Consider the following 72,089-nt stretch of genomic DNA (forward strand, 5'->3'; position numbering starts at 1 on the left):
GAAGCATGTCAACCGCTGTTTAAAATCAATTTTTATGCCATTTTTCTCGTAAAAAAAGCGATAATATTCCGACCTGGAAAGCGTGTTTACGTTCAAAGACGAAAGAAAATAAAACATTGGGTCGACTCGTGCACGCGCCTCAGCCCATTGTCCTCTGCTAGAGCACTTGCCAAAAGCGCTAATGTGTTTCAGCCAGTGGCTGGAATTACATCATTCAGCTTTTTCCCGGGTTCTGAGAGCCTATGGGAGCTGTAGGAAGTGTCACGTTACAGCAAAGATCCTCAGTCTTCAATAAACAGAGTCAAGAAGCTCAAGGAATGGTCAGAGGGGGCACTTCCTGTACAGAATCTTCCCATTTTTTAACAGTCCTGCAGGCCTTCTCATACAGCTGCAACTGTATATGCATTTGTAAATCAAGACCTTTCTTGAGTTGGTGCAACTGTTGAGAATGTGAGCCTATGGTTGTGTGGGGGGAAAGGGTTGAGTGTGTATGTGCGTATCCCACAACTGTTGCAAAGGAGTAAAAGATGTTAGGGACAATATAGGATGATTCACAATAATTGTTTGCTAATATAATAATTGCTTGCAATAATGTAATTTTGGTAAGGGCGAGACTGTTGAGGTAAAATCCTTTGCATAAATTGCCTACATTACTACAAATATTAATAGCTAATTATGGAAATTAAGAAACAGAATTTTAAATGTGTGTGTATATATATATGTATGTGTGTGTGTGTGTATATATATATATATATATATATATATATATGTATGTATTTTATATATTTATTTATATATTTATATTTGTATTTATATTTGTGTATATATATGTATGTGTGTGTGTATGTGTGTATGTGTGTATGTGTGTATGTGTGTATGTGTGTATGTGTGTATGTGTGTATGTGTGTATGTGTGTATGTGTGTATGTGTGTATGTATGTGTATGTATATATATAAAACATATATATATTTTTTTTTGAGATTGCTATATATAATACAAATTGAGGTGAGGGCGATGGAAATGCATTTGGCGGTTGATCTACTTCTGTTCTGCAAATGGCACTGTGTGCTCTTTTCGAAGGATGGATCCCAGTCTGTTCAGGGCTATGGGGTTGGGGGTGGTCTGCCGGGCATTGGGATGACAACCCAACTTGGGATGAGGAGGGGTTTTAGCGGGTGGAATAGTGGGGACCAATTGGAGGTTTACTTAGTAGCAATGCAAATATCATGGTACAGCTATATAGACTCTCAATCATCATGTTACTTTTTAATGGTACGTTTACAAACATATATTTTCATAAATAGAATTTAAAGTTGTCTCATTATGGTAAGTGGTGAAATAAGTATAGCCAGTTACAACTGTAATGGCTTAGCAGATAATAAGAAAAGATGAACAGTATTTACCTGGCTAAAAGAGAAGGAATATAATATCTATTGTTTACAGGAAACTCATTCAACAATTTTAGATGAAGTTTTGTGGAAAAAGGACTGGGGGTGCGAAATATTTAACAGTAATTTTAATCCAAATGTGCAAATTGTCCAAACAGATCATCAAGGTAGATGGATTATTTTAAATATGTTATTGGACAATAAACAGATATGGCTTATTAACCTATACAGTTCAAATAATGATGATGATCCAAGCTTCTTTGAAAAAAATAAATAAATACATTCATATATATATATTAATATAATCAACTCTACAAGCAACACTAGACTCTTATTATGGTGGGAGATTTTAATTCGGTCTTAAATACCTCTATGGACCGTAAAGGAAATCACACTACAATACAAACTATCACCCTCAGGCACTTAAGGAAATCATGAATGTCATGTATATATTGGAATTAGTGGATATATGGAGACTTAAATACCCTGACCTAGTGAGATATACATGGCGTAGGCTTAATCAAGCTAGTCATCTTGACATCTTTCTTATGCCATTCTCTCTGGCACCAAAAGTTTAAAAAGTGTTGATGGGGAACAGAATGCGGTCGGCTCATCACGTAATTGGCATATATATTACTCTTACAGAATTTCCACGTGGGCGAGGATATTGGAAATTTAATCAAAGCCTACTAGATGATAAATTGTTTAGGACTAGGACAGAAGAATTTATAACTGACTTTTTCAGACATAACATGGGTAGAGTAGATCCCCTTATTGTATGGGACACTTTTAAATGTGCCTTTTAGATGCCATGCAATTCAGTATTCATCTATAAAACAAAAGCAATTTAGATCAGAAGAGTCCATATTAACAAAGGAAATTGAAGGACTAACAGTACAGTTAGATAGCAATAAAAACGGTACCATAGAGGCACAGAATAAGGTAAAGGAAAAACAAAAAGAAATGGAGGAACTTATTCAAGAAAGATCCAGTGTAATATATTATAAAAAATAAAGTGAACTGTATGGAATATGGGGGAAAATGCACCAAATAATTTTTCAGTCTTCAATATAGAAATGCTACCAAAAATGTTTTATTGAAAACTTGATGGAGTCATGCATGATTCACCAAATGAAATTTTGAAAGAGGAAGAAATGTACTTTAAGAATATGTTTTCGTTTTAGTCTCCTCCATCTCCACTAACTGAAACTAATTGTATGAATTTTTTTCCTAATAATGTAAAATGAACATCTGTACAGAAAGACTCATGTGAAGACCAAATTACAGAGGAACTTATTGACGCAATTAAAGCCTTTAAGGATGGGAATACTCCAGGGCTGGATGGCATACCAGTGGAAATATACAAAACCTTTTTTGATATACTCAGAGGAGTATTATTAGCATGTTTTAACCACTCCTATATAAATGGTAGATTATCAGACACGCAACAAGAGGGTCTGATATCATTATTATTGAAACAGGACCCAAGTGGGGGTGTATGTGTATATATGTATGTGTATGTATGTATATATATATATATATATATATATATATATATATATATATATATATGTGTATATGTATGTATGTATGTATATATATATATATATATATATATATATATATATATATATATATATATATATATATATATATATATGTGTATATGTATATATATATATATATATATGTGTATATGTATATATATATGTATATATATGTGTATATGTATATATATATGTATATATATGTGTATATGTATATATATATATATATATATATATATGTGTATATGTATATGTATGTGTATATGTATATATATATGTATGTATGTGTATGTATATATATATATATGTGTATATGTATATATATATGTATATGTATGTGTATGTATATATGTGTATATATGTGTATGTATATATATGTATATGTATGTATATGTATGTATATGTATATGTGTATATATATGTGTGTGTGTGTATGATCCAGTCCATTTAACAAAAATTGGAGCCCTCTTACACTTCAGTGTTGTGATGCAAAATGCTTGGCGCATAGAATTAAAAAAGTATTGTCAGGTATTATTCATCCTTATCAGACTAATCAGAATTTTTTTACATGGATGATACATTGGAGATAATATACTGCTCAAAAAAATAAAGGGAACACTTAAACAACACAATGTAACTCCAAGTCAATCACACTTCTGTGAAATCAAACTGTCCACTTAGGAAGCAACACTGATTGACAATAAATTTCACATGCTGTTGTGCAAATGGAATAGACAACAGGTGGAAATTATACGCAATTAGCAAGACACCCCCAATAAAGGAGTGGTTCTGCAGATGGTGACCACAGACCACTTCTCAGTTCCTATGCTTCCTGGCTGATGTTTTGGTCACTTTTGAATGCTGGCGGTGCTTTCACTCTAGTGGTAGCATGAGACGGAGTCTACAACCCACACAAGTGGCTCAGGTAGTACAGCTCATCCAGGATGACACATCAATGCGAGCTGTGGCAAGAAGGTTTGCTGTGTCTGTCAGCGTAGTGTCCAGAGCATGGAGGCGCTACCAGGAGACAGGCCAGTACATCAGGAGACGTGGAGGAGGCCGTAGGAGGGCAACAACCCAGCAGCAGGACCGCTACCTCCGCCTTTGTGCAAGGAGGAGCAGGAGGAGCACTGCCAGAGCCCTGCAAAATGAGCTCCAGCAGGCCACAAATGTGCATGTGTCTGCTCAAACGGTCAGAAACAGACTCCATGAGGGTGGTATGAGGGCCCGACGTCCACAGGTGGGGGTTGTGCTTACAGCCCAACACCGTGCAGGATGTTTGGCATTTGCCAGAGAACACCAAGATTGGCAAATTCGCCACTGGCGCCCTGTGCTCTTCACAGATGAAAGCAGGTTCACACTGAGCACATGTGACAGACGTGACAGTCTGGAGACTCTGTGGAGAACGTTCTGCTGCCTGCAACATCCTCCAGCATGACCGGTTTGGCGGTGGGTCTGTCATGGTGTGGGGTGGCATTTCTTTGGGAGGCCGCACAGCCCTCCATGTGCTCGCCAGAGGTAGCCTGACTGCCATTAGGTACCGAGATGAGATCCTCAGACCCCTTGTGAGACCATATGCTGGTGCGGTTGGCCCTGGGTTCCTCCTAATGCAAGACAATGCTAGACCTCATGTGGCTGGAGTGTGTCAGCAGTTCCTGCAAGAGGAAGGCATTGATGCTATGGACTGGCCCCGCCCGTTCCCCAGACCTGAATCTAATTGAGCACATCTGGGACATCATGTCTCGCTCCATCCACCAACGCCATGTTGCACCACAGACTGTCCAGGAGTTGGCGGATGCTTTAGTCCAGGTCTGGGAGGAGATCCCTCAGGAGACCATCCGCCACCTCATCAGGAGCATGCCCAGGCGTTGTAGGGAGGTCATACAGGCACGTGGAGGCCACACACACTACTGAGCCTCATTTTGACTTGTTTTAAGGACATTACATCAAAGTTGGATCAGCCTGTAGTGTGGTTTTCCACTTTAATTTTGAGTGTGACTCCAAATCCAGACCTCCATGGGTTGATAAATTGGATTTCCATTGATTTATTTTTGTGATTTTGTTGTCAGCACATTCAACTATGTAAAGAAAAAAGTATTTAATAAGATTATTTCATTCATTCAGATCTAGGATGTGTTATTTTAGTGTTCCCTTAATTTTTTTGAGCAGTGTATAAGACAAGTACCGGAAACAATAGAATACTATGAAATATTGGGGACACCGGGCCTGGTTTTCATAGCTGATTTTGAAAAGGCTTTTGATAAAGTACGACTGGAGTTTAAATATAAATGCCTAGAACATTTCAATTTTGGGGAATCTCTTATAAAATGGGTTAAAGTTATGTATAGTAACCCTAGGTGTAAAATAGTAAATAATGGCTACATCTCAGAAAGTTTAGAGGAGTAAAACAAGGTTGTCCACTATCGGCATATCTGTTTATTATTGCCATCGAAATGTTAGCTGTTAAAATTAGATCAAACAATAAAATTAAGGGATTAGAAATCCGTGGCTTAAAAACTAAGGTGTCATTGTACGCTGATGATTCATGTTTTCTTTTAAAACCACAATTCTAATCTCTCCACGGCCTCATAGAGGATCTAGATACTTTTGCTATCCTCTCTGGATTAAAACCAAATTATGGTAAGTGTACTATATTACTTATTGGATCAAAAAAAATGCTAATTTTACATTACCGTGTAGTTTACCAATTAAATGATCTGACGGAGATGTGGACATACTCGGTATACAAATCCCAAAAGAAAGAAATGATCTCACTCCAATATATTTTTATAGTAATTTAACAAAAATAGATAAGATCTTGCTACCATGGAAATGAAAATACCTGTCTATTTGTGGAAAAATCACCCTGATTTAACTCTTTAGTCATATCACAGTTTACCTATTTGGTTATGGTTTTGCCTACACCTAGTCACCTGCTTTTTAAATTATATGAACAAAAAAGATTCTATTTTATTTGGAATGGCAAGCCAGACAAAATTTAAAAGGGCCTATTTATGTAACGAATATGAATTCGGAGGGCAGAAATTATTAAAACATTTGACCTCTCACTAAAGGCATCAGTCATACAAAAGTTATACTTAAATCCAAACTGGTTCTCTAGTAAATTGGTAGGAATGTGTCATCCTATGTTCAAGAATGGCCTTTTTCCCCTTATTTAGATTACACCTGCTCACTTTCGGTTGTTTGAAAAGGAAATAATCTTCAAAATATTGTTATTGTTTTAAACAAGCCTTAGAAAGTTGGTTGCAATTTCAATTTAATCCACCTGAAAAGACGGAACAAATAATACAGCAAATATGGTTAAACTCAAATGTACTAATTGATAAAAATAAAACGTATCTTTCGAAGAAATATTTTAAAAGGTATAATTTTAGTGAATGATATCATAAATAGGACTGGTGGAGTTATGTCACACATGCATATGAAAATGTCTGCTCTACCCAAAATTACAACCAACTAATTGCAGCATTACCACAAATGGAAGAAGGAAGTAGAAGGGTAAAAAAGTAAGGAACTTGTATGTCGGCCCTGTATTAAAGAACATAAATGGCTAAAGAAAAGTGTGATAAATAAAAACATATACCAATTTCATTTAAGGACCGAAAAACTGACAGCTGTGCCATATAAATTGCAAAATAGTTGGGAATAGATTTTCGATGTACCCATTCCATGGCACTTGGTTTATGAATTGATATGCAAAACAACGCCGGATTCAAAACTTTGAATTTTTCAATTTAAATTACTATACAAAATTCTTGCAACCAATATGTTTTTTTAATTTTTTTTTATATATATATATATTATATGATACAATCTTTCCAGCTCTGCAGATTTTGCTGTGAGGATGCAGAGTCATTAGATCATTTATTTTGGTATTGTCCATATGTAGCTCGGTTTTGGTCACAGGTCAAGGAATGGCTGAAGAATTGCAACATTTGCCTAGAACTAACGCTGCAGATAGCAATACTGGGTGATTTGAAAAGCCATAAATAAATCAATAATATAATTATTTTAGCAAAAATGTAAATAAAAAATAAACAATCTGTAGAAGCTATGAGAATAGAGAGGTTCCGTACTTTTGTCAAGCATCACAGCACAGTTGAAAAAGATATGGCAAATAGAAATCCAAAATGGATGATTTTGAGAGATAGATGGGAGGGGTTGAATGGAGCTGAAGGATGGGACTAATAACAAGATAACCAATGTAAAACATACGGGGTCTGTAAAATGTATATAGGTTCAGACATTTTGTGAAATAGCACAGTAACAAATATAAATCAAACTGGATGGACATCAGAAATAGAGGAAGGACTAAAAACAAACAAAACATAACTATTGTAAAATAGATTGTCTGTAAAATGTGTATAAGATGTATAAACTGAAGGTAGAAGCCTAAGTGCTATTGTTTATTAGTTTACTCCAATTGGGGGAAGGGTGGTAGGGTTTGCGGGGAATAATAAAGGTATATTCTAAAAAAAGTATTTGTGTATTTATTTATTTTTTATTTATTTACCCCAAAAATATATGGAGGATTGGAAATGATGCAGACAATTACATTGATGGAAGCAACAATCTTTCTGCAATATTATGCTGATCCACCCCTTAAAAATTAAAAAAAACAATGTGTATGTGACTAATATTTGATTTGGAGTCCACCTTCGTGGTTATGAGAGGGCACCAGGTCATTGAGGAAGCTGTAGTCATTCAGGAAATTCACAATTTGGCTCCGTTTTGATCAACAGTGGGCCATTGCCAACCTCGAAATATTTCAATTTGAACATATTTAAAAAATATATATATTATGATAAAAAATAAAAACTTGGTTCCACATGTTTTGTGAGCTCTGTCACAACCTTGGCTACAGTCTGTCCAGCAGCCCACATACAGTGCATTTGGAAAGTATTCAGGCCCCTTGACTTTTTCCACATTTTGTTACCTTACAGCCTTATTCTAAAATTGACTAGTTTTTTCCCCTCATCAATCTACACACAATACCCCATAATAACAAAGCAAAAATAGGTTTTTAGAAATGTTTGCAAATGTAAAAAAAAATATATATATATATATATTTTACGTAAGTATTCAGACCCTTTACTCAGTACTTTGTTTGGCAGCGACTACAGTGTAGGATTTTCTTGTGTATGATGCTACAAGCTTAGCACACCTGTATTTGGGGAGTTTCTCCCATTCTCCTCTGCAGATCCTCTCAAGCTCTGTCAGGTTAGATGGGGAGCATTGCTGCACAGCTATTTCCAGGTCTCTCCAGAGATGCTCGATCGAGTTCAAGTCTGGGCTCTGGCTGGGCCACTCCTGCGTTGTCTTGGCAGTGTGCTTAGGGTCGTTGTTCTGTTGGAAGGTGAACCTTCGCCCCAGTCTGAGGTCCTGAGCGCTCTGGAGCAGGTTTTCATCAAGGAACTCTGTACTTTGCTCTGTTCATCTTTCCCTCAATCCTGATTAGTTTCCCAGTCCCTGCTGCTGAAAAACATCCCCACAGCATGATGCTGCCACCACCATGCTTCACTGTAAGGATGGTGCCAGGTTTCTTCCAGACGTGATGCTTGGCATTCAGGCCAAATAGTTAAATCTTGGTTTCATCAGACCAGAGAATCTTGTTTCTCATGGTCTTGAGAGTCCTTTAGGTGCCTTTTGGCAAACTCCAAGTGGGCTGTCATGTGCCTTTTACTGAAGAGTGGCTTCCATCTGGCCACTCTACCATAAAGACCTGATTGGTGGAGTGCTGCAGAGATGGTTGTCCTTCTGGAAGGTTCTCCCATCTCCACAGAGGAACTCTGGAGCTCTGTCAGAGTGACCATCGGATTCTTGGTCACCTCCCTGACCAAGGCCCTTTTCCCCCGATTGCTCAGTTTGCCCGGGCGGCCAGCTCTCGGAAAAGTCTTGGTGGTTCCAAACTTCTTCCATTTAAGAATGATGGAGGCCCCTGTGTTCTTGGGGACCTTCAATGTTGCAGACATATTTTGGTACCCTTCCCCAGATCTGCGCCTCGACACAATCCTGTCTCTGAGCTCTACGGACAGTTCTTTCAACCTTATGGCTTGATTTTTACTCTGACATGCACTGTCAATTGAGGGACCTTATATAGACAGGTGTGTGCCTTTTTCAAATCATGTCCAATCATTTGAATTTACAACAGGTGGACTCCATTTCAAGTTGTAGAAACATCTCAAGGATGATCAATGGAAACAGGATGTACCTGAGTTCAATTTCTAGTCTCATAGCAAAGGGTCTGAATACTTAGGTAAATAAGGTATTTCTGTTTTTAAGAAAACCTTGTTTCGCTTTGTCATAATGGGGGTATTGTGTGTACATTGATTATTACTTAATACATTTTAGATTAAGGCTGTAATGTAACAAAATGTGGAAACAGTCAAGGGATCTGAATACTTTCCAAAGGCGCTGTACATTGGCAATGACAACTGAAAGAAGTTGGCCTGGGGTTGGATCACATCACAAGGCTAGGGCTATTGTTCAGTCAGTTTGTTTATGGAATAGTTGATGGTGCCCCCTAGACTCAAACTCTCCAGCTGTGCTCATTTCCGCTCCTTGTCCTTGGTTTAATTATGACAGCAGCAGCAGCAGCAGCAGTCAGTCAGTCAGTGGTTGGTAATGTAGGAGAGGATGTTAAGGCCAGTGTTGGGTGCAGGAAGTTAGGCTAGCTCTCCTACCGCTAGTGGAGCAGACGCCCAGGAGAGGTTTCCTGCTGCTCTGCCCGGTGCTCCCGGTGCTCCTATGAAGTCCTTCCATTAACAGTACTTATTAAGTTCTGACTCTTACTACAACAAAGCTGAGTTCAGGAAAGAACTGACTGAACCAAACCTGTCTGATGCCAGCTTTTACTTACTTCACTGTGTATAAGTAAAGGTTTTTAAAGCAAATACTACTACATGAAGTTACAACATGTCTTCAACAGGTTTTTCTCTTACTGCCTTACCCCTGAGCATCCTATCACCCTATCAGGGAAAGGCCTCTTGCTTATACACTGTTTCGAATTTTTTTATTTTTATGAAACTGGTATTTTTTCATAACGTAAAGTTCCTGTATGATTTTATTCATGAGACCTCACCAGGGTATAACGAAGCCTTAGATTAGGAATGAAGTTGAATGTCAGAGCAAACAAACTGGCCTCATTTTACGTGACATAACACTGCATAATGTGTTAGTGCGTATTAGTGCCTGCTGCAAGCTTCTGAATTAACAAATGATCTAGCTACTAAACTGTGGTAGTTGAGTATGAATATCCAGTAGGTCTGCCTCCCTTACCTGGACATACTTAGCTGTTTCATCATAAGCTCTAGATTTTTTTGTAGATCAAGTGTATGGTGGGCAACACTTTATTGGCTTGAATTCAGCCTAGTGGCTCAGTCAGTCACATTAGGTTTTATGTGTTTGTGTCACCATCCTTGTTGGATAATCCTGAAACTTTCTGCTTATAGCTTTCTGCGATAACATTTTCCCTTCTGAATCACAGGCACTACTGTATAATGGTGCCACACAGCCCTCCCCCTCACACCTCCCCACTAACAGGATACACTACTTTGCAATGCACGTTTTGTATATTTTTTGTGTACTTAGTTTAATACACCATTCATTTTAGTGGTAGAATGGCGCTGCAGTGGATAGCTGCAGTTTTACGGGCTTCTGTCCAATTTTGCGCTGATTGTAACTGGACATCAGCGATCACTAACCTTGATTTGGAAGATTTCTACTTCAACGAGTCGGCGGTGGAGGACAAACCGCTCACCCCACCCCAGACCAGGCCCTAATCCCTAAGACTCGGGAAAGGAAGAGACGACGTAAGAGAGGCTGATGTGCGGGCATCCTGATGAAACTACTTTGGCGAATAAATAATCCGCCTCTACCCTCCGTTCTATTGGTGAACGTACAATCAATGGAGAACAAATTGGACGAGCTCTGTTCGAGATTATCCTATCAACAGGGCCTGAAGAACTGTAATATCCTATGTTTCTCTGAGTTGTGGCTTGGACATGGACAATATACATCAAGCTGGTTTTTCTATGCATTGGCAGGGTTGAATGGCAGCCTCGGGTAAGCTCAAGGGGGAGGTGTATGTGTCTTTGTTCACAACAACTGCTACGCAATCTCTAATATTAAGGAAGTCTCGAGGTTCTCCTCGCCTGAGATGGAATACCTCCTGATAAGCTGTAGACCCCTCAAATTCAACTATGGACCTCGAAGCCAGTTCCAATGCATTTTTTTAATTGTTACCCTCTAATCAGGGACTGAATTAGACCTGGGACACCAGGTGTGTGCAGTTCATTATTAGGTAGGACAGAAAACCAGTCGGCCCCAGACCTCGTAGGGTAAGAGTTGAATACCCCTGCTATAGACCATACTATTTACCGAGAGGGTTTTCATCTATATTTTCCATAGCTGTCTATTTAACACCACAAACTGATGTTGGCAGTAAGGCCTCACTCAACGAGCTGTATAGCGCCATAAGCAAACAAGAAAATGCTCATCCAGAGGTGGCGCTCCTAGTGGCCGGTGATTTTAATGCAGGGAAACTGAAATCCGTTTTTCCTCATTTCTAACAGCATGTAACCTGTGCAACTAGAGGAGACAACTCTAAATCACTTTTACGCCACACACAGAATCGCATACAAAGCTCCACTCCGCCCTCCATTTGGCCAATCTGACCATAACTCAAATCAGGAGTGACACGCTCAATATGGAAGTGGTCCGATGATGCACATGATAAGCTACAGGACTGTTTCCCTAGCACAGACTGGAATATGTTCCGGGATTTATCCGATGGCATTGAAGAGTTTACCACATCAGTCAACCTTCTTCATTAATAAGTGCATTGACAACGTCATCCCCACAGTGACCGTACGGGCATATCCCAACCAGAAGCCATAGATTACAGGCAACATTCACACTGAGCTAAAGGCTAGAGCTGCCGCTTTCAAGGAGCGGGACACTAATCCGGACCCTTACATCAAACAGGCAAAGCGTCAATACAGGACTAAGATCAAATACTACTACGTCGGCTCTGATGCTCATCGGATGTGGCAGGGCTGGCAAACTATTGTGGATTACAAAGAGAAACCCAGCCACGAGCTGTCCAGTGAACCAAACCTACCAGACGAGCTAAAAACCTTCCATGCTCATTTCGAACCAAGCCACACTGAACCATGCATGAGAGCACCAGCTGTTCCGGACGACTGTGTGATCACACTCTCTGTAGCTGATGTATGACCTTTAAACAGGTTAACATTCACAAGGTCGCCGGGACACACAGATTACCAGGACCCGTACTCAGAGCATGCGCTGACATTTTCAACCTCTCCCTGACCCACTCTTTAATACCTACATGTTTCAATCAAACCACCATAGTCCCTGTGCCCAAAAACACCAAGGTAACCTGCCTAAATGACTATTGGCCCTTAGCACTCACATCTGTAGCCATGTAATGCTTTGAAAGGCTGGTCAAGGCTCACATCAACACCATCATCCCAGATACCCTGGACCCACTCCAATTCGCATACCGCCCCAACAGATCCACAGATGATGCAATTTATATTGCACTCCACACTGCCCTCTCCCACCTGAACAAGAGCAACACCTATGTGAGAACAATGTTCATTGACTACAGATCACTGTTCCAGACCATAGTGCCCTCCAAGCTCATCACTAAGCTATGGACCCTGAGAGTGAACACCTCCCTCTGCAACTGGATCCTGGACATCCTGACATGCCTCCCCAGGTGGTGAGGGTAGGCAACAACACATCCGCCACACTGACCCTCAACACGGGCGCCCCTCAGCACTGCGTGCTTTGTTCCCTCCTGTACTCCCTGTTCACCCATGACTGCGTGGCCACGCACGACTCCGACACCATCATTAAGTTTGCTGACGACACGACGGTGGTTGGTCTGATCACCAACAATGATGAGACAGCCTATAAGGAGGAGGTCAGAGACCAGGCATTGTGGTGCCAGGACAAACAACCTCTTCCTCAATGTCAGCAAGACAAAGGAGTTGATCGTGGATTACAGGAAAGAGAGGGCCGAGCATGCCCCCATTCACATTGACTGGGCTGTAGTGGAGCGGGTCGATAGCTTCCAGTTCCTTGCTGTCCACATCACTCAGGATCTATCATGGTCCGCACACACAGTCTTCCCCCTCAGAATATGTTGCATGGGCCCTCAGATCCTCAAAAGTTATACAGCTGCACCATTGAGAGCATCTTGACTGGCTGCATCACCACTTGATATGGCAACTGCTTGGCATCCGACCGCAAGGCGCTACAGAGGGTAGTGCATACTTTACTTATGTAGATAAGGTATTTCTGTTTTATTTTTATTTTTATAAATTTGCAAAAATGTCTAAACTGTTTTTGCTTTGTCATTATGGGTTATTGTGTGTAGATTGCTGAGGAAATGTTTTTATTTAATCCATTTTAGAATAAGGCTTTAACGTAACAAAATGTGGAAAGGTCAAGGGGTCTGAATACTTTCCGAAGGCACTTTATATAGCCAGTTATCGTTACTCATTCTGTATTTTATTATTACTTTTACTATTCTGTGTTGTTACTTTTCTATTATTTCTCTATCTGCATTGTTGGGAAGGGCTCATAAGTCAGCATTTCACTGTTAGTCTACACTTGTTTACTAAGCATGCGATGAATAACATTTTATTTTATTTGACTTAATAGGCAGTGTGCAGCTTAAGAAACCCCAGTAGGTATGGTTGCTGTGGCCCATCATCTGTTTGTCTGATTTTAATTTGAGCTTTAAATTCTGAGAAGTGTTTTGTGAATGTTCGTAATCTAGTTGCCACAGTTGATTAGGTAGGCTACAGTAAAAGAGAGGATTCATTTTGAAATGGACTGTATAGGTGGTCTGGATTCAGACATTATTACAGTAAATGGATTATAATCAATCCCTTGTCACCGTCTAGTAGTCTTGTCCTGGGGTTCTAGTTCATTTTTTATGCATTGCATTTGTAAGGTCCCTGGCTGTCATGCAAGTACTCCACAACTCAAAACCTTGTAGGTGGGTGCTCTTCACAATATCAGGTGATTCAGCAGTAGTTTCGGCTTACAGCATAGGCCGACTGATTACACTGGGCATGCATACCTCTCTTCTCTCAGAGAAGGGTGTGTGTGCGTGTATCTGACTGTAGCATACCTGCTCATGTCAGTCAGCCACACAATGGACAGGTTAGTGCTGTGGAGAGCTCTGCCCATGGGGTCTCTGGCTGCTTTCATCACTCCTATTAGGCTGGGTGAAGGAATGCACAGACTACAGGTTCCCTCTGCGCTCCTGTTTGGGCAGCCGCCAGGTTAAATGAGGCCCATTTGTGTCTTAATGGGTGCAGGACAGCCACACCTGCGTTAGGCTAGCACGGGTCTACTTATCATGCTCTTCTCTGGGGCCTCATGGAGGAGCGTGCATTTACATTTGAGTCATTTAGCAGACGCTGTTATCCAGAGTGACTTACAGGAGCAATTAGGGTTAAGTGCCTTGCTCAAGGGCACATTCAGATTTTTCACCCAGTAGGCTTGGGGATTTGAAACGGTGACCTTTCGGTTACTGGCTCAATGCTGTTAACCACTAGGCTACCTGTCTCCCTACTGGAGGGAAGATGCACAGATGTCTACCGCCAGTCATGAGGACTTATACGCCACAAGGCCGGAGCCCATGACATCATCCTTTTCACAGCTGTCTTGCTCAACTGCCTTAAAGGAATGTGTGAAGTGTAACATATTTATTTGTTGTGTAATTAGTATTCTCTCTCATAGATATACATTTATGGGCATTTGGCAAACAAACAGGCACTTTTGGAAGGGACGCTTTTAAGGGCTACTTATGATTGAGTGTACCAGCCAAGGTTTTTAGGACACTAGTATGAGGAATCCAGTGGCCTGACCTATAGAGGCTGTATCATGGGCTGGGTTAGGGTGTACCACTGACACACAGCTGATTCCACCATGTCTATGTTTACCCAAATACATGTGAGGCTGCTCCCACTGTTATATACTGTTACTCAGAATGCAAATCACATATTTGTCAGATGTTTATTTTTGAAATGGCCTTTTAGTGAAGGAAATAGCTACAGTAAACCAGTCTGATGGAGTTGACTTCAATAAAATGGTCTGTTTGCTATTATATGATATGGAACCACACACACACACACACACACACACACACACACACACATCCAGTTACACTGCTTTACGTGTTCGGGGCAGATCTGTTTAGATTAGAACATTAGAACAACTCTTCCTGAGAGTTGTGCAGATAGACTTCCTGTTTACCCACTTCTTCACCAGTGATACAGAGTTTTCCATCAACATTGGCCTTTCTTGGCACTATGCAGGGTACTTACTGGCATCAGAGTTGCCAACAATATCAATATGTCCACAGACCATTATTTTCAGACTGTGAGGAGACCAGACCTAAAGCTGCTGTAAAAGCCTCCAAAGGAGAGAAGCTGCTAACTGCAGCCATACAATGGGGACGGTGCAGATCAGGGTGCAGTCATATGAGTGAATCTTCAGATCGTGGTTGATTTGTATGATAACTGAGGTGTAGGTTGAGACTAGGCTGAGTAGATGGCAAAGGGACTGCGGTGATATATCATCACGGCTCCTGACCCCCCCCCTGTTTTTGGAAATGTTTGTCCGGCTGACAAACAATCGCTGGCTGAGGGCCAGGGGGGGACGCTGCCAAACAGGCCCCCTCCCCCTTTCGTCAGTGTCCCATGCACCACGTCCAGCACACACATCCTGTCTTTGTGGGTCAGGAATGCCAGGAATCCAGACTTCTGCCCTAATCCACCCACCCCTCCTTCCCCTACAAGGTGTTCTCTCTCTCTCTCAAACATTCCCAGAATCCTGGTGGTTTCAGCCCAGTGGCCTGGGTGTCTGGGTGTGGCTCACGTGTCTCTCTCTCTCTCTCTCTCTCTCTCTCCACAGTGCTCCTCCATCCCCACATCAGTGGCAGGCAGGTAGCAACACCTGCTCTCCGTGGTTTCCCCTGCTCCCACTGATCTTAACACACACATTCCTGCTGCCTCAACTCTCAACATATCCATGGTGGTTTTTATCTTTGGTTTTTCATTTTGGTTCATTCCTCCCAATTGTTGAATTTCTGAAGCGGTTTTTGTATTCAAAGAAATACCTGTGTAATTCTAAACCGTTATTATTTCTATCCTATTTGATGCTTTTTAGGATTTGTCTTCGTAGATGAAGCTGTGTTGTCGTTGTGGTTTTGTGAAGGTGAACTTGGTTAAGTGAGGACAGGTCTGACAAATAGAGCAAGGATCCACAGAAACAGGTCCTATGTATGTTCTTTGCCTTCTCCTGTGGTGTGAGAGACTATATTCCCACTCACTCCTTTCTCTCGCTTTGCAGGTTTTCAGTGGCCTCATCAAATGTGCTAAATTATGTTTCCTGTGTTTCATAACAGAGAGAGCCAAGGGCTAACGCAGGGCCTTCCTGCCCTCAAGCAAAACAATTTATATTCCTCTGGGATGACAATGGCAATGTTTAGTTTTTCCTACCGAACATGGGAACCTGTAGAAGGTACTTTTTTTTGGTCCCGGAATGTGGCCATTAGGAAAGAGATGGAGGGAACACGGGATGCGTGTCCTGGCCTGGGCAGTGTGTTTCAGTGGGGTTTCTGGGGCCAGCCCGGCCAGGTAATAGAATGTTTGAAGAATTGTACGCACAGATTTTTCAGCTATCTGCATCACCACTTCCCCTATTAAAGTGGATTCTACGCCAGAGCGGGATTCCTCACTCATTTTTCCCATGACACCTACACTTGTTTTTCTGTTTCCTGTATCGGTCTTAGCTTAGGTGATCGCAATTGTCAAACACTGCTCATATGCAGGAATGGAGCTACAGTGTCACTCCACGGTATGGGAATCCCAAAGCTCTGCAGACCTGGGTTCAAATAGTGTTTGTGTTCATTCAAATACTTTAGCTGCACTTGATTGAGCTTGCCTGGCACAATGGGACAGATAGAATAGTCCCAAAAGTGCAAACCACACCCATCTGGCACTTCAGGCAGGCTCAATCAAATGCTCAACCTATTTGAAAGAAATCAAATACTATTTGAACTTACTCCATACTTAGCTTTGCTTATTGTGAATTTACCAGCAATAAGCTTTTCTTGTAGTTTCTCAATAGCATTAGGGACATATAAATAGTAAGATGTCAGTGCACTGAAGTGCCTACAGTACTGTGTTCATAGTATAACCATGCTTTCTCATTATAGCAATGTAGCAACGGTGCAATTTCTTTCTCTCCTACTCCACTCACTGAATCCCCCTCCATACACTTTCCCTTACTCCTTAAGAGGAGAGCTGATGTCACAGGGTGTGGGCGGTCTGCCTGTGTCTATAAGTACAGGCACCACCGAGGGAATCTCGCTCTATATGAAGGGAAGCTAACCCTAGCTGAGCTGTGCTGATACTGTAGGAGAGCAAAGAAACACCAAACTAGTGTAGCTTTTAGTGCGCTCGCATAGAACTATGGATCGGTTCAGATGAATGAATAGGTAAACTGACAGATCAACAGACTTCTCTCCTCTCTGGACAGTATATCGTCACAGCCACCAGGTTTCTGTTCTCCATCTAACGACCTCTGATTGTAATTTTGGAAAGTACGCTGTCAGGATGTTTTCTCTGGTTAGTTTGAGAAGGACTGTTTCTACCCTGTTCGTTCTCCTCTCCAGTGCTGCTGTCATGGTGAGTTTCATAGATGCATACTTACCTGTCTGCCCTCTTTTTTTTCCTTTTTTTTTCCCATTCTCTCGTTCTCTCTACATTTTGCATTATTTTATTGATGATGTGTTTCTGTTTTTCCAAAATGATTGATTTTTTTATTTTATTTTTTTTTACAAAAATAGTTGAACTTTTTTGGTATTTTTGTTACAATGAAGAAAGACACTCCAGTATGAGAGTATACTACTGTACTACTAGTCATAGTAAAGACGAGGCTGCACCTCTACCCTACTGCTGCTCTGCGGAACCCAACACATCTATAACACTGACACTGCTGTCTCTCTCAGGTGGAGAGTGACTGTCCTGCCCAGTGCTCTTGTGACCCATCACCCCCATTGTGCCCAGTGGGCGTTAGCTGGGTGACAGACGCCTGTGGCTGCTGTAAGGTGTGTGCCAGGCAGTTCAACCAGGACTGCAGCCCCAGCCAGCCCTGTGACCACATCAAGGGCCTGCACTGCCACCTGGGGGCTGGGGGAGACCCAGAGAGAGGCCTGTGCCGAGGTAAGGACCAGGAGCACCCCTAACATCAGCGGGAGAGAGGTGGTTGGGCCAGTATGGGAGTATGCAGAAGTATGGGTGTAGCAGCTGGGTATGGGGATTTCAGAATTATAATAGAAATGTGATAATTCAAGTAGATAAATGCTCAGCATCATTGTAACACTGCCATAGTGGTATAAAGTCCACTGTGCTGATAATGTGTCTGTGTCTCTCCCTAGCGGAGGCCAAGGGCCGGTCCTGCGAGTTCAGCGGGCGTGTCTACCAGCATGGAGAGGACTTCCAGCCCAGCTGCCAGCACCAGTGCAGCTGCATGGACGGGGTGGTGGGCTGCATGCCACTCTGCCCCCACCAGGTGTCCCTGCCCGACTGGCGCTGCTCCCGGCCCAGGCTGGCACGGCCCTTGGGCCGCTGCTGTGCAGAGTGGGTCTGTGACGACAACAACCACATCAGTGAGGACCCAGAGGAACCTCCACAGGCAGCTCTGCCCAACCCACAACCCCTCCCAAACCACATCAACAACCAGCTCCAGGAACAGCCACACTATCAGGCCAGCACTGGAGTCACCTTTAGAGGTACAGTAAACAACCTATCCCAATGTCTCATTCTTCCACAGTCTCTATCCAGACATAATCCTATCTTGGTCATAATCTTAACTTTCTCATAATTGTAACCCTATATGTTTCCCATAGTCTTGACCTTGTATGTTTGCCTGTCCTCTCCTTTCACAGAGGTGGTGTCCCTCCCCATGTCCCAGGTGTCGCTAAGCGCCAGATGCTTCCCACAGACCACTGATTGGACGGAATGTTCCACTACCTGTGGGATGGGCATCTCCAGTCGGGTGACTAATAACAACGCAGACTGCCGGCTGGTCAGAGAGACACGACTGTGTCAAGTCCGCCAATGTGACCTGCGACTTACCCCAGCAATCAAGGTACAATGAGGCTCCACTCAATGTCTGATATGTTGTGGGAAATGATGAAGCATACAAGTATAGCACATAGAACATATTAATATTTCATTTTTAATGAGAACCATTGCAATATGACTATTATGGTTTATGTAGCTCAGTTGTCTAACTGTGTGTTTGTTGACTGTCCAGAGGGAAAAGAAGTGCCAGCGTTCAGTGCGCCCTCGGGAGCCAATCAGCATCAACTTTGCTGGCTGCTCCACGGCACGGCACTATCGACCTCGCAGCTGCGGCTCCTGTGCGGACAGACGATGCTGCACCCCTTCACTGACCCGTACCGTCCGCCTGCGCTTCCACTGTCCCGGCGGAGAGGGCTTCACACGCAACGTCATGTGGATCCAGCGCTGCAGCTGCAAGAAGAGCTGTCACAATCACGGCTCCCCCTCAAGGCCCTCTGTCAGCCTGCACAATGACATCCACACCTTCAGGCACTGAGTCAGGATTAGGAGGATGCCCAACCCCAGCCTCGACACACTGGATAGGGCTAGGGCATGCTAGTCTCTCCCCATCTTCCATACGCCCTCTGCCCACGGATAGCCCTGCCTTTCAGCCCCTTCCTGGACATCAGTGTGGCTGGCAGCCTCTCCCCCAGCACCAGACTATGGGAGAGAGAGCTAGGTGGCTGCTCCCCCTAACCATGCAGAACTATTGCTTGCACTTTAAGCTTCCTGGCACGTTGCCCCCAGTTAACCAACATGAGAGATGGGTAGCTATTTTGTGCAACTCTCTGCGGCTAGGTCCAGTTCCCCTTCCCTGCTGATGACCCAGCCACGGAACTGTTCCAGTGGAGGAAGGGACAGCACTGAGCACAACAGACCATAGATGGCCTGATGTCACTTTCTTAATGTCATGTTGGACTTGTGGGTGAAATATGTCATTGAATCCTCTGCTTATCACCCTTTTTATTATTTTTATTTGTTAACATTGTCAAGACCCTCCTATAACCACAGTGGGAGAAAAAGAAAGGAACTTGTATGCATGTATATGAGGGACATATTACTTTTTGTCATAATGTGTAAATTAGTGAGGCCAGTGAACGTGTAAGGATGTGATGAGCGATGACCATGGGCAATCCCATACATTCATGTACGATGAAGTGTTTTGTCTGATACGTTGATGGTCGAATGAGGACAGGACGTCATCAATGATTGTACCTGTATGTTACATGTTGTGAAGTGTGTGTGTGTGTGTGAGAGAGAGAATGAAAGGGTGAGAAAACAGAGTGTTTATGTGTGTGTGTGTTTGTCATATTACAGAGTATAGTGTACAGACTTCACTCTTTGTTGAGTGGCAAATTATACAGATCACCTCATTTTCCGGGGTGTGTTTTTATTGACTCATAGTATGGAGACTTTCTTATACTGGAGGGAAGATTTTATATATATTTAAGATTTATATATTGTTTGAATTCTTATCAATAATTCTCTGATACATGAAATAAAACCAACACGTGCTCTGTCTTGTGCTTCTGATAGGTGTGTCAGGTGGATGGTGATTTAGATGACAGCATAGGGTGGTTGGTCTGGGATGCTGCTGTAAGGAGGGGGTACAGACTCACAGAAGGGGGTACAGTGCATTCAGAAAGTATTCAGACCCAGAATTCTCTTATGTTACAGCCTTATTCTAAAATTGATTGCATTTGTTTTTTTTCCTCATCAATCTACACCCCATAATACCCCATAATGACAATTAAAAAACTTTACAGTACTTTGTTAAGGTGCCTTTGTCAGCAATTACATCCTTGGGTCTTCTTGGCTATGACACTACAAGCTTGGTACACCTGTATTTAGGGAGTTTCTCCCATTCTTTGCAGATCCTCTCAAGCTCTGTGAGTTTGGATGGGGAGTGTCGCTTCACAGCTATTTTCAGGTCTCTATAGAGATGTTCAAGTCCAGGCTCTGGCTTAGCCACTCAAGGACATTGAGACTTGTCTCAAAGCCACTCCTGCGTTGTCTTAACTGTGTGCTTAGGGTCGTTGTTCTGTTGGAAGGTGAACCTTCTCAACAGTCTGAGGTACTGAGCGCTCTGGAGCAGGTTTTCATCAAAGATCTCTCTGTACTTTGCTCCATTTTTGGTACCCTTCACTAGATCTGTGCCTAGACACAATTCTGTCTCTGGACAATTCCTTCAACCTTATGGCTTGGTTTTTGCTCTGACATGCACTGTCAACTATGGGACCTTGTATAGACAGGCGTGTCTATACAAATCATGTCCAATCAATTGAATTGACCACAGGTGGACTCCAATCAAGTTGTAGAAACATGTCAAGGATGATAAATGGAAACAGGGTGCACCTGAGCTCAATTACGAGTCTCATAGCAAAGGGTCTGAATACTTATGTTAATAAGGTATTTATGTTTTTGAAAACATTTCTAAAAACCAGTTTTTTGGTCATTATGGGGTATTGTGTGTAGATTGATAAACATGTTGGAGGTCTGAATACTTTCCGAATGCACTGTAAGTCTGGCACTTACCTTTATGAAGTACTTTAGGGCTAGGAGTACATAACTCCAAAGAGGGGTGCAGTGCTGAAAGCCAGCCTGTTGTTCTGGCGTTAGGGCCAGGGAGAAGAGGCAAGTTGGGTCTCCAGTGAGGCCGCGGCCAGTGCTCTAGCCAGGTTTATGTTCCCTCATATCCTTCAACATAATGTACAGGCTGGTCTCTGGATCACAAACATCACAGCAGCCTCCCAAATTCCACACCCTGTCCTCCTCCCCATCTCCTATGTCTCCCCCTGTCTATCTATCCCACCCTGACCCCTCCTCTGTCTATCCCACCTCTCTTTACAGACCTGTCTGTCTGGCTTAGTGTGCTAGTTTTCTAAATGGTGACTCTGAGGTTATCACAGCATGGGCCTACTGTTTAATGTATTTAGTACATCTCAATGTGTCACCTATCCACATCCTCAATGTAATCAGCTTAGAAATGTAGGTTTGGACACATCAAGCATACACTACAAAGTTGGAGCAGGGCCGACCCTAGCCACTAAAGTGACCACTTAGGGCCCCGCAGTTTGCTAGAGTGTCCCCGACCAAGTTTTTAGGAATTCAGTTGGGGTCTCAACTTACTGTTGAGAGTTAAAACAGTATCATATACAAGGTGCACATTCCAAATTTGGTTGTGCATCATCAATTTTTCTTTTGTTATGTCATTCATTGACAGTCAGTCAATTAGCCCATGTCAGCTAACATTTTTCAGATTGGTAAATTAGTCTAGCCAGCTATCTAAACGAATTACCGACTGGGCACACAGGGCACGTGCTCAGGTTCCCTGACCTCTAGGGGGCCCCCATGGGTTCTATTAGTCAAAATACAGAAATACAGCCGGTATGATGAATTTTGCATCATATGATGCTGCTTTTGCTTCATATGATGCAAAATGCATCATACTGACTGTATTTCTGTATATTGAAATGTATATATCTTGAAAGCTTGATTGCTGACATGCAAAACATTTTGGGACTATATGATAATCCAAAAAATACCAAAAGATAGATTTGGGTGGAATTTTCCTTTAACATGGCATAAGTCATGGCAAAATGTGTAGAATTGCAAGAAATTTGCTTCAAAACTGCAAATATTTCTCCACCCTGTGGCAAAATGTGTCAAATTTCCCCCAAAAGGCTAGGGCAGGCCTTAGGTTAGAGATAAGGCTGGGAATAGGGCTACAATTCGTTTTTTATAGGCCTATGCAACCTCCTTACATTTTGTTCACTGGTCCAATGACAGACAAAAATCGACAGAGCACACATGGCATTCTATCATCACCATAGAGACGGCAGTACTATCTGCCATTGTCGTCACTAAAGGCATAACTCCTATTGGCTGTATCCCATCTGACTGTACCACGTTTCCCCAAAGACTATGGTCTGTAGTGTTTGTATAGTAGGGCTATTTGATGTTGTAAATTTAGGGAAAGACTATCATCCTCAGACTTATTGTACACTAAAGCATGTGTCCCAGGACAACGTTTGACAAAACGGCTGTCAAAGTGGTGCTCTTGTATTTCAGTGAAAGCCATGGCAATATGAGGACTGGGGAGGAGGTTATAGGAGGTTGTGTGAAAGAACAACTTCGGGTCCAGTCCACATTAAACAAAAGCTTTGTGATGTACTGTAGTTGACTTACACTGAAACATATGAAAGCAGAGCATCCGGTGAAAGGAGCGTTACTCATGAAGGCGGTGAGTGTATGCAGTTCTCTCCCCTGTGAAAGTGATTGTTTTGGCTGTAGCCTCCTGCTGCGGTGGAGTTTACATTGGCCTGGGCACCCGACTGGAAGGTGTTGTCCAGCCTCACAGTGAAATGTGAGTTTCAGCATGGCTGTGACATAGGAAAAGGAAATATGTCGGAAATCAACAGGGCCTCTGGGAAGTGGCGGTGGGGGCCTGGGGGGAAGGTTTACTAGAGCAGAAGACACTCCCCAAAACAACCATAGCATCCTCTGCAGAAGACAACTGTCGTATAAGCACCTTTTTCTGAGCAAAGCATTTTCTCTGAGAGGAGTTTCACTCTCTTAACATGAGTCAGTTTTAATCAAAATGTAGCTGTTCCAGCAGTTCAGTACTGCAGCCTGGGACCAGTGTTTGGTGTTTAAAACACAATGTATAACTTGTCCAGCCATACTGTATAACTGTAAAGGATGTCTATACATCGCTGCATGCAAAGACACATTTACATCTCGAACATTCCGGTGCACAAGTATGAAAACATACCGTTTCTGGAAATTTGTGGCAAGTGTCCAGCCTTGTACGGCCCTGCACACGTCCCGTATATCTCCAATAACAGAACGCTTTTGTGCACGGACATGCACGGACGTGTATATGTCCGGAAACGGTTCAGTAAATCCCCTGAAATGACCACACACGTCCACCCATGGACCAGGACACATCTTGAAATTCCAGTGTACGTTTGACATCAGTTGCATTACATCTCAGTCCATGTCCCACAACATCTCTGCCATAAATGTCAGTAAATGACCGTGCCCTTGTTCAAGGCTGCGCATGCTTATTCGCCCCCACTGAATGTTAGTCATTGATAGCTTGCCTTTGTGGTTGTCACTGGTATATTAAAACACAATTCATTATTGAATGAATTTATCACAGTGAATTATGAATGAATGAATACATTATTAAATAATATTTTATTATTATCACACATCAGGGTTCCTACACCTTTTCAGAAATAACATTTGAGCACCACTGTCAAGGTTTAACCAGCACCTCACGACATCACTATACTATCACTAAACATGTTGTAGTTCCACTTAAGCACAAATCCACTTAATCACTTCTTGAAGGATGATAATTCATTTCAGTAGAGCAGGAGAAAGCGGGTAATAGTATCTGCATTTAGGCTAAGCAGGGCCTGAAACTAAAGTACACCCCATAAGCTCCACCTGGGACACGTAAGCACCAGATGGCACCAGATGGAAACAGGTAGGCACCAGATGGAAACAGGTAGGCACCAGATGGAAACAGGTAAGCACCAGATGGAAACAGGTAAGCACCAGATGGCACCAGATGGAAACAGGTAAGCACCAGATGGCACCAGATGGAAACAGGTAAGCACTAGATGGCACCAGATGGAAACAGGTAAGCACCAGATGGCACCAGATGGAAACAGGTAAGCACCAGATGGCACCAGATGGAAACAGGTAAGCATCAGATGGCACCAGACATGATCCGTGTGGTGTGGCTCGCCAAGTATCTTTGTTCCCTCTCTAACCACTGTAGTTTTTGACAAAGGGCAGTACACCTCACTCCAGAAATAAGGTGGCTTGACGAACCACACTCATTTGCTGTTTTGCAGGCTATCCTCCTCACCGCTCATCAGGTCCACATCAACTTCTCTCCAATGTCTCTCTCATCCTCTGTAAGCACTCTCAACTGTGCAAAACAATAGAACACAGTAAACAAATGCATCAAGTCATGCATATTCATACAATTCAAGACTGAACATTACTTTAAAGCCCCAGCAACCCCAGATTGAGAGATGTAAAAGGTGAATTCCAACCTTTGACATATATCACTCTGACCTTGATGGTAGATCCCCCAAACAATGTTTGATATCTTGTGAAATTACTGAGATTATTGGTATTATTGGACTATTGTGAAAACACTAGTTGAATTCCATCCACCTGGTTGAAATTGGCTCGACATGCCTTTGGCTCCGTACACTGGATGTATCACAAACATCTACCCAAATGTCATTATAATCAACGAGATATGCCACAAGTTATGCATGTGGTACTGGCAGTGCACAGAGTTACAGGCATATGGACTAGAGTAGGAAACCAAAATGTGTACCTAGCTCATGATTACTGCTATTTTCAGTAAAACAGTCTTGGCAGTTCTGATACAGAGGCAATTAGTGTTTCAATAAAGTACAGCAATTGGTGATTAATGGAACTGCGGGCGATATAGCAGCCACTTTAGACCAGGTGGGTGGAATTCAACATCTGCTTTCATTCTACTCATCTGGCACAAGAACCTGCAATGGATATAAGCACAAGGTTAAATGTATGTTGTTTTGGTGGCCAGGACACTGGTGCAGGACATTGCTATTGTATGTAAAAAGGGCATCTGAGAGTTTCACTCTTTGTCTCCTGTATAAACCAGTGGCGGTCGGTGCGTTTAAGATGAGGGAGGACGATTTTTTATTTTATGAGCGTGGCCTTATTTCTATTACAGCATACTGTCTTTTATATTCCATTCACCCAGTTCAATGTAGCACCGATAGGTTTAGGCTACTACATGATACTCAAATGTTTTCTTTTGCTACAACCTAGCCTATGAATTAAAGTTTACAATGTAGGTGCACACAGGTCTAGAGAAAGATTTGTGACAGACAGTGACACATTCAATACCACCTTGCACACAGTTGCAAATGAGAGTTGCTATTGGACAAATTCAGGTATGTTTATCCCCGTTTCGTTCCGTTTGCTTCCATTTAAGAAACGTTTTGCAACAGAATCGGTGGAATGAATACACCCCTGATCACATGAAAAAAGTTCACTTTCATAACTACTTACAAACAGCTCATTGTATTCCTTCTCGTATCTACATGCTCTTCTCCTCTCACTTTTTCCCCTTTGCTTGTGGACTTCAATGCACAACACATCAGCTGCCTGTGACCAGGCAAAAAACGTTTCCAAGCCAAACCTTCAATTTATAACCTCTACACTCAGACTACATTGTTGTCACCATATTAGCAATAAATTAGTAAAACCAAAAGCTTACCTTGACTTGGAAGAGCTCCGGTGTTGGACAGTCATAGTCAGCTAGCCAACATAGCATCCCTCTGTTTGAGCCACGTGTTTGAGTAGGCTAAACTAGCTAGCTGCAATTTCTAACTAAGTAAGTGAAAGTCAAAAAACGAATGAAATATATCTACCTCTCTCTCTTGCTCCTCTTCCATTTTTGAAGAAATTAATTTGTTCAAAACTGTTCAACTATTGTTTTTCTCTTTGAATCACCTACTCACCACATTTTATGCATTGCAGTGCTAGCTAGCTGTAGCTTATGATTTCTGTACTAGACTCATTCTCTGATCATTTGATTGGATGGACAACATGTCAGTTCATGGTGCAAGAGCTCTGATAGTTTGGAGGATTTCCTCCAGAAGTTGTCAAAATTCCTAATTACTGTGTAAGTCTATGGAAGGGGGTGAGATCCATGAGCCTCCTAGGTTTTGTAATAAAGTAAATGTACACAGAGGAGGACGGAAGCTAGAGGTCCTCCGGCTACACCATGGTGCTACCCTACAGAGTGCTGTTGAGGCTAATGTAGACCTTCTTTGCAAAACAATGTGTTTTAATCAATTATTTGGTGACGTGAATATATATTGTATAGTTTTATCTAAAAAGGATAACTTTTTAAATGTTTCACTATTTTAATTTTTATGAAATTCACTGAGGAGGATGGTTGTCCCCTTCTTCCTCTGAGGAGCCTCCACTGGTGTAAACACGGCCTTGTCTCACTAGATGTGTATGTAGCTATGACACCCATGCATTGTATGGGCAACAACAGTACATCTCATTCACACTATTTATACAGTGCTAATTGTACAACCAAATTATAGAAGATGCCTGTGTATTGCATGTAACAAAAACCCATGAACAGCTAGCTAACAACAACATATGCAAGCTAGTAGGCCGAAATGGTGGGCTAGATAGCACCTAGCGCTGAGCTAGCTAACATTAGCGGTTAGCAATTACCATGCGACCATTAGATACAATTTTAGTGAAAGGTTAACTTCTAAAACACATACAATTTGTGTGGTGTATATGTACACATGTAAATGAACTTACTTTGAGCCATCCTTTGTAAAAAATAAAAACATTTAATAATTTCAGACGCCATACCAGTGAAAAGTTTGGACACGTCTACTCATTCAAGGGTTTTTCTTTATTTTTACTATTTTCTACATTGTAAAATAAGAGTGAAGACATCAAAACTATAATATAGCACATTTGGAATCATGTAGTAACCAAAAAAGTGTTAAACAAATCAAAATATATTTTATATTTAAGATTCTTCAAAGTAGCCAGCCTTTGCCTTGATGACAGCTTTGCACACACTTGGCATTCTCTCAACCAGCTTCACGAGGTAACCACCTGGAATGCATTTCAATTGACAGGTGTGCCTTGTTAAAAGTTAATTTGTGTAATTTCTTTCCTTAATGTGTTTGAGCCAATCAGTTGTGTTGTGACAAGGTAGGGTGGTATACAGAAGATAGCCCTATTTGGTAAAAGACCAAGTCCATATTATTGCAAGAACAGCTCAAATAGCAAAAAGAAATGACAGTCCATCATTACTTTAAGACATGAAGGTCAGTCAATCTGTAAAATGTCAAGAACTTTGAAAGTTTCTTCAAGTGCAGTCGCAAAAATCATCAAGCGCTATGATGAAACTGGCTCTTATGAGAACCGCCACAGGAAAGGAAGACCAATAGTTACCAGCCTCAGAAATTGCGGCAGAAATAAATGCTTCACAGAGGACCATTTACAGACACATCTCAAGATCAACTGTTCAGAGGAGACTGCGTGAATCAGGCCTTCACGGTCGAATTGCTGCAAAGAAACCAAGTCTAAATGACACCAAGAAGAAGAAGAGACTTGCTTGGGGTAAGAAACATGAGCAATGGACATTAGACCAGTGGAAATTTGTCCTTTGGTCTGACATTTTTGGTTTCAACCGCAGTGTCTTTGTGAGACGCAGAGTAGGTGAACGGATGATCTCTGCATGTATGGTTCTCACCGTGAAGCATGGAGGAGGAGATGTAATGGTGCTTTGCTGGTGACACTGTCAGTGATTTATTTAGAATTCAAGGCACACAACCAGCATTGCTACAACAGCATTCTGCAGCGATACGCCATCCCATCTGATTTGCGCTTAGTGGGACTATAATTTGTTTTCAACAGGACAATGGCCCAACACACCTCCAAGCTGTGTAAGGGCTATTTGACCAAGAAGGAGAGTGATGGAGTGCTGCATCAGATGATCTGGCCTCCACAATCACCCGACCTCAACCCAATTGAGATGGTTTGGGATGAGTTGGACCGCAGAGTGAAAGAAAAGCAGCTAACAAGTGCTCAGCATATGTGGGAACTACTTCAAGAATATTGTAAAAGCATTCCAGGTGAAGCTCCTTGAGAGAATGCCAAGAGTGTGCAAAGCTGTCATCAAGTCAAGGGGTGGCTACTTTGAAGAATCTAAAATCTAAAATATATTTTGATTTGTTTAACACTTTTTTGGTTACTACATGATTCCATATGTGTTATTTCATAGTTTTGAAGTCTTCACTATTACTGTAGAAAATAGTAAAAATAAAGAAAACCCCTAGAATGAGTAGGCGGGTCCAAACTTTTGACTGGTACTATATATATATATATATACACACAGTGAGGGAAAAAGTATTTGATCCCCTGTTGATTTTGTATGTTTGCCCACTGATAAAGAAAGGATCAGTCTATAATTTTAATGGTAGGTTTATTTGAACAGTGAGAGACAGAACAACAACAAAAATATCCAGAAAAACGCATGTCAAAAATGTTATAAATTGATTTGCATTTTAATGAGGGAAATAAGTATTTGACCCCCTCTCAATCAGAAAGATTTCTGGCTCCCAGGTGTCTTTTATACAGGTAATGAGCTGAGATTAGGAGCACACTCTTAAAGGGAGTGCTCCTAACCGCAGCTTGTTACCTGTAAAAAAGACACATGTCCACAGAAGCAATCAATCAATCAGATTCCAAACTCTCCACCATGGCCAAGACCAAAGAGCTCTCCAATGATGTCAGGGACAAGATTGTAGACTTACACAAGGCTGGAATGGGCTACAAGACCATCGCCAAGCAGCTTGGTGAGAAGGTGACAACAGTTGGTGCGATTATTCGCAAATGGAAGAAACACAAAAGAACTGTCAATATCCCTCGGCCTGGGGCTCCAGGCAAGATCTCACCTCGTGGGGTTGCAATGATCATGAGAACGGTGAGGAATCAGCCCAGAACTACACGGGAGGATCTTGTCAATGATCTCAAGGCAGCTGGGACCATAGTCACCAAGAATACAATTGGTAACACACTACGCCGTGAAGGACTGAAATCCTGCAGCGCCCGCAAGGTCCCCCTGCTCAAGAATACATATACATGCCCGTCTGAAGTTTGCCAATGAACATCTGAATGATTCAGAGGACAACTGGTAGAAGTGTTGTGGTCAGATGAGACCAAAATGGAGCTCTTTGGCATCAACTCAACTCGCCGTGTTTGGAGGAGGAGGAATGCTGCCTATGACCCCAAGAACACCATCTCCACCGTCAAACATGGAGGTGGAAACATTATGCTTTGGGGGTGTTTTTCTGCTAAGGTGACAGGACAACTTCACCGCATCATTTGACGGGGCCATGTACTGTCAAATCTTGGGTGAGAACCTCCTTCCCTCAGCCAGGGCATTGAAAATGGGTCGTGGATGGGTATTCCAGCATAACAATGACCCAAAACACACGGCCAAGGCAACAAAGGAGTGGCTCAAGAAGAAGCACATTAAGGTCCTGGAGTGGCCTAGCCAGTCTCCAGACCTTAATCCCATAGAAAATCTGTGGAGGGAGCTGAAGGTTCGAGTTGCCAAACGTCAGCCTCGAAACCTTAATGACTTGGAGAAGATCTGCAAAGAGGAGTGGGACAAAATCCCTCCAGAGATGTGTGCAAACCTGGTGGCCAACTACAAGAAACGTCTGACCTCTGTGATTGCCAACAAGGGTTTTGCCACCAAGTACTAAGTCATGAGGGGTCAAATACTTATTTCCCTCATTAAAATGGAAATCATTTTATAAAATTTTTGACATGCGTTTTTCTGGATTTTTTTGTTGTTATTCTGTCTCTCACTGTTCCTATAAACCTACCATTAAAATTATAGACTGATAATTTCTTTGTAAGTGGGCAAATGTACAAAATCAGCAGGGGATCAAATACTTTTTCCCCCCACTGTATGTATATATACATATATATATATTTAAAGGAAAACCTACACTGGGTGGACGTTTTCTGCAGACCACTGTTTTCCAGTACACTGAAGTTCTAGCTGTTCAGTGTCCAGTGATGAGGAGACAGTAGGCCTACAGCACAAGAGAACACTGTCCTCTACTGGCACTTAGGAAGCAGTGCAGAAATATACTTAAATTCATAAATGCACATTTTGATTCTGAATTGAACTCGAAGCAAAAGTTAACTGTAACAGCTGTACCACTGCCCCCACGTTATGTTTATGGTCACGGTTAGGGTTATGGCTAGGGTTAGGGTTGAGCCGGGGTGTGGACATGAAGCTAGGGTTAGGGTTACGACTAGGGCTTTCCCTTAGACCCAATGTGCAGGAGCCTGGCTCCAGCTCAATTTAACAACTCTTATAATACTAAGATTCAGTCTTATTTGGAAAAATATATATTTTCCAGGCATTATTGTTTACCCCCAATTCTTCATTTATTAAGAGAAATATGGTATACATAATTTAGCCTAAACAATATTAGCCTATATTCAAATAAATGTATTGCCACATCCTCCCCTAACTTTTCTTAACAAAAATGTAAATGTCTATTGAATATCTAATTTGTAGGATTCTGAATAGACTACATCATGCATGGAAGTGGAAGTGGTTCATGACAGCGTGTGTGTTTAAATTGCACATATGAATTGTGGAAAGGATTGTCATATTTGAAAACAGTTATAGTTTAGTTCAATCTAATGAGAATATGAATGTACATTGGGCAGCTACAAACACATACATCATTTTGACAGTAACCCCACCCCTGACAGTTGACTGGCTGCGCACACTGCATGTTCAAAACGTCACCATAAAGCGAATTAAATAGCCTACCCGCTTGTGCAATTCAGTAAATAGTGTAGCTGTCAAAGACGCTAGTATAGTTGAGAGTCGGATAATAAATCTAATTGATGAAAAAAAATATGGTTTATGCCATCTCTTTAAAACGAATTTAGTTCCATTGTATCAAATTGCATCTTTGACAACGTGCGCTTTTTCCTTTTTGACATTGCTTCAATTCGTTTTAAATAACCAGTTTCGCAAATGTTTCGCTTTATTTGTTTGATATGGATATCAGAGAAGCGTTAGATTGTCACAGTCTGGATTAGCTATTGTTGAAAGACTATCCGCTGTCATCCATTGGATTTATTTGTATTATTATTGTTTTTTACAACTGAACTTCTTCACGTCGGGAATTATCTGGAACGCACATCAAGGTGAGCATCTCTCTGTTCGCTGTGGTGTGCAAATTAGCCTATTTTTCATGACCAAAACAGAGCTAACCGTAATGTTCATATGCATTTGTATTATATACAGGCTATCTTTACCGCATCTTGATTCTTTGTTGCATGCTGGTTCGAAGTTCAACCAAGAGCCTCCTGTTTTAAGACTGCTATTCTGTTTTCATGCAAGGGCATCATTCGCACTCTTCTGTGTTTCACTGTATGATTTCCTATATAAAAAATTATACTATTCGGAACCAGGACTATACACATAGGAAAGTGTTCTGTATGAATATATAAAGCTCCCTTGTCTTGTGGAATATAAATCACAGTTGTTTTCCCCAAATATTTCATCCAATTTGAATAAACTAAACGTGAATTTTCTTTGCAGAAACCTGGATGCTTAGACTACATTATCACACTGAAGTATTTTTTCATTGTGATACCTTTCAAATTACAGGTTAAATGGGTGTTATTTTCGTGGATTGTCATAAAACGTGTTATAAATGTTCTATTATTGTTTTTAGAATAATTTAGCCTATTTTGTTCAATCAGTGAACAGATTATTTGTGGACCTCCAATGTTTCTGGGGAGTTGTGATGGAGGCAAATTAACACGTTCTAGGTATACCTTGGTATTGCTTGGTATTTGGAATAAAAAAAACTGCCCCCAACAACTAATATGGGCATCATCATTAAAACCTACATTTACAGCTTACCTGGCTTGTCCTGTAAGAGATTCCTACATGTTCTTGAACTATCGAACATACAGAAAGTAAGGGTGTGGGGAATTCCTTTGTATGAAGGTGTACAGTAGTGAGACATGAGCATGTTGACCAAACACTGTACTTAGTTAAAATTCTTTATGTTGCCCATGCATGCTTGCTTTAGTGGTCACCTGTTAGGACTTCTGGATAACCTGACCCCTTCCAGTAGTAGTTGTTTTGGGGCTCACTGCTGTCAGGTCAGTTTTTGATAGAGTGAGTGAGGCATTAGGCTATGCATCATATTGGTTGTTGTGTGGCTGTTTGTTTTTGAACACTTCAACTGTCTTAGACAACTGCTGATGAACAGTGTAATGAAGTTGTTAACAAAACCATAGACAAAATCAAAACTATAGTGGATGAGGGAGACGTTGTCAATGAGGTCATTGTAACAGCATGCTACAGTACCTTTCCCATGTAGCTGAAGTGTCAACATAGTTTTTATTTAACAGGAGCTCCTGAGGGCCCAGCATGGTGAACAGTCAGGTGGGAGGTGGTGTGGCATCACCCCCCAGGTCTTGTGCTGGATGCGGGGGAAAGATCGCTGACCGCTTCCTGCTCTTCTCCATGGAGCGCTACTGGCACACACGCTGCCTCAATTGCTCCTGCTGCCATGCACACCTGGGCGACATTGGCACCACCTGCTACAGTAAAGGAGGCATGATCCTGTGTAGGAGCGACTATATCAGGTGAGATCCTAATTGGGCTCTGGGGAGAGGACATAACAGGAAGGGGAGGATGTAGACTTTATCTCCCAGGCTAGAGCACTGAGACTGATCTGGCTCTGGGGACATAACAGGAAGGGGAGGATGTAGACTTTATCTCCCAGGCTAGGGCACTGAGACTGATCTGGCTCTGGGGACATAACAGGAAGGGGAGGATGTAGACTTTATCTCCCAGGCTAGGGCACTGAGACTGATCTGGCTCTGCTTTGGGTCTGCAGGTTGTTCGGGCACAGTGGGGCATGCAGCACCTGTGGCCAGTCCATCCCAGCTAATGAGATGGTGATGAGGGCACAGGGCAATGTGTATCATCTCAAGGTAAGACCCCCTGGCAGTTAAGGTCTCACTGTTGTTAGTTATGTCGTCATCAGTGAATGTGTAACAGTTGTTTGTGTGAAACCCATGGAAATAAGTGCTATACACTGACCTAAAGTTACCTTGTACCTGATGTTAGAGTTTAGCGTTTGCTTATGACGCTAGTTAGGCCTGGACTAACCTTGGTTAACCCAGAACTAAAATCTTGCGTAGTCTGTTCACAAGAGATTAGGCCTGGACTTGAGTGGCACATTTGGGATGAGGATTCTAACTCCTGTGTCTGTCTTTTGTCCCTAGTGTTTCACATGTGCCACCTGTAGAAACAGACTGGTGCCAGGCGACCGCTTCCACTATGTCAACGGCACCATCTTCTGTGAGCACGACCGGCCAGGGGGTGCACTGCTCAGCAGCCACCTGCCCCCACTGCAGAGCAACCCTGTGTTGCCTGACCAGAAGGTGAAAGAGGGACCAGGACCATGAGGCCTTTCACACTTTCATACGTATTTCACACACACTACCATCATGATAGGAGACCTACAGACATGCTGTATGTCTAGTCACTAACGTTCTATTCCCCCCCCCCCCTGCTCTTGTCTGTAGGTGTGCTGAGTGCTTAGAGCGTTGCGGTGTGCCTTCATCCTTCCCTTCATGCTTCCCTCGTCTCCAGAGGACCGTCCATCCCTGCTCACCCTGCTCCCGATCACCAACCACCACCCTGTCTCTTTGACCAGGAGTTTCTTTTTGCTTGCAGTATCTATTTCAGATGTGTTGTGTATATCCATGCTTGAGAGAGTGTACAGATACACAGTGATGGTGAGTCGTGTGTGGTGCAGTGCTGGTCTGTTCTTCAAAGACAATATGGACCACATGAACTATTTCAGGACTGAGGCTACGTGTTGTAAGTAAAGGACACCCAACTGTGTGCATATCCAGAACTTTGGTGCTTTTGGACAAATCTTGCAATGAGTAAGGTAATAGTCTGGACCCTGTCTAGGATCTATAGTAAGATTAAAGTAGACAAAAATAAGCTTTCTCATGGACATAACTAAAACGCTATCACTAACAGTGGCATTGCTTTTGTTGTTATTGTCAGGGATATCCCATCACTTAGATGATGAACTCACAATCCCTCTCAATGGCCTGTCATCTGTTACTCAGTGATGTTTAGACCATCATATGAATCTGGCTGAAGTGAAGGAAGAAGATAAATGTACATTCTTTTTTTTATAATGTTATTGTGTGTTTCCCAGTAGAGTTCTATTTCCTTAATAAATGTTGCATTCAATTTAATTTTGGATGCCTGTTCAATATGTGAAATTATCAAATGGAGAAAAAAATGCTATTAAAACATTTTACTGTAACGAGGTGAACTGAAGTAATTGAAGTCTATGTGCAGTTGGTTGGTTACATGACATGAGTCTCATGGTATTATATGGTAGGCTACCACCTGGTTGGTGTTACATTTCCTCCCTGACTGTTCCTGCATTGCTCCCTCCAGCCCTGTATGGTGAAAACATGCCTGATTACCCTGAGGAATGGAATTAGACCGTTTACAGAAGCAATTAAACATGAGTGGTGTGTCTGTGCTGCTGTGCTTGCTGCCTGCTGCAGCTCCTGGGAGGCTGAACTTTGGCCATATCCCGTGGCTGACTTTAATAAAGACTAATCTGGGAGCCAGCCTAATTAAAGGGAGGGGCTCCTTTGCATCCAGCCAGCATGTAGAAAAAAAACATGACAACAATCTGATACTTTTACTGTTTACCATTTTGCAATTAAAAGACACAAGCCAAAGCTTTTCCAATCACCCTTTGCTGGTCTTTGTTCTCTGTTAGGCTCTGCATTGGTTAAGTTGCTTGAACTTCCTTGTAATGTACATATTCATGTCCAGTTTTACATGTTGCATATATAGTCAGACATAGGTTTGTAGACTTGAGGAATTAAAGGAAAGTTCCACCCCAAAACGATATTTTGGTATTTGTTTCATTAGTTCATTGTTGACATAGTCCCAAAGTGTTTTGCTTGTCAAGTTTTCAAGATGTGTAACTTTCAAAATACAGAAATCATCCAAATTTGATGCATTTAGCATCATGTGATGCTGCGTTTTGGGATGATTTCTGTATTTTGAAAGTTACATATCTTGAAAACTTTAGCGCTGACAAGCATAACATGTTGGCACTATGTCAACAATGGACTAATGAAACAAATACCAAAAGTGAGTTTTTGGGTGGAGTTTTCCTTTAAGGCTTTAAGAAAACCCAAGCTACAGTGAAGCAGTCGATAGCATCTGCTGTGCTTTAAATGAGCTCTGTACTTTCACACCTTTGCTAGGAGCGTGGCAGCCATAAAAATTACACCTTAATGTGCTTAGCTATTTCAGAAGTCCCACTTGTCATGGTAGGTGCTGATCCTGCATCAATTATTTATTCCACGTTTGATTGAAAAGCATCACGCAAATTCATTAACGTATGCAAATTATCACAATTACAATTATCTTCATATCTATATAGTGAGAAAATAAAACCTCTGCACAATCTGAATCCCACCGCACCACAAGTTACACTTCGCATTCAAACCAATCAGGCCTCATCTGCATATCTCTAATTAGCCCAGCATTTTCAGATGCCAATTAGCAGGTCTCATAAAAAGCCTCTGCCATGAGGCGTTGTCTTTTAGTAGAGACTTTGCAGGTGTATGGCTCAGTATGTAGTTTCTGTCATAAGAAAGTGTTTATACTCACTAATTAATCATATTAACACATGCAAATGAGTGTAATTGCCATAGCTTCTACGCTTCGCGTTGTGTGAAGAGACAGAAATGAGACAGTATATTTTTTTTTAGAGGAAGAGAGGGTCTGAGTGGTGTTCTTCAGCCCAGCCACTCTGATACAGATCCAAGATGGAGTCTCTGTGTCTCTGTGTTATGATGATGATCCACTGTCTCTGTGCCAGCAGGACTTGCAGGAAGATCATCTCTGTCTCGTGATCTTTTGAGAAGCCAACGAGAGGGTTTGGAGCAATCTGACAATAAACTGGAATTAAGAGAGACAGACAGCCCTTCACTGAAATCCTCTGGGCTCAAGCAGTGTGATGTTAGATCTGTTCCAGTGGGTGTACAGTATGTTAGAGAGGTATGTGCATGTGGTCACTGTCAGGAACAGAGCCAGAGACTGTGCTGAAAGGGGGTCTGTGTTGATAGACAGGCATGCGAGCTGAGGTTATGTCTATGTGTTCGCCTACACAAACATACAGGTAACTGCCAAAATAATGGAAACACTTGAGTAAATGAGGGATACAAAGTATATTGAATGCAGGTGCTTTCACACAAGTGTGGTTCCTGAGTTAATTAAGCAATTATCATCCCATCATGCTTAGGGTCATGTGTAAAAATGCTGGGCAGGCCATTATTTTGGTTACCATGGCTATGCCCCCATAGGATGACAATGCCCCCATCCACAGGGCACGAATGGTTACTGAATGGTTTGATGAGCATGAAAACGATGTAAACGATGTTCCAGGGTTATTCAACTCTTACCCTGTAAGGTCCGGAACCTGCTGGTTTTCTGTTCTACCTGATAATGTATTGCACCCACCTGGTGTCCCAGGTCTAAATCAGTTCCTGATTAGAGGGGAACAATGGAAAAAAAGCACTGGAACTGGCTTCGAGATCCAGAGTTGAGTTTGAGGGCCATATGACATGGCCGTCTCAGTCACCAGATCTCAACCCAATTGAACACTTATGGGAGATTCTGGAGCGGTGCCTGAGACTGTGTTTTCCACCACCATCAACAAAACTCTAAATTATAGAATTTTTCATGGAATAATGGTGTCACATCCCTCCAATAGAGTTCCAGACAATCTATTGCAAGGTGCTTTGAAGCTGTTCTTGGTCATGGTGGCCGAACGCCCTATTATGACACACTATGTTGGTGTTTCCTTTATTTTGGCAGTTACATGTACATAATATTAACGGTAACAGGTTTCCAGTAAAATACATCTTTTACTTTTTTTTTTACATTTACGTCTATCTATTTGATACTGTCGCCTAAGGAATTGTAACTATGCTAAGAATCCTTCTTGCGACCATAAAACTGTCCTGTCTGCTAAAACTATTTATGCGTTCCTCCTTCAACACTAGATAACTAGTGATAAGTATCTCAACATCAAGAGAATGTGCATTGCACTTAGTGTCCCCTGGAAAGATGTTGACTTCTGCAGAAATCATTATTATTAGGCCTATAAAGGTATTATGTTCCTGAATGAGGCATGAATTCAACAGAAAAATATTTTCGAAGACAATCATTTCCTCAGCAATAACTCACTGTCTTGAACAAGCTGGGTAGAGAACAGGCTTAAGACAAAGAAAACGACTTTACAACTATGAGCCTCACAGAGGAATGTCAGAGGGATAGGAAGAGAGGAGAAACAGAGGGAGAAAGAAAAAGAGAGAGAGAAGAGAAAAGTTCCCTGGCCAATCAGAATGCTTTGAATAATTAAACTGATCGGCTTTATTAGCTCAATTACGTTAATTTGACCACGGAACACGGCCATATGGTGAAAGGAAACAAAAGAGGGGGGAACTAATTAAAAGTAAAATAATGAGGATTTTAATTAACTGGTTCCCCAGACAGCAGCGCACAGGGATCTGGAGCCTGGTACCATAATTAAAGTGCTGTAACGCAGGCAACATCTCTCCTCTCTTTCTTATATCTGTGAGGGCTCTATCCATCTAATTAAATTTGTAAATAAATTAGCAACATTGAGAGTTCCTGCTTGACTTAACACCGCCTGCAATCCACCCCCCCACCCCCCCAATAACACACTCACCTTACTCCCATCACACGTCTACAACAGAATGGATGTACAAGCAAATGTTTTGCCAAGGACTGTAGATAGAGGATTTGTATATGTGTGTGTACATTTGATAAGGTGTGTGTGTGTGTGTGTGTGTGTGTGTGTGTGTGTGTGTGTGTGTGTGTGTGTGTGTGTGTGTGTGTGTGTGTGTGTGTGTGTGTGTGTGTGTGTGTGTGTGTGTACATGCATGATGCAGGTTGTGCTGTCATGTTTGTGCAGGCTGATGTTTGTGTTTGCTCCCTCTCAGGGTCTCACAGTGACACCGGCCCCTCTCAAATGCCCCCAGACCCCACCCCATGGCTCCTGTTTGACTCGAAGAGCAGAAGCTAAACATAGCTGCATGTTCTGCTCAGTAACTACCATGCTCTCTACTGTACGGTTCAGATGTTAAAATTAGAGTGCCTAGGTAAATCTAGCTAACCCCTGGGACAACTTGGTATATCTAGTTTGTCCCTTTGAAAAAATACCCATGATATCTTGTATCCCCACCTTTCTGTCGCATTTAGATCATGATTCAAGTTCACCCTGCTCTCCTGTCTATCCGGACTCTCTCTCCTCTACATCCCCACAACCTGCAACCTCCTCCCTTGGAAACAGGCTTTTCATTCAAATGCATACAGACTCACAAGAGAGTCATTTGCATATTAAATTATCAACCACTTAAGATTCTGAGCGAAGCGTAATGCTGCCAATTCGATAAAATGAAGAGCAAGCATGCGTTCAGCTGTCATTACCATGGCCTGTCATTGTTTGACATGGTTGAGAAATGGTGTGTTGGGGCATGGTTGACAGAGGCAGAGGACGGTGGAGGGAGGAGGTGGGGGGGGGGATGAAGGGAGCAGTACATACAAGTTATTTGACATACAGTACCACACAACACCCTATACACACTATTTCTAATCCTATTCACATATTAATGGTTGAAACGCCAGACAGTCTGGTGTGGTGTTGATTATCCCAGGTGTGGCCTATGTTAGGGTAAGCCTACAGAGTGTTGTATCGATACAAAACAAGACAGACTGGAGACCCCCAGGGGGACTAACGTTATTCTCACCTGAGAGGCAGGGGACAGATGCTGCTCTAAAATGGGCTGTGACCTGTTTGTAAATGGAACTTAGTGTGGGATGCTGATCATCTAGTAGTGAAGTAGTCTACATCTACAGACCAACCCCACCCAGCATAGTGTCGATCTTATTTACTTACATCCGTGTCTTCCTGTCCCCCACTGCTAAGCTCCAGAAGCTCTTACTACGCCCAATCTGAGGCTGTTCCTCAGGATCTGTCGACAGATCTAGGATTAGATTACCCTCCCCTAATCCTAACTTTAACCAGTGGGAGGAGAAATGCAAAAATGACCACAGATCAGCTTCTGCAGGCATCTTCATCCAACTCCACAGCACCAGTCTCTCCATCTTGAGACAGTTTGATTATTGCCCAGAAGAAGTGTTGTGAAAGCCCTCGTCGGTAGGTTTAGTTAGTGTGTGTTCCAACCCCCTCTCACTGGAACCAGGTGGAACACACGTGCGTTCATTAGCGCTCTGTTAATGAGCAGCAGATGCAACACCCTCTCCTTCTCTCTCGCCCTACTTCTCTCTCTTTCACACAGCGCTGGCTTCCTCTCCATTCAGTCCTGTTGTGGAGGTCTTTCACAGCTCCGACATGTGGGCTTCATTAAAGGACATTTGTCCAATTTAGATGAATGACTGAGATCGTATATCATTCTCTCTTGTCAGTCTATTTTTATCCCCAAGGAACTGAGTGTATGAAGTTCTGTCAGAGTTTTGAATACAAAAATGTATTCTTGTAGTGTGGTTGGGTTGAGCTCCAGCTATTGTGACTCCCTTGGCCTTGCATTCACTACCTTCAAGTTTTTGTTTTTCCATTGCTGTCTAGAGTGTCAGTGAAATCAAATCAAATCCAGTTGTGTTTGTCAGATGCTTCGCAAACAACAGGTGTAGACTAACAGTGAAATGCTTACTTACGGGCGCTTCCCTACCATGCAGAGAGAAAGAAAGTAGAGAAATAATAGAAAAGTAAAACATGTAATAATAAAAGTAATAATAAATACACAATGAGTAACGATAACCTGGCTATATACACGGGGTACCAGTACCGAGTCGATGTGCAGAGGTACGAGGTAATTGAGGTAGATACAACTAGGAATAAAGCGACAAATAATAAAAAGCAGCAGAAGCGTAAAAAGTTGCAAAACGGGTCAATGCGGGTAGCTATTTGGTTAACTATTTAACTAACTATTTATCAGTCTTATGGCTTGGTGGTAGAAGCTGCTCAGAGTCCTGCTGGTTCCAGACTTGGTGCATCCGTACTGCTTGCTGTGCTGTAGCAGAGAGAACAGTCTATGACTTGGGTGGCTGGAGTCTTTGACAATTTTTAGGGCCTTCCTCTGACACCGCCTGGTATAGAGGTCCTGGATGGCAGGGAGCTAGTCCCCAGTGATGTACTGTGTTGTACGCACCACACTCTGTAGCGTCTTGCGGTCGGATGCCAAGCAATTGCCATACCAAGCGGTGCTGCAGCCAGTCAAGATGCTCTCAATGGTGTAGCTGTAGAACTCTTTGAGGATCTGAATGGCCCATGCCGTGCCTCCTGAGGGGGAGGAGGCAGGCCCTCTATATGACTGTGTTGGTGTGTGTGGACCATGATCGACCCTTAGTGATGTGGACACCGAGGAACTTGAAGCTCTCGTCCTGCTCCACTACAGCCCTGTAGTCGGCCCTTGGTTTCCTGACCTCCTCCTTTTAGGCTGTCTCACCATTGTTGGTGTTCAGGCCTACCACCGTCATGTCGTTGGCAAACTTAATGATAGTGTTGGAGTCATGCGTGGCCACACAGTCGAGGGGGAACAGGGAGTACAGGAGGGGACTAAGCACGCACCCCTGATGGGCCCCCCGTGTTGAGGGTTAGCGTGGCGGATGTGTTGTTGCCTACCCTCACCACCTGGTGGCGGCCCGTCAGGAAGTCCAGGATCCAGTTCCAGCGGAAGGTGTTCAGTCCCAAGGTCCTTAGCTTAGTGATGAGCTTGGAGGGCACTATGGTGTTGAAGGCTGGCCGAGCTGTTGTCAATGAACAGCATACTCACATAGGTATTCCTCTTGTCCAGGTTGGGAAAAGGCAGTGTGGAGTGCAATAGAGATTGCGTCATCTGTGGATCTGTTGGGGCAGTATGTGAATTGGAGTGGGCCCAGGGTGTCTTGGATGGGGATGTTGATGTGAGCCGTGACCAGCCTTTCAAAGCATTTCATGGCTACAGATGAGAGTGTTACGGGGCGTTAGTCATTTAGACAGGTTACCTTGGCGTTCTTGGGCACAGGGACTATGGTGGTCTGCTTGAAACATGTAGGTATTAAAGACTGGGTCAAGTACAGGTTGAAAATGTCAGTGAAGACACTTGCCAGCTGGTCAGTGTATCACTGCTGTTTTTGATAATAACTTACAGATGTTTTATTCTTCTCTACACCAGCAGCACTACTGTGTCCTGCTGTCTACATTTACAACCATGTGTAATGAATGCCTTTCTCCCACTCCTCAAAAGGGCATGCTTTCAAGGCACACAATCCTTAATTGCCCATTAAAGTTAACTCACACCATCCCAGCCAAGCTCTCTAATTGAAGTCCTAAAAATAAGAGCTCAAGCCTTCCAGGGGAAGGCGGTCTGAGCACTGCCACGCTGGGACTGAACTCAGCATGGTCCCAGACCCCCCAGCTTATGGGGCTTGACCCCTGCTATATCACAGGTTTGCATGTACCCTAAGCAATCACATAATCACCACGGATGGCATAGGAATATCTGCCTGCTACCGGAAAAGCCTCCATATAGAAAATAAAGTAAACTCATGAGTCTTTATACATGAATCAACCTCTGCTATGGGGTGCCTGTGAGCATCAAAATATGTCTGATTATCAAAGGACAAAATGTTGCCCTTCTTACAGTCACAGTATCAAACCACCATTACACTCACATTTAGTCTGTGCATGAAGGTTTTGTACCTGCCTGTCTGAAGCCATGTATTGTACATAAGCAGGAGAGGATGATGCTGATCAGAAGTAGCACAGCAGCTGAAATGTCACTGAATGTGGTCGTGTGCTATGGCATTTCAAGAGAGATATCATTTCAGACTGGGGTTAGAGGTGTGCAGGTCTGATTCAGGAGCCCTGTCTCAACCTCAGAGTGTGGGACTGTGGTTTTCCTGTGAGTGTGTGACACTGACAGGGCCCCCAGCCAGACAGCGCTCATGGTTTGGGGAAAGGTCTGTGTGAAGCAGGGTGGTGATGCTCAGTGCTGGTGCAGTGGGTCGGGAGGCCAACTCCCCATGGCTCTGCTGAGTGTCTGTGCCTTGGTCTCTGGGATGATAAGCCACGTCTGCCTACCCTCCTCCATGCTGCCTCCCCACCTTGGAAATGCCAGCACAGGGCCAAGGGCAGAGCTCTCCCCAGCCAACCCCCATGGACACCCACCTCACTGAACCATGGGGCACCTCCACCCCTTATCAGCACCCACACACCTGAACACATCGACAATAGGGGGCATGGCATGGCAGGGTGTGTGTGTGTGTGTGTGTGTGTGTGTGTGTGTGTGTGTGTGTGTGTGTGTGTGTGTGTGTGTGTGTGTGTGTGTGTGTGTGTGTGTGTGTGTGTGTGTGTGTGTGGGGGGGGGGGGGGGGGTGATGTGTGTGTGTCTGGGATGCGGGTGTGTGTCAGGCACAAGGCAAGCAAGTCAACACTATATACGTGTTTCTCCACTAATGAAGTCAGTTTGTGGTTTGTCATCGCAGTGTCCCTGTATGAGCCATCCCAAACTGCTGTTGAACTGAATTCTCTATTCCCAGTCAAGGTTAAGAGACATAGCAGGACATAAGATGTACGAGTACATCACTGGGACCGTGCTTCCACCCATCCAGGACATCTATTCCAAACCATGCCTGAGGAAGGCCCGCAGCATCATTAAGGACCCCACACACCCCAGCCACGAGCTGTTCACTCTCTTACCATCGGGCAGACAGTATCGGAGCATGAGGTCTAATACCAACAGGCTCAGAGACAGTTTCTATCTACAAGCCATCAGACTGCTGAACACTTGAACTGGACTGACCACCTGCTCTGATTCTCTGCACCTTAGCACACATGCACTCACTCACACCCAACACACACACACACACGCACACACGCACACGCACACGCAACACACGCCACACACACACACACACACACACACACACACACACATCCAAACACACTCACATACATTTATGCTACACACACACACATCACAACTGCTGCTACCAGACTCTTATTATGATTGCTAAATACTGCACAATTTTAGCACTTGCCCCCCAATCCCCCCTTCCCCAATACACATGTAAATATTGGACTACAAATGGTGCCTTCCTGTATTATACTTATGCTAAAATATTTACTTTATGTTTGTGTTCTTATATTTTATTATTTCTTATCAGTCTTTAGTTTTAACCCCCCCATGTTTGGGATTGTTAAATAACCTCTTTACATCTTGAATCTCTGATGCCAATAGGGCAGTTTATTATGCTGATAAGGAATGAATTCGCTGAGGTTTGCGAGTGTTTTAGTTGATTGTAATAATAGATTTGTGTTGTTGAAATGTAATTGCTGTAGCTTGTCGTTTCTTTTTTTGCTGTTTTATTGAATTATCATGATGATTTTGTGAATTGTTTGTTCTCAGGGTACCATTGAGAATGAGACCCTGGTCTCAGTTGGGCTCCCTTGAATAAATAAAAGTTGAATAAAAAAATAAACAATACTTTGTCAAGAAGGAACCTGCAAGTAAGCATGTCGTTGGACGGTGTATACCTTGTGTATCCCACACTTACTACTACTAACTTGAGGTCCCGCTTGTCTCCACAAACTTTGGTAAATCCCCTTTTGTTTTAACGCACCACAGTTATGGAATACCTTACAAAACTAATTACAACTGGGTTCCCTAATTACAACTGAGTTCCCTAATTACAAATGGATTCCCTAATTACAAATGGATTCCCGATAGGGCCGTTTAAAACTCTGTTGTTAAAGGAGTTCACTAAAATGTGCAATTGTTTCGAATTATTATTATAACTTGTTGTAATAACCTGATGTAATGTATTTATAGCTGTCTTATAGTTTCTTTTTATCTTTTGTTGTTTTATTGATGTCATTTTTGTCCTCAGGGCACCATTGCAAATGAGACACTGGTCTCAATTGGGCTCCCCTAAATAAATAAAAGTATATAAATACTCCAACAGTTACTCCACCATCTTGGTTTCTTATCTCTGTCTATTTGCTTATTCTCTACTGTTCATGACCTCAGTGACTGCAGAGAGAGACCTATGTGTGTGAATTGATTGTATAATGTATATGAAGTTAGTATGTTACAGACAAGAGCCTTTTATCTTAAAGTTGCATGTTTATGTACTTCAGTGGGCTTGACATAATCAAAAAGCTATTAGGGCGATTAAGTTGAAATAATACTCTCCTTTTAAGTTGATTCGATTAGCCCCCAAAATACAAAATGTTCTCGGTGGATAATGATACTTGTGATTGTGTGGGTGGGTGTTTGTGTGTGGGTGTATGTGTGTGATTGTGTGTGTGTGTGTGTGTGTGTGTGTGTGTGTGTGTGTGTGTGTGTGTGTGTGTGTGTGTGTGTGTGTGTGTGTGTGTGTGGGGGGGGGGCTCTATTATTGTGTAAGTCAATGAGGAACTCTGATAAGCCGTATGGAGCCAGACTGTAGACACTCTGCAGTAGACTTGGAGATGTCTGCACTGATACTAGACAGGGGAGTTAGTCATGGCAGTCTCTCCTTCACACACACACACACACACACACACACACACACACACACACACACACACACACACACACACACACACACACACACACACACACAAATCCACTTTACCCTGTTGTTGTTCGTACAGTGATCTCACAGTATACTGTACGTCTCTGAATAAACATTCCTTCATGTAAGCAAGTAAACAAATGAATCTCAATCCCAATGTACTGGAGAACCTCCACGTGAATCTAAGTCCAAATGATTTTATCATGAGGCCGCTTGTTGTCATAACCATTCAACCACGGTTGCTTTTGCATTCCTCTGCAGTCTGAAAACCAGTTCTAGATCACCTGGAAACTCCAAAGTAAATTTCCACATTCTGAGTGAAAATCCAAACATGAAAGGCTTTGGAAAGGTGAAATGACCCAGTGATATAGTGATGAAGAGAGGGAAGGCAGACTGTCTGTCCAGTCTCATCTGACTGCCATGGTCATGGTCTGTGCTTCTACATCTGCCTTGCTGGCAGTTTGGGGTTTTATGCTGGGTTTCTATATAGCACTTTGTGTCATCTGCCGATGTAAAAAGTGCTTTATAAATACATTTGTTTGATTGATTGATTGATTGATTGGAGTGTTTACACCGGAAGAAAATGGCTGTGATCTCAGTAAGAATCTTCCCCTCCACTTTGTGCTGTGGGACTGTGTACAGTAGCAGTGTCTGGCTACAGAAAGGAGGTAAAAGCAAATTGATTGTGAGTTGTCAGTGTGTGTGTGTGTGTGTGTGTGTGTGTGTGTGTGTGTGTGTGTGTGTGTGTGTGTGTGTGTGTGAGTAAGAGAGAGTGCACGTGTGTATATGGGTGTGTGTGTGTGTGTACAAGCCAAATGAGTACCCCTCACCCCATCCCTCCTGTCTGTGTTTTTGAACTTAGAGATGAAGCCATCTGCAGTGCTCTCCTGAGAGGCCAGGCTCCCCCGTCCCCTCAGCTCCCCTCCATTTTCTGCTCCTGTAGTAATGGGAAAATTGGTCCGTCTTTCCGCTCTAGTTGGGATTGGCAGTGTTGATAAGCATTGCAGGGACAATTAGAAACGGTTTCATTGAGAGGTACTGAAATGAAGCTCAGCCGTGGTTGGTGGCTGATACCCATGGGTCTGTGTCACTGCACCAAACGGAAAAGTATTTTCCTAAATTAAATTCAAATACCCCCACCATTAGAGGGTAATGTCCAATAGTGCAGTAACAAACCAGTGAGGTAGCCATTGGTTGGAACTAATATGTTCAGCTTGTGTGCACACTCCACAAACTGCATGTTTTAACTTGGTAAAATCACATGTCTGTCTCACTTACATTCTGCCCAGTTATGTTATTATGATAGCTAAATTTAGACAACCCTGTCTAGAACATAGCGGGAATCATACTCAGGATAAAATCCCACTTTGTTTGAATAAGTGTATAATGAGCACATTATCATTTTAACAGTCTCAATATAACCTCACACACGGCTCGGATGAAGACGTATTAGGGGAATATCTTGCTGTGCTGCAGCTCCTCAACTAATTATAATTGTGCTGGCAAAAGGTCCAGTATGACTTGGAGGTAGAAAGGCAGCAGAGCCCGGTTAGTGTTCATAGGAGGGAGAAATATGAAGGTGTGGAGGGGGCTGGGGCATTGTTTATGAGCTAAGTGAAGTGGACCATCACGAAAGGAGTCAAGCAAAGGCTGAGTAAGCGATGGAGAGAATGATTAGAGGAGAGAGAGAGGGATGAAAGAGAGGGAGGCACTACAGCAACATTCCTCTGCAGAACTAAATCCCTCTCACCAACTGCACTCAGGAACAAAATACTCTCACCACAGAGGAAAGAAACATTTAGCAATAGAATATCCAACACCAGACCAACCCTTGTTTTGTGTTTTGGGGTAATTTTTGTAAATGTAGTCTCCTTGTGGTTTTTAGGTCAAGTCTTTCATTTTATAATCCCACATTTATCCTGTACATCCAACCCAACCATTACATTTGACCCTTTGCCTGTCGTTTGCCTGCCCCTGTATTAGAAATAAACTTTTGTTTCGTTGACACTGTCTGCATCTGGGTCATACCTGAAACCTGATAAAATCACTGGACATATTAATGGAAACATAGCTAGGGTCACAAAGCCATACCCGTCCCACTCATGTTAGAAGCTTAGAAGGAGAAAATGTAGGCTATATAGAAATAATGATGCTCAAATTGAAAATCAATAAACAAAATAATGAGGATTTCTATCAGCCTTATTAAGGTGTAGATGAAATCTCACATTCCAGTGTTCAAACTTGTAAACAAGGCTGCATAGGATTTATCTTAACTTCCTTGGGAACGGGGCAGTATTGAGTAGCTTGGATGAATAAGGTGCCCAGAGTAAACTGCCTGCTGCTCAGGCCCAGAAGCTAAGATATGCATATTATTATATTTGGATAGAAAACACTCTGAAGTTTCTAAAACTGTTTGAATGATGTCTGTGAGTATAACAGAACTCATATGGCAGGCAAAAACCAGAGAAAAATCCAACCAGGAAGTGGGAAAGCTGAGGTTTGTAAATTTTCAAGTGATTGCCTATCCAATATACAGTGTAAATTTAGTCAGATTGCACTTCCTAAGGCTTCCACTAGATGTCAACAGTCTTTAGAACATTGTTTCAGGCTTCTATTGTAAAAGGGGAGCAAATAAAAGCTGTTTGAACCAGTGGTCTGGCTGAAAGCCTTTAGTTTAGTCACGCGCGCGGCCGTGAGCACAAACTCCGTTCCCTTTAATTTCTAAAGACAAAGGAATTGTCCGGTTGGAATATTATTGAAGATGTATGATAAAAACATCCTAAAGATTGATTCTATACATCGTTTGACATGTTTCTACAAACTGTAATGGAACGTTTTTGACTTTTCGTCTGGACTTAGTGCCCGCGCCTTGTGCATTTGGAATAGTGAACTAAACGCGCGAACAAAAAGGAGGTATTTGGCCATAAAGATGAACTTTATCGAACAAAACAAACGTTTATTGTCGAACTGGGATTCCTGGGAGTGCATTCCGATGAAGATCATCAAAGGTAAGTGAATATTTACAACACTATTTCTGACTTTTGTTGACTCCACAACATGGTGGGTATCTGTATGGCTTGTTTTGGTGGCTGAGCGCTGTACTCAGATTATCGCATGGTGTGCTTTCAACGTAAAGATTTTTAAAATCTGACACAGCGTTTGCATTAAGGAGAAGTTTATCTATAATCCTATGCATAACACTTGTATCTTTTATCAATGTTTATGATGTCACGTTGGTTGAAAGGTGAGGACCAAGGTGCAGCGTGGTGAGCGTACATATTCTTTATTTAGAAAGACGCCGAACAAAACAATAACACTACCCAACAAACCCTGAAGCTAAAGGCTATGTGCCCTAAACAAAGTCAACCTCCCACAACACAAGGAGGGAAAAGGGCTACCTAAGTATGGTTCCCAATCAGAGACAACGATAGACAGCTGTCCCTGATTGAGAACCATACCCGGCCAAAACATAGGAAATAAAGAACATAGAAAAAGGAACATAGAATGCCCACCCTAGTCACACCCTGGCCTAACCAAAATAGAGAATAAAACCCTCTCTATGGTCAGGGCGTGACAGTACCCCCCCCCCCAAAGGTGCGGACTCCGGCCGCAAAACCTGAACTTATAGGGGAGGGTCTGGGTGGGCTTTTCTCCGTGGTGGCGGCTCCGGTGAGGGACGCAGACCCCGCGCCACCTCTGGCACGGCCCACTTAGGTGGCGCCTCTGGAGCGGGGACCCTCGCAGCTGACCCCGGACTGGAGGGCGATTCTGGCAGCTCCGGACTGGAGGGCGACTCCGGCAGCTCCGGACTGGAGGGCGACTCCGGCAGCTCCGGACTGGAGGGCGACTCCGGCAGCTCCGGACTGGAGGGCGACTCCGGCAGCTCCGGACTGGAGGGCAACTCCGGCAGCTCTGGACTGGAGGGCGACTCTGGCAGCTCCGGACAGGGGTCAGGCACAGGACTCACCAGGCTGGGGAGACATGCAGGAGGCCTGGCTCTGGGAGCAGGCACAGGACTCACCAGGCTGGGGAGACATGCAGGAGGCCTGGCTCTGGGAGCAGGCACAGGACTCACTAGGCTGGGGAGACATGCAGGAGGCCTTATCGAACAAAACATACATGTATTGTGTAACATGAAGTCCTATGAGTGCCATCTGATGAAGATCATCAAAGGTTAGTGATTCATTTTATCTCTATTTCTGCTTTTTGTGACTCTTCTCTTTGGCTGGAAAATGGCTGTATGTTTTTTTGTGACTAGACGCTGACCTAACATAATCGTATGGTATGCTTTTGCCATAAAGCCTTTTTGAAATCAGACACTGTGGCTGGATTAACAAGAAGTATATCTTTAACCTGTTGGGGATAGGGGGCAGTATTTGCACGGCCGGATAAAAAACGTACCCGATTTAATCTGGTTACTACTCCTGCCCAGTAACTAGAATATGCATATAATTATTGGCTTTGGATAGAAAACACCCTAAAGTTTCTAAAACTGTTTGAATGGTGTCTGTGAGTATAACAGAACTCATATGGCAGGCAAAAACCTGAGAAGATTTCATGCAGGAAGTGGCCTGCCTGACAAGGTGTTGTTGTTCTTGCCTCTGTTTATTGAAGAGTCAGGATCTTAGCTGTAACGTGACACTTCCTACGGCTCCAATAGGCTCTCAGAGCCCGGGAAAAAGCTGAACGATGTCGAGGCAGCCCCAGGCTGAAACACATAATCGCCTTTGCCAAGTGGCCGATCAGAGGACAAAGGAATTAGGCGCGTGCCCGAGTCGACCCAGTGATATATTTTCATTCGGCTGTTTACCTAATTGCAGATTCCCGGTCGGAATATTATCGCTTTTTTACGAGAAAAATGGCATAAAAATTGATTTTAAACAGCGGTTGACATGCTTCGAAGTACGGTAATGAAATATTTAGACATCTTTTGTCACGAAATGCGCCTTGCGCGTGACCCTTATTTACCATTCAGATAGTGTCTAGAACGCACGAACAAAACGCCGCTGTTGGAACATAACTATGGATTATTTTGGACCAAACCAACATTTGTTATTGAAGTAGAAGTCCTGGGAGTGCATTCTGACGAAGAACAGGAAAGGTAATTAAACTTTTCTAATAGTAAATCTGATTTTGGTGAAGGCTAAACTTGCTGGGTGTCTAAATAGCTAGCCCTGTGATGCCGGGCTATCTACTGAGAATATTGCAAAATGTGCTTTCACCGAAAAGCTATTTTAAAATCGGACATATCGAGTGCTGTATCTATAATTCTTAAAATAATTGTTATGCTTTTTGTGAACGTTTATCGTGAGTAATTTAGTAAATTGTTAGTAAATTCGCCGGAAGTTTGCGGGGGTATGCTAGTTCTGAACGTCACATGCTAATGTAAAAAGCTGGTTTTTGATATAAATATGAACTTGATTGAACAAAACATGCATGTATTGTATAACATAATGTCCTAGGTGTGTGATCTGATGAAGATCATCAAAGGTTAGTGCTGCATTTAGCTGTCTTCTGGGTTTTTGTGACATTATATGCTAGCTTGAAAAATGGGTGTCTGATTATTTCTGGCTGGGTACTCTGCTGACATAATCTAATGTTTTGCTTTCGTTGTAAAGCCTTTTTGAAATCGGACAGTGTGGTTAGATTAACGAGAGTCTTGTCTTTAAATAGCTGTCAAATAGTCATATGTTTGAGAAATTGAAGTAATAGCATTTCTAAGGTATTTGAAAATCGCGCCACAGGATTCAACTGGCTGTTACGTAGGTGGGACGAATTCGTCCCGCCGGTCCTAGAGAGGTTAAAATGGTGTATAATACTTGTATGTTTGAGGAATTTTAATTTTGAGATTTCTGTTGTTTTGAATTTGGCGCCCTGCAATTTCACTGGCTGTTGTCGAGGTGGGACACTAGCGTCCCACATATCCCAGAGAGGTTGCAACACTGTGCAGCCAATGTTAATGTCTGCTAGGTAGGCTATAATGCCGCGAGCTGCTTGTGAATTTGGGCCATAACCCTCTCAGTCAACCAGGTACTGGAACCCCCTGCCCCAAGGTCAAACCTTCAGGAGATGCCTCACCGTGTATGCCGGTTGGCCTTCGATGAGACGGGGGAGAGGGGTAGGCCTGGAAACAGGAGACAAAGGGCTGTGAGACATGGGTTTAACTCTGGACACATGAAAGGTGGGATGTATACGGAGGGTACGGGGCAACAGAAGACAAACAGCAGAGAGGCTAATAACCTTGGAGATGGGAAAAGGGCCGATAAACCGGGGGGAGAGTTTGCGGGATTCAACCCGGAGGGGCGGATCCCGGGTGGACAGCCATACCTTCTGCCCGAGACAATTCCGGGGAGCAGGGGTCCAGTTGCGATCCACTTGTCGTCGATACCTGGAGGTGGTCTTGAGGAGGCCAACTGGGCTCTCATCCAGGTACAACGACAGCCACAGACAAACATCTGGGCCGAAGGTATGCCGACCTCTTCTTCCTGCTCGGGGAAGAGCAGGGGCTGATACCCCAGGGAACACTCAAAAGGTGATGGGAGAGCAGGGAAGGGTGTTGAGGGCGTATTTGATCCACACAAGCTGCTAGCTCCAGGTGGTGGGGTTGGTGGAGACCAGGCAGCACAGAGTAGTCTCAAGGTCTTTGTTGGCTCGCTCCGACTGGCCGTTGGACTGGGGGTGGAACCCAGAAGACAGGCTGGCCAATGACCCAATGAGGGTGCAGAGAGCCTTCTAGAACTGGGATGAGAACTGAGGACCCCGGTCGGAGACCATGTGAAATTGCAGTCCATGGCTCCAGGAGATGTGCTGCACCATGAGCTGGGCCGTCTCTTTGGCAGAGGGTAGCTTGGGTAGAGGAATGAAGTGGGCGGCTTTGAAAAACCGATACATAACAGTCAGGATGGTGGTGTTGCCATCAGACGGGGGGAGACCCGTGACAAAGTCCAGGGAGATGTGAGACCAGGAACGGCGAGGTAGAGGGATGGGTGAGGTTGGAGGAGACCAGCTGGAGTTTGCCGAGGAGTCTTGTTCTGTGCACAGACCGTGCAAGAGGCGACGAATGCGGAGACGTCAGGAACTATGGCAGGCCACCAAAAGTGTTGTCGCACAAAAGCCAGGGTTCGACAGGAGCCCGGGTGGCAGGCAAGCCTGGAGGAGTGGGCCCACTCCAGGACCGTGGAGCAGACGGCATTAGGCACAAACATCCGTTTATCTGCCCCCCCCCGATTCGATCTTAGTCCTGTATTGATGCTTTGCCTGTTTGATGGTTCGTCGGAGGGCATAGTGGAATTTCTTATAAGCTTCCGGGTTAGAGTCCCGCTCCTTGAAAGCAGCAGCTTTACCCTTTAGCTCAGTGCGAATGTTGCCTGTAATCCATGGCTTCTGGTAGGGGTATGTACGTAAAGTCACTGTTGGGTCGACATCCTCAATGAACTTATTGATAAAGCAAGTTACTAATGTAGTGTAATCCTCAATGCCATCGAAAGAATCCTGGAAAATCCTGGAAAAACAGACCTGTAATTTAGGATCTGCTTCATCTGACCACTTTTTTATAGACCGAGTCACTGGTGCCTCCAGCTTTAATTTTTGCTTGTAAGCAGGAATCAGGAGGATAGAATTATGGTCAGATTTGCCAAGTGGAGGGCGAGATAGAGCTTTGTATGCATCTCTGTGTGTGGAGTAAAGGTGGTCTAGATTTATTTTCCTCTGGTCGCACATTTAACATGCTGATAGAAATGAGGTAAAACTGATTCAAGTTTCCCTGCATTAACCTCTCTAGGGTCGGTGGGACGAAATCTAACCACACTGTCCGATTTCAAAAAGGCTTTACAACGAAAGCAAAACATTAGATTATGTCAGGAGAGTACCCAGCCAGAAATAATCAGACACCCATTTTTCAAGCTTGCATATGTCACATAAACCCAAACCACAGCTAAATGCAGCACTAACCTTTGATGATCTTCATCAGATGACACACCTAGGACATTATGTTATACAATACATGCATGTTTTGTTCAATCAAGTTCATATTTATATCAAAAACCAGCTTTTTACATTAGCATGTGACGTTCAGAACTAGCATACCCCCCGCAAACTTCCAGTGAATTTACTAAATTACTCACGATAAACGTTCACAAAAAACATAACAATTATTTTAAGAATTATAGATACAGAACTCCTTTATGCAATCGCGGTGTCCGATTTTAAAATAGCTTTTCGGTGAAAGCACAAGTTTGGTACTCACCAAACTCAGATTTACTATAAGAAAAATTGGATTACCTTTGCTGTTCTTCGTCAGAATGCACTCCCAGGACTTCTACTTAAACAACAAATGTTGGTTTGGTTCCAAATAATACATAGTTATATCCAAATAGCGGCGTTTTGTTCGTGCGTTCAAGACACTATCCGAAGGGTAACGAAGGGTGACGCGCCCGGCGCGTTTCGTGACAATTTTTTACAAAATATTCCATTACCGTACTTCGAAGCATGTCAAACGCTGTTTAAAATCAATTTTTATGCGATTTTTCTCATAAAATAGCGATAATATTCTGACCGGGAGTCGTTGTTTTCGTTCAAAGACTGAGAAAGTAAAATGGACTCTTCATGTGCACGCGCGCACCCCGTCTCATTGTTCTCAGATTGACCACTTACCAAATGCGCTACTGTTTTTCAGCCAGTAACTGCAGAGTCATCATTCAACGTTCTGGCGCCTTCTGAGAGCCTATGGGAGCCTTAGAAAATGTCACGTTACAGCAGAGATCCTTTGTTTTGGATAGAGATGACAAAGAAGGCCAAGAAATGGTCAGAGAGGGCGCTTCCTGTTTGGAATCTTCTCAGGTTTTGGCCTGCCATATGAGTTCTGTTATACTCACAGACACCATTCAAACAGTTTTAGAAACTTTAGGGTGTTTTCTATCCAAATCAAATAATTATATGCATATTCTAGTTACTGGGCAGGAGTAGTAACCAGATTAAATCGGTACGTTTTTTATCCGGCCGAGCAAATACTGCCCCCTATCCCCAACAGGTTAAACAGCATGTCAAACGCTGTTTAAAATCAATTTGTATGGTATTTTTTTCATAAAATAGCGATAATATTCCAAACCGGACAATGCTGTATTCATTGAAAAAGGAAGAGAAAAAATGGCGAGGTCTCGTGAACACGCATTTCCAATCTCTTAGCCACCAGGCAGTCCACTGACAAACTGTGCTCCTGTACTCTGCCCGGAGACAGGAGACGCGTCAATCCGCTTTCTGAACGCTTTAGAGAGCCAATGGAAGCCTTAGAAAGTGCTACATAACCCCACGGGCACTGTAGTTTTGATAGAGAAGCAAAGGGAGAACTACAAAATCGCAGACAGGCCACTTCCTGCTTGGAATTTTCTCAGGTTTTTGCCTGCCATATGAGTTCTGTTATACTCACAGACACCATTCAAACAGTTTTAGAAACTTCAGAGTGTTTTCTATCCAAATCTACTAATAATATGCATATTCTCGTTTCTGGGAAAGAGTAGTAACCAGTTTAAATCGGGTACGTTTTTTATCCGGCCGTGAAAATACTGCCCCCTAGCCCAGACAGGTTAATAAGTCTACCTACATGCACGTATTATTTAAATTACCTCGACACCAGTGCCCCCACACATTGACTCCGTACTGGTACCCCCTGTATATAGCCCCGCTATTGTTATTTACTGCTGCTCTTTAATAATTTGTTATTCTTATCTCTTAAAACCGCATTGTTGGTTAAGAGCTTGTAAGTAAGCATTTCACTGTAAGGTCTACACATGTGGTATTCGGCGCATGTGACAAATAAAATTAGATTTGACTTGATTTGATTTACCCTTTACTCAGTTTAGACAAAAATGTAACTGGTTCCACACTAACAGGTCCAGACCTGTTGGCAACAGCCACTGATCTCCATTCTCAGAACCCCCACAGCACAATTCGGCTCCGTGTGTTTGCACAGCTTGTATATCAACAGATCAGGGCCAGCTCTAGCCATGTGGGGAACCTAAGCGAGAGGGGTTGGGGGGGAACCCCCCCACCAAGCGGACTGTAAGGACAGAAGCTGGAGACGAGAAGCAAGTAGTGAACATTGTGAACATTTAATGAAACATGGACAGGAACAGAATACGGACAATAATGCTGACACTGGGTTCTAACAGAGGAACAGACAGAAATAGGAGGGGCAATCAACAGACGTGAAAGAGTCCAGGTGAGTCCAATGAGCGCAGATGATTGTGACAGGCAGCCTGGCGCCCTCGAGTGCCAGAGAGGAGGAGCGGGAGCAGGCATGACATGGACAAATCTTTTAGTGGCCCCCTCATTGATCGAGAGAAAAATGTAAGTATTAAAGTTAATTTCCTTCAATTCTACAAACTTGACCATGCTACTGTACATAGAGATAATGTTGCAGTTTTAAATCAAGTTTTCTGCAATTCTACACATTTTGCGACGCGGCGGAGAGAAAATGTAACAATGTTATAACACATTTCATGCAATTCTACTCATTTGACATGGGGCAAAGAGCAATTTTTGCAGTTTTATAACACATTTCATGCAATTCTACTCCTTTTGCCATTGGGCAGAGAGACATTTTTGCAGTTTTAAAGCTGATTTCCAGCAACTCTACCCATTTTTACATGGGGTGGAAAGAGATTTTAGCAGGTTTAAAGAGAATTTCCAGCAATTATACACATTTTGCCATGACTTATGCCATGTTAATGATATCTGAGTGAGAGTGACTAATACAATCAATGGGGCCCCCTGGAGGTCAGGATCCCTGGGCACGTGCCCTGCATGCCCGGTCGGTATTCGGCCATGAATGCTAGAAGTTTAGATAACTGGTTAGACTAATTTACCAATCTACAAATCGTTAGCTGACATAGCTAATTGGGTGACTGTCAGTGACAGACAAAACAAGAGAGAAACTGATGGTGCATAACCAAATTTTGAATGTGCACCTTGTGTATTCTACTACTCTCGTCAGTAAGTTGAGACCCCGACTGAGTTTCTTTTACCCTAGCAGCCGGGGGCCCTAAGCGACTGCTTATGTTGCTTATGCCCGGAGCCGGCCCTGTCTCAGAGTAGCTCAAACTGTCAAAGTGTAAAGTGTAAACGGATGCTGCTTGTCTCATACACATAGTTCTTAATATGCCTTTAGGCTGTGGACATGCCCCATGGGAGCGAGCCATAAAGTAAATACAAAGTGAATGTGGTCTTTATACTCCCTGTGAGCTGAGCTACATGCTCCCTGGCTACTAGTTCTGTGGCAGTGTCAGGGAGGCTACAGTACCTGTAGGTTGGAGTTGAGAGCAGCTAAACTTTAAATAGCCATTGAATTCCCTCACTAACAATAATCTAACTCTGGTGATAGACTTGGAACTAGGCTAAACCTTCTTTGTTATGCATTGTAATGTGATGCCCTATATTGACTATTCCCACACTGGGGGTACCCCCAGGGGCATGTGCAATGCTGTCGGGGGTACGCCAAATAAAAATGTGATTCACATTTTCAAGCAGTCCATTTAGATTTTCCAACGGGGCTATAGATTTGGGTGATGTTTTTTTCTCGCCTGAGTAGCCTCGTTTCACTGCCCCCCAAAAAATTTAACAAACCGTCTCGTGTTCAGCAAAATAGTAACACAATGTCAAATACAGGTAGCCTAGTCAAATAATTAACATCCAATCACATGAACCGTTACTCTCTCGCGGGAATTCCACTAACGGTCCGTATGTAGCCAAACGTTGCTGCTGCTCATTCCGTTTGCTCAAAAATTGATAAATGGTTAATAAAGACACATATCAGCTCTAATGGTAGTACTGCTACTACCAGCATTACTACACCTGCACCTGTCGACGACACAAGCTGTTGTGATTCCACGAGCACACCTAATGCTAGCATCAGTAATTCTACATTTGTTGCTAGCCCAGCTAGCATGGACACTGACAGTTGAGAATCTGATGCAGCCGAAGAGCTACTGCCCCCTTACCCGGGAAAGCACCTAACAACAGACAGGGAGGTTGGGTTTGGGGTTCACTTATATTGGGAACAGTGCCTTTCCTTTCCTCAGCCACAGTGTGTTAATAAGCCACGGGACTTTTTTGAGTGAGATTTATGACGACTTTCGAGTAGTAACACATGAATTAAAGCAACAGATACCATTAATAACATGGGGCTAGAAGCGTCTTATATGGTGAGCTACCGAGTGGCTAGGACAGGCAAGCCCCATACTATTGTGGAGGGCTTAATTCTTCCTGCTGCTGCGGATATGGCTGGGACAATGCTGGGAGAAAAGGCCCAAAAAACTATAGAGACAATGTCATCATCGAACAACACTGTTTCACGATGCATCAGTGACATGGCAGGAGATGTTTTGAAAGAATTACTGCTTCACATACAAGCCAGCTATGCATTACACCTGATTGTATATGTCCGTTACGTTTATGCAGGGTCAATTTAAACCTGTTTGGGAAAGGCGTGCCGCTAGCGGGACACCTCGACAACATCTGGTGAAATTGCAGAGCGCAAAATTCAAACGACAGTATTATAAATATTTAACTTTCATAAAATCACAAGTGTAATACATCAAAATAAAGCTTACCTTCTTGTTAATCCAGCCGCCATGTCAGATTTCAAAAAGGCTTTACGGCGAAAGCAAACCATGCGATTATCTGAGGACAGCATCCCGCATACAAAACCATTGAAAACATATTTCAACCAGGCAGGTGCGACACGAAAGTCAGAAATAGTGATATAATAAAAGCCTTACCTTTGATGATCTTCTTCTGTTGGCACTCCAAAAGGTCCCAGTTACATCACAAATGGTCCTTTTGTTCGATAATGTCCTTCTTTATATCCATAAAAACTCAGTTTAGCTGGTGCGCTTCAGTCAATAATCCACCCAGTTTCCCTCCATCAAAATGCATACAAAATGAATCCCAAACGTTACTAATAATCTTTTCCAAACAAGTCAAACAACGTTTATAATCAAACCTTAGGTATCCTAATATGCAAATAAATGATAAAATTTAAGATGGAGAATCGTTATTGTCTTTACCAGAGAAAAATACCAAAGAATGCACTTTCTTCCACGCGTTTGGAAACACTACAGCCAAAATGGGAGCCACCTAGAAAAACTACAATTTCTGGCTTATTTTTCCAAAAACCAGCCTGAAACTCTTTCTAAAGATTGTTGACATCTAGTGGAAACCCTAGGAACTGCAATCTGGGAGGACTTGGCCTAATAATTAAAGTGATAGCCATTGAAAATAGTGGTAAGCTGAATTTTTCTTTTTTGGGATGGTTTGTCCTTGGGGTTTCGCCTGCCATATCAGTTCTGTTATACTCACAGACATTATTTAGAAACTTTAGAGTGTTTTCTATCCAAATCTACCAATTATATGCATATCCTAGCTTCTGGGCCTGAGTAACAGGCAGTTTACTTTGGGCACGCTTTTCATCCAGACGTCAAAATACTGCCCCCTATCCCAAAGAAATTTAAAGGAAGACATCCTCTTCTGCAAACCACTAGAAACCAGGACAACAGGAGAGGATATTTTTAAAGTACTGGACAGCTTTGTGACATCAATTGGACTTTGGTGGTGAAGATGTGTTGGTATCTGTACTGATGGAGCAAAAGCCATGACAGGAAGACATAGTGGAGTGGTAACGTGCATGCACGCAGTTGCTCCCGATGCCACTTGGGTACACTGCAGCATCCACCGAGAGGCTCTTGCTGCCAAGGGAATGCCTGACAGCTTGAAAGATGTTTTGGACTACAGTGAAAATGGTTAACTTTGTTAAAGCAAGGCCCCTGAACTCCTGTGAATTTCTGCATCATGCAATGATATGGGCATCGACCATGTAACGGTTTTACAACATAGAAAAGTGCGCTGGTTATCAAGGGGCAAAGTATTGACACGATTTTTGCATTGATAGACAAGCTTAAAGTTTTCTTTTCAATGGGCGGGACATAATTGAGGCTATGATTAAGAAGTTGGAGCTCTTCTCTGTCTGCATTAACAAGGACAACACACAGGTCTTTCCATCATTGTATGATTTTTTTGTGTGCAAATGAACTCAAGCTTACGGACAATGTGATATAGCGAAGCATCTGAATTACGCAGATACTTTCCCGAAACGGACAACACAAACAACTGGATTCGTTATCCCTTTCATGCCCTGCCTCCAGTCCATTTACCGATATCTGAACAAGAAAGCCTCATCGAAATTGCAACAAGCGGTTCTGTGAAAATTGAAGCCACTGTCAATTTCTGGATAAGGATGCGCTCAGAGTATCCTGCCTCAGCAAATTGGGCTGTTAAGACACTGATGCCCTTTGCAACCACGTATCTATGTGAGAGTGCATTCTCGGCACTCACTAACATGAAAACTAAATACAGGCACAGACTGTGTGTGGTAAATGATTTAAGACTGAGACTCTCTCCAATACAACCCAACATTGCAGAGTTATGTGAATCCTTCAGCACACCCTTCTCATTAACCTGTGGTGAGTTAGTCACAATTTTTGATGTACAAATAAGGTTTTATATGTAAGATGGCTAAATAAAGAGCAAAATTATTGAGTATTATTATATTATTATGTGTGCCCTCGTCCAATAAGAGATCTTTGTCACTTCCCACGAGCCGGGTTGTGACAAAAACTCAGACACATTCTTATGTGTAATAAATGTATCGTATAGGGTGTGTGTGGCAGGCTTACAATGATGGCAAAAAACAACATTTGAGAATGCGCTGACTCTCGTGCTAGAGGGGGTACGCAGCTGGATGTTGAATGTTTGGGAACCTCTGGCTTATATGATCGATAGGAAGGATTAAAGGGCAAAAAGCAAGCAGTAGTTCAAGTGGGAATGCACAAAAATATGGAGGTGAGAAACTGAGAGTAACTGTGAAAAATGAAAAATAAAAACCTAATCTAAATTCATGTGTTAATTACTTTGGTGTTTTTGTAAGCATCTACTAATGCAGCACTCTGCTAGTTCTTTGTCTTACACAATTAGAATTTTTATCTCATTATCTCAAATACAGATAGCACATACTCACACATATCCCCCTGGTCCTTGACTGTGTGTGTGTGTGCGTGTGTGTGTGTGTGTGTGTGTGTGTGTGTGTGTGTGTGTGTGTGTGTGTGTGTGTGTGTGTGTGTGTGTGTGTGTGTGTGTGTGTGTGTGTGTGTGTGTGTGTGTGTGTGTGTGTGTGTGAACATGTTAATGCGGTGAAGAGCAGGCAGAGAATGCTAGTTGAGACTGAAACATATTCCAGTGGGTGAGCTCTCATCATGTCACAGGTCTGACAGTGAGAGGGAGTTATTGGTATGGAGAGGCAGCTCATATTCCACAGGAGAGTCAACTCTCACCCCTCCTTCACAACAATGAACAGAACATCCTCTCAGCTCTATTTCTGTATGCCCAGGTCCTAGCACATTGATAGAGATTGTTTTACATTTTAATAGCTTGCTAAATTCATCCAGGTTTGGAATGGTTTAGGAGTTGAAGGAGAGGTTTAGAGCTGGTTGGTCCAATGGATCTAACTGCTAATGCAGGCTAATAGATAGAGAACACTTGGATAAAAGTTGTCCACTTTAGGAAGCTCAGCACCCACTCTACCTTAACCTGACCTTGACCTCAACACTGTATTTTATCCATATAATTTACCGTCCCCCATAGAACTCAACATAACTGAGATACATACATCACCCAGTGGAGGCTGCTGAGGGTGGGACGGCTAATAATAATGGCTGGAATGGAGTTAATGGAGTAGTATCAAACACATGAAACATGGTTTTTATGTGGTTGATGTCATTCCATGGACTCCATTCCAGACATTATTATGAGCCGTCCTCCCCTCAGCAGCCTCCACTGACATCACCAATATTAAACACTGAGTATACAAGACATTAAGCACACCTGCTCTTTCCATGAAATAGACTGACCAGGTGAAAGCTATGATCTCTTATTGATGTCACTTGTTAAATCCACTTCAAACAGTTTAGATGAAGGGGAGGAGACAACTGAGACATGGATTGTGTATGTGTGCCATTCAGAAGGTGAATGGGAAAGACAAAAGATTTAAGTGCTTTGAAAGGGGTATGTTAGTAGGTGCCAGGCACAACGGTTTGTGTCAAGAACTGCAATGCTGCTGGGTTTTCCATGCTCTACCGTTTCCTGTGTATATCAAGAATGGTCCACCACCCAAAAGACATCCAGCTAACTTGACACAACTGGTGGAAGTTTTGGAGTCAAAATGGGCCAGCATCCCTGTGGAACGCTTTAGACACCTTGTAGAGTCCATGCCCCAATGAATTGAGACTGTTCTGAGGGCAAAAGGGGGGGGGTGCAACTCAATATTAGGAAGGTGTTCCTAATGTTTGCTATAGTCAGTGTTTAACTTGTATAATGATCACCAGCACACCCTTATACCACCCACCACTGCGACCTGTATGCTCTAGTCGGCTGGCCCTCACTACATATCGTCGCCAGACCCACTGGCTCCAGGTCATCTATAAGTCTATGCTAGGTAAAGCTCTTCCTTATCTCAGCTCATCGGTCACGATAACAACACCCACCAAGCGCTCCAGCAGGTATATCTGTCACGACTTCCTCCGAAGCCGGTCCCTCTCCTTGTTCGGGCGACGTTCGGCGGTCGACGTCACCGGCCTTCTAGCCATCGCCAATCCACCTTTCATTTTCCATTTGTTTTGTCTTGGCTTCCCATACACCTGGTTTCAATTCCATCATTACATGTTGTGTATTTAACCCTCTGTCCCCCCCATGTCCTTGTCCGGAATTGTTTATTGTAGTGCTTGTGCACGTTATGCTGGAGTGTGACGGGTTTTACCTATTGATTTATTTGTACTTTTACGGTGGTTTTATTTATTAAACTGCGCCGTTGTAAGGCAGTTTTGCTATCCTGCGCCTGACTTCTCTGCCGCCAGTACGCACCCCTTACAATATCTCACTGGTCATCCCCAAAGCCAACACCCCCTTTGCCCACCTTTCCTTCCAGTTTTCTGCTGCCAATGACTGGAATGAATTGCAAAAATTGATGAAGCTGGAGACTTATATTTCCCTCACTAACTTTAAACATCAACTGTCTGAGCAGCTAACCGATTGCTGCAGCTGTACATAGCCCATCTGCAAATAGCCCACCCAATCTACCTACCTCATCCCCATATTGTTTTTATTTACTTTTCTGCTCTTTTGCAAACCAGTATCTCTACTTGCACGTCATCATCTGCTCATTTATCACTCCAGTGTTAATCTGCTAAATTGTAATTCTTCGCTACTATGGCCTATTTATTGCCTTACCTCCTCACGCCATTTGCACACACTGTATATATACTTTCTTTTTTTCTATTGTGTTACTGACTGTACGCTTGTTTTTTCCATGTGTAACTCTGTGTTGTTGCTTGTGTCGCACTGCTTTGCTTTATCTTGGCCAGGTCGCAGTTGTAAATGAGAACTTGTTCTCAACTAGCTTACCTGGTTAAATAAAGGTGCATTTTTTTTTTATATAAATACCTTTATGAAGACAAATGAGAAGAATGTGGAAGTTAACTTCAGAAGCACAGAGACCCAGTCAGACAGCGATCACAGACAGACAACCATTCAGAGACACATTCATCTCTCTATTGTCATCGTCCCAGCATGAAGAAAATATGGCTTCTGCATCTACAGTACAGAACCCAGAATGATGCCACTTAACTGCAAACACCTCCTCAGATTTGGCTTGGTATCTGAAAAGAAACATAGGAAGGGAAGGGCAGAAATCAATAAACGCCATCTACGCCTGAGGGGTCCCCCAATTTCCTCCAAACCACTCTACCCCCTGGGCAGTGGGGGAAACAATGGCGGAGCATCAATACCTGCAATTGGGGGAATGTAGTTGGGGTGGGAGACAGCAGGGCTCACAGCACAAATGGGTCACCTCTCCTCCAGACACTAAATGGGCCCCAATCGTTTGCATCAATTCAGTCCGGTGGGAGACAGAGGACAGGTTGGGGTATGGGAGCCATTAAGACTGCTTGGGAATAAAAGGCAGTAACAGGGGAGGTAGAGGGGTGTGGATGTTTGAGGTCAGGTAGAGATAGGGACACAGGGTGGTATAGGTGTTTTCAATTACCGGCAAATTCAGAGCAATTTCCTCATCTTTCCGCCAAGCCCCCCCTCTGTGTGGGTGATTGGAGGCTCACACAATAGAGGCGGGAAGATCAGCATCAGTTGTGTGGTTGTTTGAGTGGGGGTGGGTGGATAAAGGTATACAGGGGGTGTTTTTTCATTTGTGTGTCTCATTTTACCTTTCTCAGTCACCTTGCAGCTTTATATTGAGCAGTGTTTTTATAGAAAAGGTAAAAAATATTGTTTCAAGTTCTCCGTAGATATTGATAAAAAAACTTCCTGAATACTGATATACGTACTTATGGATTTAAAGATAACAGACAGACAGGATGGATGAAGTATATTGTCCCAATGAATAGGGCAAAAACAGTTTGTGTTTCTGCAGACTTCACAAGAGGAATCTACCATCTAAAGGGCATACCTTGCAGGGTGTTTCCACAATATCCTGTACAACTTTTGGAAAAGGAGGAGACAGTTTTTACACTCAATCAGGTGTAAGATGTACTGTATGAGAAAGACTAAACAGTAAAAATCCTTGTTTCACCAAGGACAAAGAAACTGCAGTAAGTAACATACTCACATACTCTCAACTACTTCAGCTTCCGACTAAAGCTGGCGTTGGGAAGCAGTTCTCTTGTAATCAGCTTGTCAGATGAAACTGTTTTGTGTCATCTGGTTAAACACTTTACTTTCCCTGTCTGCGACTGAACCAACTTCAAAGGGCCCCGTAGCCTACAGTAAAACTCTAGACAGAAAGTTCCCCCCTGCAGATGTTGCCACATGAACATATGAGAGCCTTGATAGCAGGTACTATCAACGATATCACTTCCCCTGCACCCTGACTCCTCTATGAGGAGAGGGTAGCCATGTTACACACTCACTGTAATGTTATAACATTTTCTCATTTTGATATTCAGAAAATATGTTGCACCCGCAATTCAGCTCTCTTTCTCTCTCTCTCGCATCTATCTATGGGGGTGGATGAGGGTTCTTGGGGTTTTCCATATCTACTTCTGCATGCACATTCCCAATGTATGTACCAGATGGGCAAACACACAACGCTACTACTGGTGCCACTTGAGCATGTCTTTGTCGTAGATTATTAATCAGTGGAGTAAACAGTAGTAAATGTCATGTTGAGTGCATTTGATTGGTCCCCGAGTGCTCCATCAGATTAAAGTGTAAATAGATAGTTAACACTCACATGCCAGTGTAGATCCACACACAAACATTTAACGAGTGTGTCATTAAACCATACACTGTAGCAATAAGAACACCCTGCTTTTCGTCTCCTTAAAACAACAGACAATCACTTGACTGCAATGTGCATAATCACTAGAAATGTCTAGAAACCCAAATTGCTTGACAATGTGTTAAAGATAAATGATTGTTTCCATATCTCTGGTGCCTAGGCCATACTGTGCACAGGTTGTATAGACAGAGCTGCAGGGCACAGAGTACAAAGTAAACCATTTCCTGATCTCTGTTATTTCAATCATAAATAACAAACCTACAGTATTCCAAAACCATAATTTTCAGTTCAAACAAATACTGACTGCAACTCACAAGCATAAAATCTGTTCAGCGACACACCACTGTACCCTAGTGGAAGTCCCAGTGCTTGCATGTGAATATTGCCTTGCACTTCACTGGGCACCATTGTTCCTATATCCCTAGGTGGAGGAATGGATGGGTAGATTGGCAGACTCCCATTGGACGAAAACAATGGTCAATAGTGCAAAGCCTTTAGCAGCACCAAGCTCCTAAAGCCTATGCCTCCTCACCACATTCCCCTGACTAGCATCACACAGATTACTGACAGACGGGAAGAAGCACATTCTATACTATGTCTGTATGAGAAAGAGTGGGATTGTGCATGTATGTTTATTGTAATACTGTGTGTGTGTGTGTGTGTGTGTGTGTGTGTGTGTGTGTGTGTGTGTGTGTGTGTGTGTGTGTGTGTGTGTGTGTGTGTGTGTGTGTGTGTGTGTGTGTGTGTGTGCGCACGTGCGTGTGTTGCAGATATTGATCACAGATCTCTAAATTAAAATAGCACAATCAAACATCAATGACAAGCTTCCAGGATACATATTCCAGAGCTAAAACGGTATAATGGGACGTCTTTGTAAAGCAGCACAACATCACAGTATGATCTCTGGTTTTGATGAGGGCAGAATCCCCAAATAAACATCTCTGAATGGGTTTCAAAGGCAATAGCTCAGTGAAAGATGAAACCTATCAACTGATTACTTTAATTTATTATGGCCTGCCCCTTCTGTCTGTCTTCACCGGTCTACAGGAACTCACAGACTGTTAACGCTAACCTGTTTCTACACTGAGCCACATACTCTCTATGATCTATATTTAACTCGGCTTGTGTTAGAACGGGGCTGTGTGTCAGAGGGTTGATGATTGTGCATATGAGGTAGGAGCTCAGTGTCATTTTCCAACAAGGCCTCTAAATTTAGCCTGGTTAAAGGCAGCAGCGAGCCGAGCGGGTGGTGACCTACTCCTATCGAACTACAAACTGCTCTGGTCCAGCTGTTATTCCGTCAGCTGTTCCTATTTTTTCTTTTTTTGTTGGTGTGTGTATGTCTTGGTACCACTTGTGTTTTGGTGGAAAGGAAGGGGTGAGTTGTAAATGCTTTATCTGATGATTGCTAGTGTTGTTTATTGGACATGGGCACATTTGCTGTACTAGTTGACATTTGAGGATATGGTATAATCAAATATTTTACAATATGTATAATATGACATTAGTCTAACAAATTAGGGAGTTAGAGATTTGCACAGATTTAGCTAATAATAACTGAAAAACATTCCACTTATTTTGGTAGCTACATGTTTTTTACCCACTGTTTTTACCCACTGTGTTGGTCAGCATGTGCAGTGCAGTTGTTGATAATTTCTTAGTAATTTCAAGGGTGCCTGGATATCTAACCCTGTACTAGGGATTGCCATTACTGAGAGGATGGCTGAGGGCTACTTGGCATAGGGACTGTTTATCTGTGACCGGACCAATGCTTTTTTGCAAGTCACAGCTTTGTGATTTGCAACAGGGAGTCAGTCAGCCAGAGGCGAGGGATCAGTCAGAGGGGCTATTAAGCAGGAGTGGTATAAACAGGCCTGACCCCCTGGTACGAGAGGCCTATCTGATGACTACATCAACTATGTGACCGCAGGGCCCGATGGCCACGTAGGGCCACCTCATACAGCCACAGCAGCAGCATGGCGCCATGCTGGGGACCAGCTGCTCATTAGGTTCCCCATCTTCTTCATGGGCTGGCCACACTTCTTCCAGGATGTGACTGAGATCTCAGCCTGCCCCATGCTCACCGCCATCCTAGACGAGCACTTTGCACCCACCAATCCCCGGAGGGCGGAGGCGAGACCTGGCCTGGAGCGCTGTGCTGTCTGTGTATGTGCTGGCTGGCCAGATGGCCCTGCACTGCCACGAGAGTGGCATGGACGGAATCGTGTCTCAGTTTAAGGAGTGTGTGGGGGGTTATGTGGAGAGGGTCATCTGTCCAGAGATTAGGGACAAGGGTGGATGGGTAAGTTCACTGGTCAAGGTTCTTCACTGGCATAGTAAGACTAGGATACAGTTTACAATGCGGTTACGTTGTACTGTTGTTGTGAATCTGGCATTCTAACTCCTCGGATCTAGTTATGTTTACTGTTGTTGGTAGACAGGCTTTGTGAGCTGCTTTGGGCAGAAGCAGGACTTGGAGGCCCAGGTGAAGAATGTGTGCTGCTGGACTCTATTGCTATTGGTCACCAGCATCCTATCCTATTTCCTGTGGAAACAAAAAATAGCTTAAACAACACCCCCACCTGGTGACCACAATCAGATAGCTCTAAAAGTCTGCTTTGTGAATAAATATTTCCCCAAAGCCTCTCGTTTCCAAACGCATCTCAATGACCCGCTATCCCCTATTTTAAACCATCGAGTGGTGCAATAACATTTTTTTTTTTAACAATAACATCAACAATGCACAGCATACATACATTCACATCATGTGTATCATGTATGAGTAACTTAAAACCTCTGAATCATAATGGTAATAAACATTATCTTAGTAATAGCTTTTTTCACAAGTATGGGGTCCATTAGTACAAAACTCAAAACAGATCATCAAAAAAGCATTTGTTTCAAAACTCTAAGCACATTTTCAATTGACTATGTACAATACACAAAATCATACAGTCACTGTTTCATCTAGAAATACGTTTCACATTCAAATAAAATAAAATTTTAATGGTCACATACACATGGTCAGTAGATGTTATTGCGAGTGTAGGGAAATTCTTGTGCTTCTAGTTCTAGCAATATCTAACAAGTAATCTAACAATTCCACAACAACTACCTCATACACACAAATCTAAGTAAAGGGATGGGATAAGAATACATATGTATAAATACAGTTGAAGTCGGAAGTTTAAATACACCTTAGCCAAATACATTTAAACTCAGGTTTTTCACAATTCCTGACATTTAATGCTAGTAAAAATTCCCTGTCTTAGGTCAGTTAGGATCACCACTTTATATTAAGAAAGTTAAATGTCAGAATAATAGTAGAGAGAATGATTTATTTCAGCTTTTATTTCTTTCATCACATTCCCAGTGGGTCATAAATTTACATACACCCAATTAGTATTTGGTAGCATTGCCTTTAAACTGTTTAACTTGGGTCAAACGTTTCGGGTAGCCTTCCACAAGCTTCGCACAATACGTTGGGTGAATTTGGTCCATTCCTCCTGACAGAGCTGGTGTAATTGTGTCAGGTTTGTAGGCCTCCTTGTTCGCACACACTTTTTCAGTTCTGCCCACACATTTTCTATAAGATTGAGGTCAGGGCTTTGTGATGGCCAATCCAATACCTTGACTTTGTTGTCCTTAAGCCATTTTGCCACAACTTTGAAAGTATGCTTGGTGTCATTGTCCATTTGGAAGACCCATTTGCAACCAAGCTTAAACTTCCTGACTGATGTGTTGAGATGTTCCTTCAATATATCCACATCATTTTCCATCATCATGATGCCATCTATTTTGTGAAGTGCACCAGTCCCTCCTGCAGCAAAGCACCCCCACAACATGATGCTGCCACTCCCGTGCTTCATGGTTGGGATGGTGTTCTTAAATCACAAATCCATGTGAGATAATAAATCACACATGAATTAAAAAATAAAATAACTTGTTTTTAATATTATAACTTGGTATGCTAGTTCTGAACGTCACATGCTAATGTAAAAAGCTGGTTTTTGATATAAATATGAACTTGATTGAACAAAACATGCATGTATTGTATAACATAATGTCCTAAGATTGTCATCTGATGAAGATCATCAAAGGTTAGTGCTGCATTTAGCTGTGATTTGGGTTTATGTGACATTATATGCTAGCTTGAAAAATGGGTGTCTGATTATTTCTGGCTGGGTACTCTGCTGACATAATCTAATGTTTTGCTTTCTTTGTAAAGCCTTTTTGAAATCGGACAGTGTGGTTAGATTAACGAGAGTCTTGTCTTTAAAATGGTGTAAAATAGTCATATGTTTGAGAAATTGAAGTAATAGCATTTCTAAGGTATTTGAATAACGCGCCACGGGATTCCACTGGCTGTTACGTAGGTGGGACGAAATCGTCCCACTGGCCCTAGAGAAGTTAATCTAACCACAGTGTCCGATTTCAAGAAGGCTTTACGGCGAAAGCAAAACATTAGATTATGTTAGGACAGCACCTAAACAAGAAAAACCACACAGCCATTTTCCAAGCAAGCAGAGGCATCACAAAAACCAGAAAGTCAGCAAAAATAAATTACTAACCTTTGATGATCTTTATCAGATGACACTCCCAGGACTCAATGTTACAAAATACATGTATGGTTTGTTCGATAAAGTTCATATTTATATCCATAAACCCCATTTTACATTGGCGCGTGATGTTCAGAAAATGTATTCCCACCAAAACTGCCGGTGAATGAGCACATCAATTTACAAAAATACTCATCATAAATGTTGATAAAATTTACAACAGTTATTGAAATAATTATAGATATACTACTCCTTAATGCAACCGCTGTGTCAGATTTTGAAATAGCTTTTCGGCGAAAGCACATTTGTCAATATTCTGAGAACAGAGCTCAACCATCAAAGCAAGCTATACAGATACCAGCAAAGTTCTGGAGTCAACTAAACTCAGAATTAGTATTATAAATATTCCCTTACCTTTGATGATCTTGGTCGGAATGCACTACCAGGACTCCTACTTCCACAAGAAATGTTATTTTTGTTCGAAATACTCCATGTTTATGTCCAAATACCTCCGTTTTGTTCGTGCGTACAGATCACTATCCAAAGGCATAACGCGTGAGCGTAAAGTAAGAGACAAAAAGTCAAATAGTTCCATTACCGATCGTGGAAACATGTCAAACAATGTTTACAATCAATCCTTAGGGTCTTTTTAAAATAAAACGTCGATAATATTTGAACCGGACAATAGTGTATTCATTACAGAAGAAAAAGAATGAGCGGCGCCCCAGCGTGAGCGCGCAGTAAACAACTCACTGCTCCCAGGCAGTCCACTGATAGACTGAGCTCCTATTCTCTGCCCAGTAACAGGAAACGCATGAAACAAGTTTCTAAAGGCTGTTGACAGCCAATGGAAGCCTTAGGAAGTGCAAAATGACCCCACAGACACTGTAGTTTGAAGAGGGATTAGATAGAACTACAAATCACTTCCTGGTTGGATTTTTTTTCTCAGGGTTTTGCCTGCCATATGAGTTCTGTTATACTCACAGACATCATTCAAACAGTTTTAGAAACTTCAGAGTGTTTTCTATCCACATCTACTAATAATATGCATATCTTAGTTTCTGGGAGTGAGTAGGAGGCAGTTTACTCTGGGCACATCAGTCATCCAAGCAACTCAATACTGCCACCATCGATAAGAAGTTTAACTTAGTGCGGAGATCCCGCTAGTGGGATCATATTCGACAACATCCGGTGAAATCGGAGCACGCCAAATTCAAAATATAAAGAAGGACTTTATCGAACAAAACGACCATTCATTGTGTAGCTGGGACCCTTGGGATTGCAAACAGAGGAAGATCTTCAAAAGTAAGTGATTTATTTTATCGCTATTTGTTATTTCGTGATGCCTGTGCTGGTTTGGAAAATATGCTAATGTGAGGCGCTGTCCTCAGACAATCGAATGCTATGGTTTCGCCGTAAAGCCTTTTTGAAATCTGACAATGCAGTTCGATTACCAAGATTCTAAGCTAAGGAATCATGTATGACACTTGTATTTTCATGAATGTCTTATTTCTTGCTTGTTTCACAATAAAAAAATATTTTGCATCTTCAAAGTGGTAAGCATGTTGTGTAAATCAAATGATACAACCCCCCCAAAAATCTATTTTAATTCCAAGTTGTAAGGCAACTATAATGAACATGATGGGAGACAGAGAGCTGGTTTCAAGCACAGGGTGCAGTTGGTGTTTATTGTAAATCGCCACAGGAGGAGGCAGGTAGCTGGGTCCAGGGGCAGGCAGAAGGTCATACACATGGGGTCCAAAAAGGCAACAAGCAGGGAAAAGGCTAGTAATGTCGTCCAGGAGATCAGGCAATAGGTTGATAACAGGAAATCCGATAGGTACAGGCAGGGAATAGACAAAAGGAGTCGTTAGTGAGGCAGCCAAAACTATCATACACGGGAGGATTAAAATACGGGAAAAAACAGCGCTCCGAATAGAAGTGTGTCACAAAACAAACAATACCTCACAATGATGGGGTACAAAGAATTGAACTAAATAGTGTGTGATATTGACATGCAGGTGTGTGAACAGGTGATCAGAATTCAGGTGATTAGGATCTGGAGAGTGAGCTGCGTTCAGGGGATCTATGTGTTTGAGAGTGTGAGCTGGAAAGTGGGCTGGAAAGTGAGCTGCGTGCAAGGGATCTATGTGTTTGAGAGTGTGAGTTGGAAGCAGATGTTACAGCAAAAAAATAGGAAAAATGCCAAGGGGGGTGAATACTTTTGCAAGCCACTGTAGGTAGCAGCCTCTCTGTGTTAGTGATGGCAGTTTAACAGTCTGGATGGCCTTGAGATAGAAGCTATTTTTCAGTCTCTCGGTCCCAGCTTTGATGCACCTGTACTGACCTCGCCTACTGGATGGTAGTGAGGTGAACAGGCAGTGGCTCGGGTGGTTGTTGTCCTTGATGATCTTTTTGGCCTTCCTGTGACATTGGGTGCTGTAGGTGTCCTGCAGGGCAGTTTGCCCCCGGTGATGCGTTGTGCAGACCGCACCACCCTCTGGAGAGCCCTGCAGTTGTGGGCAGTGCAGTTGCCATACCAGGCGGTGATACAGCCCGACAGGATGCTCTCAATTGTGCATCTGTAACAGTTTGTGAGGGTTTTAGGTGACAAGCCAAATTTCTTCAGCCTCCTTAGGTTGAAGAGACGCTGTTGGGCCTTCTTCAC

General features: G+C 42.8%; 2 protein-coding genes and 1 pseudogene across 2 annotated transcripts; all 3 read left to right on the forward strand.

Moving 5' to 3' along the window:
- The first annotated feature begins 17,310 nt into the window (after nucleotides 1-17,310).
- On the forward strand, nucleotides 17,311-20,655 carry LOC106580005 (CCN family member 1). Its single transcript, XM_014160537.2, has 5 exons — nucleotides 17,311-17,694; nucleotides 18,018-18,231; nucleotides 18,447-18,800; nucleotides 18,957-19,159; nucleotides 19,328-20,655. The coding sequence occupies exons 1-5, from the start codon at nucleotides 17,623-17,625 to the stop codon at nucleotides 19,628-19,630; spliced, it is 1,146 nt and encodes a 381-aa protein (XP_014016012.2). The 5' UTR covers nucleotides 17,311-17,622; the 3' UTR covers nucleotides 19,631-20,655.
- A 10,923-nt stretch (nucleotides 20,656-31,578) lies between these two features.
- Nucleotides 31,579-35,123, forward strand: LOC106580011 (LIM domain transcription factor LMO4.1). The gene is made up of 5 exons (XM_014160547.2): nucleotides 31,579-31,947; nucleotides 33,169-33,405; nucleotides 33,660-33,756; nucleotides 34,051-34,209; nucleotides 34,354-35,123. The coding sequence occupies exons 2-5, from the start codon at nucleotides 33,188-33,190 to the stop codon at nucleotides 34,360-34,362; spliced, it is 483 nt and encodes a 160-aa protein (XP_014016022.1). The 5' UTR covers nucleotides 31,579-31,947; nucleotides 33,169-33,187; the 3' UTR covers nucleotides 34,363-35,123.
- A 31,507-nt stretch (nucleotides 35,124-66,630) lies between these two features.
- On the forward strand, nucleotides 66,631-67,431 carry LOC106580221 (uncharacterized; annotated as a pseudogene).
- The last annotated feature ends 4,658 nt before the right edge of the window (nucleotides 67,432-72,089 follow it).

Source organism: Salmo salar, chromosome ssa20 (assembly GCF_905237065.1).
Source record: "Salmo salar chromosome ssa20, Ssal_v3.1, whole genome shotgun sequence".
NCBI classification, from domain to species: domain Eukaryota; kingdom Metazoa; phylum Chordata; class Actinopteri; order Salmoniformes; family Salmonidae; genus Salmo; species Salmo salar.

Excerpts from the sequence above, each read along its gene's own strand:
- LOC106580011 (XM_014160547.2), top strand. The coding sequence starts at position 33,188 with ATGGTGAACAGTCAGGTGGGAGGTGGTGTGGCATCACCCCCCAGGTCT. Across the intron at positions 33,406-33,659 it reads TGTAGGAGCGACTATATCAG|GTTGTTCGGGCACAGTGGGG; the intron begins GTGAGATCCTAA and ends TTGGGTCTGCAG. Across the intron at positions 33,757-34,050 it reads GCAATGTGTATCATCTCAAG|TGTTTCACATGTGCCACCTG; the intron begins GTAAGACCCCCT and ends TTTTGTCCCTAG.
- LOC106580005 (XM_014160537.2), top strand. The coding sequence starts at position 17,623 with ATGTTTTCTCTGGTTAGTTTGAGAAGGACTGTTTCTACCCTGTTCGTT. Across the intron at positions 17,695-18,017 it reads TCTCCAGTGCTGCTGTCATG|GTGGAGAGTGACTGTCCTGC; the intron begins GTGAGTTTCATA and ends TGTCTCTCTCAG. Across the intron at positions 19,160-19,327 it reads GACTTACCCCAGCAATCAAG|AGGGAAAAGAAGTGCCAGCG; the intron begins GTACAATGAGGC and ends TTGACTGTCCAG.